General features: G+C 35.6%; 3 protein-coding genes across 3 annotated transcripts; 1 reads left to right on the top strand and 2 right to left on the bottom strand.

The window, feature by feature from the left end:
- Positions 1-38,546: 38,546 nt before the first annotated feature.
- On the top strand, positions 38,547-42,547 carry LOC136200904 (adenylate kinase, chloroplastic). The gene is made up of 7 exons (XM_065991410.1): positions 38,547-38,888; positions 38,973-39,068; positions 40,114-40,242; positions 40,335-40,469; positions 40,686-40,832; positions 40,969-41,043; positions 42,152-42,547. The coding sequence occupies exons 1-7, from the start codon at positions 38,670-38,672 to the stop codon at positions 42,254-42,256; spliced, it is 906 nt and encodes a 301-aa protein (XP_065847482.1). The 5' UTR covers positions 38,547-38,669; the 3' UTR covers positions 42,257-42,547.
- A 7,469-nt stretch (positions 42,548-50,016) lies between these two features.
- On the bottom strand, positions 50,017-52,641 carry LOC136200903 (serine/threonine-protein kinase-like protein CCR4). The gene has a single exon (XM_065991409.1). The coding sequence runs from the start codon at positions 52,546-52,548 to the stop codon at positions 50,248-50,250; it is 2,301 nt and encodes a 766-aa protein (XP_065847481.1). The 5' UTR covers positions 52,549-52,641; the 3' UTR covers positions 50,017-50,247.
- A 10,446-nt stretch (positions 52,642-63,087) lies between these two features.
- Positions 63,088-67,033, bottom strand: LOC136235532 (receptor protein-tyrosine kinase CEPR2). The gene is made up of 3 exons (XM_066025247.1): positions 66,701-67,033; positions 63,659-66,260; positions 63,088-63,577 (listed from the first exon to the last, which is right to left on the bottom strand). Exons 2-3 carry the CDS (start codon positions 66,198-66,200, stop codon positions 63,225-63,227), a joined length of 2,895 nt encoding a protein of 964 aa, XP_065881319.1. The 5' UTR covers positions 66,201-66,260; positions 66,701-67,033; the 3' UTR covers positions 63,088-63,224.
- Positions 67,034-72,089: the final 5,056 nt, after the last annotated feature.

The following is a 72,089-nucleotide window of genomic DNA, read 5'->3' as shown; positions in this document are numbered from 1 at the left end:
GACTCTCCTTAGAATGCGGGGAGTGAAGGTGAGTAATCAAGAGGAAGACTTGGATAGGCACTGTTGGGCGCTGACTAACAATGGAGTTTATTCTTGCAAATCGGCCTTTGAAGCTTTCTCTCTCTTTAGATCTGATCCTCCCTCGGATGTGTGGAAGTCGATTTGGACCCTTAAAGTTCCTTTACGTATTAGGAGTTTCCTGTGGCTGGGCGTTAAGGACAGGCTTCTTACTAATTCGGATAGGCACAGAAGGCACTTGGCTGATTCTGGAGCTTGCAGTAGATGCAGAGGCCATGTTGAGACTTTGTGCCATGCTCTTAGAGATTGCTCTAATAGTAAAGAGGTTTGGAGGAAAATTCTCCCACACCATATTTTCTCTTCCTTCATGGCACATTCTGAGGTCGACTGGTTCTCTGATGGTGTTAGAGGAAAGTTGCTTCCATACATGGAGCATGGTGACATTTTCTTTGCTATTATCTGTCACCAAGTTTGGAAATGGAGAAACGAGGAGATTTTTGGAGATAAAACTGTTTTTATGACAAACTTAGCTGATTTCTTCTCGAAAAAACTTTTCTCTATTATCGATAGTTTCAAAGGAGAGTCCCTTGCCAGAGCCTCTCAGTGTTGTGATGTCCATCTCGTGGGATGGAGCAGGCCAAGAGAGGGGGTTGTGAAGCTGAATACTGATGGTTCCTGCCTCAGTAACGGTAAGATTGCGGCTGGAGGTGTGCTTAGAGATGTAGGGGGCGTCTGGCTTTCTGGGTTCTCCCAGAATTTAGGGTTGGGTTCTTCCTTTTCTGCGGAGCTCTGGGCTATTCTTACTGGAATCAATCTTGCTAAAAGGCTGGGTGTTAAGAGGCTCTCTGTGGAGTCTGATAATTTGGAAGCAATCAAAATGATTTCTGAGAATCATTCTATGGGTCTTAACAGTCGTAACCTCATCAAAGCTATTATAAGGCTTTGCTCCTCCTTTGAGTTCGTAGAGTTCAGACACATTTTTAGAGAGCAGAATCGTGTTGCTGATCGCTTGGCGGCGGCGGGCCATGAAGGGACGTTAGGCGTTACTACCCTTCCTGTTTCCCCTAGTTTCATCTCTCATCTTCTCTTAGAAGATAGGATTGGGGTTAGCTTCCCTAGGCTAATTCCTGGGTAGTTTGTTGTTTTTCGTTTTTCTTTTCCTTTTCTACCAAAAAAAAAAAAGAGAATTAGAGAGATTTTAGGGATTAATTTAAATTCTGTAGAACTCTTAGATATAATATGGATAAAATAATATTTTTTTATAGATAAGTACAATAATATAATTAAAATTAATATATTATATATTATATTATATTTTTTATCAATAAAAAAGGAGGAAGTGACACCCCAGCTCTATCGTTACTGTTTTATATTATATAATATATAGATATGCAAAGAATTAGAGAGATTTTAGGGATTAATTTAAATTTTGTAGAACTCTTAGATATAGTACGGATAAAATAATCTTTTTATAGATAAATACAATAATATAATTAAAATTAATATATTATATATTATTTTATATTTTTTATCAGTAAAAAAATGAGGAAGTGACACCTCAGCTCCATAGTTACTGTTTTAGATTATATATAGATATGCATAGAATTAGAGAGATTTTAGAGATTAATTTAAATTCTGGAGAACTCTTAGATATAGTATGGATAAAATAATATTTTTATAGATAAATATAATAATATAATTAAAATTAATATATTATATATTATTTTATATTTTTATCAGTAAAAAAGGAGGAAGTGACACCTCAACTCCATCGTTACTGTTTTATATTATATATAGATATGCAGAGAATTAGAGAGATTTTAGAGATTAATTTAAATTCTTTAGAACTCTTAGATATAATATGGATAAAATAATATTTTTATAGATAAATACAATAATATAATTAAAATTAATATATTATATATTATTATATTTTGTATTAGTAAAAAAGAAGGAAGTGACACCCCAGCTCTATCGTTACTGTTTTATATTATATATAGGTATCCAGAGAATTAGAGAGATTTTAGGGATTAATTTAAATTTTGTAGAACTCTTAGATATAGTACGGATAAAATAATCTTTTTATAGATAAATACAATAATATAATTAAAATTAATATATTATATATTATTTTATATTTTTTATCAGTAAAAAATGAGGAAGTGACACCTCAGCTCCATCGTTACTGTTTTAGATTATATAATATAGATATGCAGAGAATTAGAGAGATTTTAGAGATTAATTTAAATTCTGTAGAAGTCTTAGATATAGTATGGATAAAATAATATTTTTATAGATAAATACAATGATATAATTAAAATTAATATATTATATATTATTTTATATTTTTATCAGTAAAAAAGGAGGAAGTGATACCTCAACTCCATCGTTACTGTTTTATATTATATATAGATATGCAGAGAATTAGAGAGATTTTAGGGATTAATTTAAATTCTTTAGAACTCTTAGATATATTATGGATAAAATAATATTTTTATAGATAAATACAATAATATAATTAAAATTAATATATTATATTATATTTTTTATCAATAAAAAATGAGGAAGTGACACCTCAGCTCCATCGCTACTGTTTTATATTATATATAGATAACAAAGACAACTTACCGCAACTGAAGAAAAATTGAAAGAAGAAGAAACTATAAACCCAATCGCGAACTCAGCCGCTAAAACCTAAACCTAGTCGTCTTCAATAGTTCCAAATTTTGGAGAAACAAATTTCAAATACCTCTAGTTATTGTAAGGAGAGACTTTGTGTGTGTTCGATTGAGTGGTTTAGGGTTTGCAAAAGAAGAGAAAACGGTGAGGAGGCAAAATCACCAATGAAAGGAGAGGAAGAAGACTCATCGTGCGCACTAGTATGAGTGAGGGAGAGCTGAAAAAATTATAACATCTCTATTTATATTTTTCATTATTTAATATTAATATAAATAATTCATTTTATTTAATTTTTCTAAAACAATATTTCCAACGAAAACTAATAAGAAATGTCAAAGAAAATGTCAATACTCTTTGATGGAACCAATTCTGTTAACTAAGACATCAAGGACGACGACATGAAATCTCCTACCAAACATTTTGACAGATAAGTACGTTCTACGAACCAGCTTCGTTAGCCATTTTGACGGTTACGACATTGACGAAAATTTTATCAAACGCGTCTAACGAAAATGATGCCGTCAATAAATGAGTATTTTCTAGTGGTGCTTAATTTATTTTCTCCATTAGCCAGTCCAGACATCTTAAGATTTTAAAGAAACGAATTATTATTAAAAGATACAATTGTTGAATTTTTTTTCATCTCTCACTATTATCTTAAATTATTAATAAGTACTTTCAAGTAATTTAAAGGGCAACTAATCAGCACATAAAAAAACACAACAAACTACCTAAATCAAAGAGAAAAAAGACTTATATTAATGTCTTTATAAGTACGAGTTTGTGATCAAAGTAATGCAAGCAGTTTTACTCGGCAAAGGTCACATTAATGTGATGCGGAATATCTCTTAATAATGAGCTTTGATGGGCTAAAAGTGCTTGGTCTCTGTGAGGCAAGTGTATTTTCTTTCGAAAAAATTCTTTTTTTCATTTAATTTTTTAATTTAATATTTATAAGTGGTAGAAATGACATGGGATCGGGGCGCGATACCTCCCCCTAGAGGAAAATGATCTATTAGGGAATAACTCAGATAATGGCTCAAATCAAGTTGTGGTAGCAAAGAAGTTATTAAATGATCTCCTTTGGGAGGAAAATGACTACATGAAGCAATGAGCTAAATAATGTGGTGCTCAGATGGTTATAAGAACAACAAACTTTTCCATTGAATGGTGTCAGCAAGGAGGAGGGTGAATCAGATTTCGAAGTTTGATAAATAGGATGACATTTGGGATGAGTCCCCAGATGATATTCAATAGGTTGCGTTCTCATATTTCTCTACTTTGTTTGATGATCCGATAATACAGTAAACTTTGAGTTGGAGTTTCTTCGACCCTATTTCGTGATTGATATGAACGATCTTCTGTTAGCTCCATTTAATGATAATGAGTTTCATGAAGCTGTTTTTTCAATGCACCCTGATAAAGCTCGCAGTCCAGATGGGCTCAATCCAGACTTCTATAAGAATTTCTGGCCCACGATTGGACCTAATGTTGTTCAGAGTTGCTGTCAGTGGCTTGAGACTGGTGAGTTTTCCCCTCATCTATTTAATACAAATGTGGTTCTTGTTTTGAAGTTTAGTACACCGATTATGATAAAGGATCTTCGATCTATCTCTCTTTACAAGATCTTAACTAAGGTCTTGGCTAACAAACTAAAATTGATCCTTTGTGATATTATTTCCGATGAGCTATTTGCTTTTGTGCCTGGGCATTCTATTACGGATAAAATCGTTGTAGCATTCGAGCTGTTGCACACTATGCAGCGTCTGGTTAAGGGCAAGCTGGGGGGGATATTGCCTTTAAAATCGACATTAGCAAACTTTATAACTGTATTAAGTGGTCTTATCTCAGTTATGATTCGACTCAGTTTTCACTCTAAATTTGTGCATTGGATTATGCTATGTGTCACCTCCGTTAACTACCATATTCAGTTGAATAGAGGTGTTGTTGGGCCAGTTATTACTAAGAAGGGTCTTTGTCAAGGGGATCCTTGTTTATCATGTGTGCAAAAGGCCTGTCAGCTATTATAAAGGTGGAAGAGGGCCAATGGTTGCTTCATGGATGTAAAGCTAGTGAATATGCTCGTCGAGTGTCACATCTTCTATTTAATGATGGCATTTTTCTATTTTACAAGGCCACGAGGGTGGAGTGCCTTGCTCTAAAAGGTATATTGAATCATTATGAATCTTTCTCTGGGAAATCTATCAACCTCCAGAAGGCTGGTATTATGTTCAGCTAGAACATTCCAAGCTTGACCCAGGATTGCATTAAAGATCTGTTAGATGTAAGAAATCTGATCATTACATGTCGTTATCTACACATTCCATCTCTGATTGGTCGTAGGAAGAGGTAAGTGTTTATCTATCTTCTTGACAAGTTGAGGCAAATATTGTTTAATTAGGATGGTAAGAGGCTCTCATAGGCTGGTTGGGAGGTGTTTTTAATAAAGTCGATTTCCAATCTATTCCTTCTTAATGTATGAGCATTTTTTTCCCTTCAATGCTTTGTGTTGAGTTAAAGCGGATGATGAATTCCGTTTGGTGGAATTCGAAAGGTGATAAGCATCGTATTCATTTGGCGTCTTGTGATAGATTATGCTTACTAAAGGAGTATGGAGAATAATGTTTTTTTCACCTTAAGTCCCTTAACCTTGCATTGATCGGTAAACAAGCTTATAATCTAGCTTCCAACCATAATGCTATTGCTTGTAAGATCCTCAAAGCTAAATATTTCCATGGAAGGACTTTCTGGACGGCTCATGTTGTCCTCAAATGTGAACACTAGCAAGTTCACTAGGTACAGTTAATATAATGATGAGTAAGTTATCATATCCACATGGATTGAATAGTTCAATATAATTACTAAGAGATGAAGAACAATCAGATTTCCTTGTAAGTATCCTTAGTGTGTTGGTTTGAAGAGTGGATGATTAATAGTGACTGAAAATTGTAAATTGAAATAATGGTGCGAGTAAAGAGCAATAGTTATGAATTTCTTACTTTCAGTTGATAGAGAACATGCAGGTAACACTTCTAGGAATGATGGTGAACATACGCTTCTCTCATTTTCATAGATTTTAAGATTATAGGTCTAAAGCATCTCTTACAAAAATAAGTTGAGTAAGGTGTCCCTTGTTCCCAACCTTCTTTAGAAACAACTAAACTAAGTCTCCTTATATTTAGTTTATTTTCAAGCTTTAACGACAAAAGAACATGTTAACATTTGTATCAAGTTAAAACTTAGCATACAATTATCCATGTCTCTATTTCTAATTGTATGTACTTAATGGGGGTTCTATTTTCCAAATCAGAGTCTCCTCTAACTGTTCAACTAAGATATAGGTTAGCTCAGCCTATTAAAGTTAATAAAACATTAAGTAACCAAAAAAAATATGCGCATAATTGAAAAGGAGAAAAGTCAACCCATTTACCACTTGTTCTAGACCAGCTCCCACCTATTAGTGATTTTACTCACTCGTAATTGAATAAGCATAAACAAAAGAATAGGAATAAATTATTGCTATTCGAAAATAGTGCTTCAAACAAAATTATAAACTTGTTCTCAGATCTGAAATCGGATGCCCAAGATCTTTTACAAAGGCCTTTAAATAATGCCTTAGGGAAAACAAAATAATTGTTCTTGATAAGGAAGGAATGGGTTTGGCAGACTATTCTGACATAGCAGAAACATTCTGTGGAACAAACAGATACTGCCCATACCATATCATTATTAAAAAAAAGACATGGTTCATAAAAAATAATCTTCAAGAAAGGTCTTGTATGGGTGATGGCTAATTACAGAATTTTGGGCCTATATTTTACCTAACTAGTGGTCCTTAGCCTTCACCCTTTTAATTCTTCTTCTTCGCTCTCCTTTCCACCCAATGAACAGTGTGGACACCTTTAGTGAGTAGGCAGACGCTTTCCAAGAACAATATGCACAATAAGAATGTTTTATTAGAATTTAAGTCTACTAAATAACCAATTTGAGCTACAAACGTCTATAAAAGTTGTCACTTATTATATACTATTTTCACCTATCGGCTAAATTGAGTAATAACCCTATCATAGTTTGGAGGAGATTTTTTTGAATCTAAGGACATTCTTACTGAAGGTAGTCTATACGTTTGTGGACAGAAGGGATACCACTAATGTTTGGCAATTAAATTCCTAAATCTTTTGGCTTTCGTCCAAGCTTTCATGTTAAGGAAGTATATAGGAATTTTCTTATGGAGAAATTAAGACTGGATGCTACCGTTCATGGAATGTTCCTCTCCTGGAACAAATCCTTGACCATGTTGATGCGAATGATAATCTTTAACCGTGTCGATGCGAATGATATTATGCCACTTCCAATAGGTAATATGGATATGAAGGATAGACTAAGGTGGCTTTTCGACAAGAGGGGGAACTATTCTGTCCACTCGTTATAAGGTTGCTTTTAAACAGTTCTTTGGGTCGAGGATGAAGACTCTAATGGGTGGCTGGACTAAGATTTGGAGAATGCACATTCCTCCTAAGATTTGATGCTTTATGTGGCGAGCATGTAATGATATTAATGACTTGTGGAGAATTTTCGATTAGCTTCCGTCCTTGTGGGGGGCGTCGTTGGGTTCGACGGGGGGAAGCTCCGATGCCAAAGTCAGTATAGGGTATGAAAGAGTAAACTGAATTGACAAAGTAGGGTTTCTAGGATTGTATGAATGTGTACTTTGATAGCTTTGAGATGCAAGCTATATATAGTCGTGAAGTTGTAACCTTTAGTAACTAGATAGTCTCCATTAATTCTTCATTAATGGCGGTTACTGGTTTCCTTTAAGTATGCATGTTAGCTTATTAATAGCTCATTAATGGTCTTTATTACGGGATCGGCTCAGCTGTTCCGCTGGCGGATTGGGAGGTTATGGCGGATCGCCACATATGTTTGATTGCGGATCTTTTGTGGCGAAGTCTTGGTGATCCGCCTGTCGGATCTCCTTTGCTTGATGCGCCACAACATTCCGGTATCAGGTGATCAATACGTTGCCGTTACAGGCGAATATCTCCTTTGATCCTTTGGATAATATCCCAATGTTATCAGATATTATTTTTAACTGGGAGAAACTATTCTTGAAGGGTATTAATATAATCAATGAGTGTGTTGTCTGTAACATGATTGGGGACACAATTTTCATAGATTTGTTGAATTCCCTTACACTTTTGATTGCTAGCTAGCTTCTGGTTTTACTCCTCGATTGGGTACTGCTTCGAACATTAGTGAATTGGTGTCTGATTTGTTGATTAATTCTTATTCAACAGAAGAAAAAGATAAGATTTGTATGGTAATATGGAGCATTTGGGTTCAACACAAAAATCTGCTTTGGAATGGCCAAATTATCCCAGCGTCGCTCTTGGTTGATCATAATATGGTGGTACTGTATGATTTCCAACAGTGTTGGGGTTCTGATGTTTTCATTCACAGTGCACTACAGGTGCATCATGGAGACAGGTGGTCGTTCTCGGAGGTTGGTTGGATCAAAGCTAACGTTGGTGCTGCCCTTTATATCATCCAAAAGCGAGTAAGGATAGGGATGGTTGATGCGCCTCGAGCTTTCGCTCAAAGGCTCACTAAGGGATAAGTGTACCCCCGTCGTTATCAAGTAATAAATCTGGACAAGTCCAGGTATCGAATCCACATGATTTATATCGCGCGTACCGAACTACTAGGTTTCTAATGTTATCTAGGCGATATGGGGGTTTAGATTGAGTTTTTATCTAAGTTAATCTTACTCCTAAGTGATCTTAAGCAAGAAAATTAAACCTGGAAGTGAATGGACTGATATGATAACATTATTTTCAACCTAATAATTTAACAATTAATTGATAATCTAATCTGAGTTGCTTAGGCCTAAGGCGATTAAACCTACTTATCCTTCTAGGGTTCCTAGCCCGCTATTCCTTTGTTACAGGCCAAGCTAGCTCCAAGGTTCGAGAATTTGGGTCTTACCAGCTATGAGGTTGTCAATTTCATAGGTTCTTCAATCAGGGATAATCAAATTCGACTCGCAAAATGAACCTAGACGATATTTGGATTATTGAATGATTTAAACCAATTAGGTAAAACATAAACATATGAACTAACAATCAATTAGAAATTAATACTGAAAATTACATTAAAGATGAAGAATCATTGTCACAAGTTACAATCAACCTATGATACATAGGAAAGATTTAAAATAGACACGAAATAAAAGAGAGTAGAAATCCCTTTTAGGGAACCTATCGACCAAGCAGTCATCTTTCTAGGACTGAAAGAAGGAAATCTTATGAATCATTTGGAGCTCGGAGGAGTTCTTCAATGGTAGACAAAGGAAGGATAGGATTCTCAAGGTAGGGGATAGGTTAATTTACACAAGCGAAATATCAATTTACATAAGCGAAAGAGGTCTTATTTATAGATACAAACTGACCCAAAACCTAATTCAAACTGTCTTCAAACGCGAATAGGAAGTCCGGGTATAAAATTGGGCTTTATAGGGCCGAAATCGACTTTTTGGCATGATGGCCAGCTCACCGAGCTGGCCTCTGTAGGCCAACTCGGCGGACTGGTGTTGCCTAGCTCGCTGAAACTGCTCCTGGGGGTCCCCGAATTACGACTTTCCACCGTTTTTTCCCATGTCTGACCTACACACAACCATTAAACTCGAAAAATCGTTAGTCCAAGGGCCAAATTGATCCACCAATCTTTGGATTTGAGTAAAAACTCCTTTTGGTATGACTTGTGGTGGATCAATTAGCCAAAATAAATAAGGTGAAGTCAAGTGTGTGATATTTTAACGCTATTCTGTCCAAAAACACTTAGAAAAGCCTAAAAACTATAAAAACACGCTAAAGCAAGTGCGAAAACTAAATAACTGATACAAATGAATAAAAGTGCAAGAAATGCTTGCTTATTTACTGAAATTAAAGTAAAATTTCCCTAAAAATCATACCTAAAGATAGGTTTTTTTTATCCCTATCAATGGTTTGCTCAGATTCTTTAGGTCATGTTACTAAGTGCTGGACACAAGTTTTTCTAGAAATTAGACTCCATTGGGGCGGAAGCCATTGGCTTAAAAGAGGTGCTAAGTTGGATCCTTGAGAATTATATATCCAATGTCTTGGTCGAATTAGATACGAAAGGTATAGTGGACAAGTTTCGATCGAAAGTGGTTGATCTTTCGGAAGTGGGTGTTATCCTGGCCCCGCATCGTTGCTTGGCTACTCAGTATGTAGGCTTTCATATTACGCATTTTAATCATTCCGTTAATAGAGTCGTTGATGCCTTAGATAAGAAGTCTCTGTTGTTACCTAGACCCCCAGTCTGGGACTCGGTTCTTTCTTTTGCTTTGTCTCTGACTCTAAATGATGTAACTCTTTCTCATTAATCTATTGAAGTTTTCTGTTTAAAAAAAATAAAGATAAATAAGAAAATATTGCAAGGGAATATATATATATATATATATATATATATATATATATAATTTAATCAGTGCAAGAGGTTTGATTTTAATTTCACGGTACGAACTCTGTCGTCTTAATTTCAAAGTCATAACCATCTTTTTGTGAGCTGTATCTTCACGACCCAGATCTGGAATGCTATTTTTTCTTTGTTTGGTCTGCGACTTGGAGTTTTGACAGTCTCAACGTTCTTTTGGCGTGTTTTCAATCACAAAAATTCAGTCCTCAACTCTTAGACATCTGGGCGTCTGCATTTGTAAACATAATTTGGTTCATCTGGAAGGCCAGAAATCGGGCCATCTTTGATTCCATTGAACCAAATATAGCTGTCATTTTGCGGGACCTTTGGAGTGCTCTTCGTGAGGTGCAATTTGGAAGTAAGGGAGTTATGTTTCTTTCAGCTAAGGATCACCATGTTTTGTCGCAACTCTCTTTACTTGGTCACCCTCCTCCCGCACCCTCCTGTGTGGAAGTTATTTGGCGTCCTCCACTGCCAGGTTGGATCAAAGTAAATTCAGATGGATCTGTGGCTGATAATTTAGCAGGGGCAGGTGGAATTTTTAAAACCTGCAGAGGCTTTCCGTATGGTGCTTTTGCGATGCAGTTTAGCATTTGTCTCCCTTTTGAGGCAGAATTACAGGGTGTTATGCAGTGCATTCGTATGGCTTGGGATAAAGGCTGGAAGAAGCTTTGGGTTGAATCAGATTCAAGCTATGTTGTTAATTTGTTAAAATCAAAATCCAAGACTGCTGATGGGCCGCCGAGTAGAGCTCTAAATACATATATATTATGATAAGGACATTACGACTATGGATGTGATCTTCTTAAATGCTCTATCTCTACTAGACGCTACTACTTACGGGCAAGTGTACCCCGTCGTATCAAGTAATAATCCGGTTAAGACCGGGTATCGAATCCACGTGATTTATAACCACAAGTATTAAACGACTCGATTTTATATGTTATCTAAGCGGTGAATACTTTAGGTTGATTTGGGAAACAACTACAAACTACTCCTAACTACGGGTGAGACAGATTTATATAACGAAAACTTTATGAAGTGATATGGATGGTGATAAGTTATAAGTGTGATAAACAATGACTCCCAATATATACGGCTAATGATTTACTCTTGCAATGACGACTACATGTAGCGTGACCAACCCGTGAAGTACTTAGACTACGTGGTTCCTAGTCAAGGCGTGTCTAATGCTTGGGATTAGAAATTAGGGCCCGTAAGTTCCGTGGCTTGTCAATTCTTACGGTTTCCGGTGCGTCACTTCCGGTAAGGTAACACCTATATGAATCCCTAAAGATAGCCCGAATGGCGTCGGAAATCGCGTTCCCCTACACAATAATCAATTACGAATATCAAAACAAGTAGTAAACATTAACACGTATAGAGAAACAGAAATAGTAAATCATATGTTATAAATATGGAAATTGTAAATATGGAATACAACCAAGCCTAGTACATAGGAAGAGTACAAGATAATTAGCAAGTGAAAAGGGAAGAATCTGCCCTCGGAACTAGCTAACCGGACTCAAGGCCGTCTCTTAGGACTTGGAGGTGGAACTCTCGAGCTTAGTGAACGAAGATGGAACGGAACTTTGACGGAATGCCGGGATAAACGAACAAGCTCTCAAGGTGATAGAGTTTTTCTATGTAAAATCTGAATATCTAAATGAGTGCTAATCACCCTTATTTATACACATCAAGCTAGGGGTAAAATTGTAAATTCACAAGATACAAGCATGGAGATACATTATTTCTGCAGAATTCCCATGACACGCCACGCGTAAGGTTGAGGACGCCCCGCGTATTGACCCATTTCGTCAATAATCTCCTGCATGTGGGCCAAATTCAGATTTTATTGTCTCAACCACGCCGCGCGTAGATTGGGGTATGCCCCGCGTGGTTGAGCTCCAGAGATTTAATAGCTTGAATTATGCCTTGTACGCCACGCGTAGCCTGGAGCACGCCCTGCGTATGTGAGTCCCTAGATCTTTTGATTGAAGAATTTCCCAATACGCTCATCGTATAAGGTGGGACGCCCCGCGTAAAACCTGTTGACTTGGGAGACCATGCAGTCTGACCTTCATGATTGAGTGTATTATTGCATATACGCGCCGCGTGGTGGTTCATACGCCTCGCATATCAGTGGGTAAGTCCCACGTGGTGCCTGTGGATTGCTCAATCAGTTCTAACTAGATAACACGCCCCGCGTGGAGGTTGATACGCCCCGCGTATGTCGGTGGGATTTTTCTCCTTACTCGTACCTGAAATACAATTCTCGAAAGCCGAGTTAGCTTGACGTTTTATTTTCTAAATTTAATAAAAAATAAAGACAATTAACCGAAAGTACGGATTTTATTTTTATTTTGTTATTTTATTAAAAACTCCTTATTTTTGTAATTAAACTTATTTATTTGGTTCTAAATTAAGCCGTAAACCACGCTAAAAGATAGGGGCGAAACGTCCCTATCAACTGCTCTTTAGCGTTTCCGACAACGTGGATGCTTTACCTTTCCCTTGTGTCCCAAATGACAATTTTTATTTCACATATTTTTAGAGAAGGAAATAGGGTGGCAACAATCTAATTTTAATGATGCACTTATTATACTCATCAATTTAATAAATAGAAGTAAACAAAAATTAAGAATATGTGGTTTTAAAAAAGAGACATGATCAATCAAGCGATGAAAAAGTAAATGAGTTAGAAAGTATCAACTCAAGTGGAAAAGAATCATGACATCATCAAATTGCAAGAAGGAATAAATAATAAATGACGCATGAATAACATATATGGGCTAGTTGAAGCAAAATTATGACATTTACACCTTCGCCAAGTGGAAAAAAAGCTACAATGCTTTGTTTTCTATCATTAAGAAAATTACCCATTGAATATATATTTTGGACGAATTTGAACATATTTTATTTTGACCTTTTTTACTATTTTTTTTACAGTAGAAAAGAACTTCTTAAATAGAATCAGAGGTTAAAGCATTACATGCAAACGGGGGAGGCGTGGACCACCAAACCCCTCTATCAGACTTAGAACGCACTGCCCTTACAAACACATGGGTCGTGTGGTTCGCTGAACGACGAATAAAACTAAAATTACAATCTCTTATATCCTTGATCAAGGATTTGCAGTCCTCTATCACTAGGTCAGCAGCAGAACAAGTCTCCTTATTGTTCTGGAATGCGCAAACCAGAAGTTGAGAGTCGAGTTCGAGGTGAACGTTGTCCCAACCTTGCGCTTTTACCCAGCTCAAGGCTTCACGACACGAGAGGGATTCGACCAAAAACGGGTCCAGCTGACACCGTAGAATGCCATTTGCTCCCGCCATAAAGGAAGTGTCTGAAGTTCTGATCATAAAGCCGAAGCCTGCGAATCCCAACTGTGGGAATAGGGCACCATCGACGTTAAGTTTGAGTGTCCCAATCGGGGGAGCAGACCAGGTTGCATTAGCATGTGCAGGCTGTCCGGGGCCTCGAGGAACTGGCCTTGCCGCCTTCCAGCTCTCAAGGAAGACACTCGCTTGTGCAAATTGACTAGCCGGCGATGGCTCCTTGTGGTTCCACACTCGTTCATTACGTCCCTGCCATATTGCCCAGCACACTACCGCTGCCTGTTCAAGAACACTCGGTGCCAGCTTGCTGATACGGTTCCAAAAACCAGTAAAGTCCGCTTGCAATGCACTGATATCCCCTACCCGAGAGAAGTTCCAGACCTGCCTCGCAAAAGGGCAACCAACAATCGCATGATACACATCCTCCAAATCCACAGCACATCGAGGGCATATCACTGAAACATTAACAAAACGATTCGCCAGGGCCTGTACCGTGGGTAAGCAGCCGGTCAGTGATCTCCATAGAAGATTCCGCACTTTAGGAGGGACCTTCAGCCGCCACATCTGTAACCAATTAATAATATTGGCTCCATGTTGGGTGGGTGGTGCCGTTAGTGACTGTAATTGTCGACTGCTGCTCTTCACGCTAAATCTGCCCCTCATATCCCATTGCCAGCACCATGCATCGCTAGTTTGATGGAGGCTTAGCGGTATCGACAGGATAAGTTGAGCATCCCGTTCATTGAAAATCCCGCCAATCATGTTCTCGTCCCACCTTCTGTCATCTTCCACTCGTAAATTATCAACTGAAGTAAGCTCAAAGTCTGGGAGCTGCACACTAGAAACATACGGGTTAATTGGATCAGGCAGCCACGGGTCAACCCAGATGTGTATATCAGTACCCGACCTTTTTTACTATTAATATACGGGAAACCTTCTAACAAACGATATTGGAACCACGAAGTGCCATATAAATAGGAAAAACATATATTATCAATATGTAAAATGTGTATGAAGATTATATAATCTTGAAATAAAGCACTGAACTTGTAATTTAAGAGAAGAAGAATCAAATTACATTACCTCAACGTTACATTTTGGTTCATATTTATATACATCTAATTACACACACCAATACTAATGATAAGGAGAGAGGGTAGGGGAACCCATGCTCTTTATGGAAGCCCATGATGGGAACTCAATAATAGAACAAACTGTTGAAATACAGTCTATTCTGTAACAGTAGTCTACATCAGTCTATCATGTAACACTCTCTCTCAAGTTGAAGCATATATATTGATCATGCTTAACTTGGTACAAATGTAGTTGATCCGAGTTCCTGGTAAATCTTTAGTGAATACATTTGCTAGTTGACTTCCTGTTCTGATATGTGGAGTTGTGATTGTACCGTCTTATAACTTTTCCTGCATAAAATGATAATCAACTTCTATATGCTTGGTTTTCTCATTAAACACATAATTTTTTGCAATATAGATTGTTGCTTTATTAGAGGGCGAGCCTTGGCGCAACGGTAAAACGTTGTTGTCGTGTGACCAGAGGTCACGGGTTCGAGTCTTAGGAGCGGCCTCTTGCCAATTAAATTGGCAAGGGAAGGCTTGCCCCCAATACACCCTTGTGGTGGGACCCCTCCCCGGACCCTCGCTCAGCGGGGACGCGTAATGCGACCGGGCCGCCCTTTTTTTTATAGATTGTTGCTTTATTATCACACCGTAACATAATTGATTTTTTTTTAATAAAGCCAAGTTCATCAAGTAGATGTCGTGACAGCACAAGCTCACAAGTAGTTTGAGCCATAGCTCGGTATTCAGATTCGGCACTAGATCGAGACACTACACTCTATTTTTTGCTTTTGCAAGCAACACAATTTCCTCCAACAAAGACATAATAGCGAATAGTAGAATGTCTATCTGTAAGGTCCCCAACATAGTCTGCATCTGTGAAACCTTCTGCAATATGGTGGCCATGGTTTCGATACAACAAGCCTTGTCTATGAGTTCTCTTTAGATATCTCAGGATATGAACAACAATGTCCCAATATGATGTCCTGGGTGACGACATGAACTAACTTACAACACTCACTAGAAAAGAAATATCAGGATGAGTGATTGTTAGATAATTCAACTTCCCAACAACTCTTCTGTATGTCTCAGGTTTCTCAAGAAAATTACCATCATCAACTTTTAACTTAACATTCGCTATCATAGGAGCATCACAAGTCTTTGTTTCAATTGGTCCTACATCTTTTAACACATCTAAACAATACTTTCTCTAACTTGGACACATTCCTTTGCTACTGTGGGAAACTTCTATTCCCAAGAAGTACTTCAATTGTCATAGGTCCTTTGTTTGAAAACAAGTACCAAGAAAAGCTTTCAAATTTATGACGCATATTGTATCATTACCATTGATCACTGTGTCATCAACATACACCACTAAAAGAACACATCTAGAACCTGATGATGCAAAGAAGATAGAAGGATCATATGCACTTCTGCAAAGACCAAATTCAATTATTGCAGTATTGAATCTTCCATACCAAACACGATGGGATTGTTTCAAGCCATACAATGACTTTTTCAATTTGCATACCTTCCCAAACTCCCCCTGAGCAACAAACCCAGGTGGTTGCTCTATATAAACCTCTTCAAGTAAATCCCCATTCAAAAAGGCATTTTGAACATCAAGTTGATGAAGCAGTTAACTGTAACTGGCAGCCAATGAAATGGACAACTAGACAGAAGTAAGTTTGGAAATAGGAGAAAAGGTGTCGAAATAATCAATGCCAAATGTCTGAGCATATCCTTTGGCAACCAACCGAGCTTTGAGCCGAGCAACTATGCCATCATGATGTATTTTAATAGTGAACACCCATTTGTAACCAATAGCTTTCTTCTGCCCCGGAAGAGAAACTAGATCCCAGGTATGGTTTTATTCTAGAGCCTTGATAGAGTTCAAAAAACCCTATCTTCAGGTACGGTTTTAGGACGGTTTTAGTTTACTTTTTTCATCAATAAGCGACCAATTCTCGCATTTATATGCATGTGTGTGTGTGTTAAATAGATTTTATATATGTTTTATTTACTTTTGTGGTTTAAGTTCATTTTCTAATCGTTTTTGGGCAAATATCGCCAAATTAGCACGTATGTTAACTTTCAATTATCTATTATGGCTAAATGATCCACCAAAAGTCGCACCAAATGGAGTGTTCACTCAAAACAAGCGATTGGCGGGTCAATTTAGCCTCAGAACTAATGTCGTTTGGAGTTTATGTGCGTGTGCAGGTCAAAATAGGAACAAGTTCGGGAGAAAATCGCATCTCGGAGACACCCGGCAGTCACGCGGGGCATTTAGGCATCACCGCTCGCCAAAATTGGCCTTTTTAGGCGAACTCGGTGAGCTGGCACTGCCAGTGCGACGAGATGGCCCTCAGGGGCCAGCTCGATGAGCTGGCCTACGGGAATCAGTCTTTTGACTGATTTCTGACCCCACGACTCCATGATATGTCCCCACTCTTCCCACTTGCAATAGGAAACGAATTCGGTCAGATTTGGGACTCAAACTGCAACTATAAATAGGACTTTTATTATGTAAATTAGATATATTTATCTTTTGTAAAAACCTTAGCTTCCCCCTTGAAGAATCCTCTCCATCCTCCATTGAAGAACATTCGAAGCTCCGCTCACCGAGGATTGTTCAAGGTTCCTCCTTAAGTACTAGGAAGACGCCTGCAGCGGTAGACATGTTCCTTGAAAGGGATTTTCTTACTCTTTTACAACTTGTTTGTCTCTTGATCCAGTCTATGAATCCTATGCTCATTGTATCTCCGTGACAATTTTCTTCATCTTTAATGATAATTTAGTTCTTGTTTTGTTCAATTGATTTATCTATTTAATCTTTGTCTTACGCTTTGTTTGATTGGCTTAACTCGTTCATAAATCCAAATATTAAGTTGGCAGATATGCGAGCTGAATCTGACCTAGTTAGAGCCTATAAGATTGACGACCTTATAGATGATTAAGCCCAAATTGATGAGCCTTAGAGCTAGTTTCGGCCTTACAAGGGAATCACGAACTAGGAACAACAGAAGGATAAGCAGGGTTAATCGCCTCGAACACAAGTTACTTAGATTAGGTTTTTAATCAGTTGTCTAAACAACCTATATTCATCATTATCATACCATTCCATATCCCTTCGGGTAATTATTACATTATTGAAAGATCACCTAGGAGTAGAGTAACTTAATTAGGAGTAGCTTAATTTAATCAAACTCAATCTCAAACCCCCCAAAGCCTAGATAACACTAGAAACCGAGTAGCTTGATACTTGGAGGAGTAAATCCTGTGGATTCGATATCTGGACTTGTCCAGATTTTATTACTTGATAATGACGGGGTACACATATCCCTTAGTGAGCCTCCACGAGGCGCATCAAGTTTTTGGCGCCGTTGCCGGGGATTTATTTCTCTGCAATATCGAACCAAATGTCGAATTTGTTACTTTAGGCATTGTATTTGTGTATAATTATTTATACCTTTCTTCTTGTATTTGTTCATACTGTTCAATTTGCCTTTTTGTTTGTATAAACATAAAACTCTTATTAACTCTATAGCTGTAATTTCTTTTAATTTGTTTTGCTTTACATATTCATAGGCATAGACTGTTCGTGTTAAATCTTATAGTTGTAAACCTTGTTTATACTTGTTAAAATTCCATAGCTGTAATTTTTAGACTTATACTTGTTAACGTTTATGTTCATAGCTGTAAAATTTAGCTTATAAACTTTTGTGCTATAAAACTTTACTTCTTCTCACCATTCTCTGATCAATGAATTGGCAAGAAAGAGTCGAGTGGAAAGCTCAAACGTTTACTATCCCATCAAGACAATACATTCATGCCCTGGAGAATGAGGCTCCCAATCCCTCCATGGTCGAGTTAAATAAGAAAATGGATATTTTGATGGTGAAACTAATCCTCAACACCAATGAAAGTGTAAGTTTTGTGGGTAATCACCAGAGGTACAATTCTAACCCCAATTCTTATAGCTTTTATGATAATGATTGGAGGAGACCTCAACACTCAAATTTGTCCTACGGGAACCCTAACATATTAAGGCCTCCAAATAGGTTTGTTAATGAGCACAGGGAAAACGAATTGGGATTGTTCCTTTACCAACAAGCAAGCTAAGTTCCTCTACAACCATCTAGCTCACAAGATGAGGTGTTGTCCCTTTTGAAAGAAATGTCAGCCCGACTTACAATCAATGAGGAGTTTTGCAAGGACTTGAGCAACCAATTGGCTCAAATAAACCATGAAAGGCAAGAGCAATCCCAATGTACTTTTCCAAGAAAAAAATATAGAAATCCCACAAATGGGATCAGCTCAATCCATCTCCTTGAGGAACGGCAAAAAGGTAGAACCAAGTCCACTGTCGCATGTATCACTCAAGGTAAGTGAGGAATCGGAAGTGGTAAGCAACCCCAGTTCAAAATCTAAAATCTTAAAACATATGATAGAGATGAATGATCAGATCAAAACTTGTGTATATCAACTACCTTTTCCTCAAAAATTAGAAAAGTTTGGGTGTACTTCATGTTCAGAAGTTTTCATTCTCTTCGACCTACCAAGAGAATCAAAAAGGGAGCAAACCAAACGTTTTCATAATCTGTTTAAATTTGGCCTCTTATTATCATTAAACTTATTCGAGGCTCCTAATCCGTTTTGTAGGTAGGGATTATTTGTTAAGGAATTTGAGTTTCTAACGCGAATAGAAGCTTACACCTAGGAAGGAACTCTACGTCGAGCTAACTGATTATAAAGAAGCGCTTCTTGGGAGGCAACCCAAGTTTTGATTAAACTTTTCAGGTTTGTTTTTCTACAATTATAGATTTCTGTTTATAAAAAAAATGGCAGCGCCAATCATCAAGTTTTTGGCAACTGCAAGGTAATCAGTAAGTTGTTTTCTCCACCCTAACTCATTTCACATGTGTTTTATTGTTTTTATATGCAATGTTGGAACTTATTGCATGATTCAAGTGTGAGGAGGAGGGGTAGACAAACTTACAAAAATTGTACAAATTTTAAATTTTTGTTGCGTCGTGTCTAGTTTAGTTTTAACGTTTTTTGGGTTTTATTTCTGTTTTTGCATGTTTTAGGGCCAAAAAACCGAAACTTCCTTCGAAGCTAAACTTCGTTATTTGTTTCTGGGGGCTGAGAACCGAATCTTAAATTGCATGACAACTAGTTTAGGTGTGGGACATAACCCTTATATCTGTAAACGCATGAGCTAAAGATTGCTTTTAGACCCTACTTTTGAAGAAATGCTAAAATTAGTACTTAGGTAGATAACTTAAGGATTGAAGTCATGTGATATTGAATTTGAGCTTGGGGAGAACTAATAAGCACAAAATTGAAACCCAAAGAATTGTGAGTTGAATTTGAGCCTAAGAGCGAACATCAAAAAGCTCTTTTTCTTGACATTTTTGTGTGAATGCTTTAACTTGTGGAAGTTTACAGATTTTGCACCTAATACTGAGTTGAACCTACATGCACTGATTTGAGATGATAAACGATAAATCAACCTCATTAGAACTAACCTTTTCTTTACCTTATTTTTATCTTTTTCATCCACTCTAGGAAGCCCCTTTGAGCCTTAATTTTGTAGTTTGTAGTTTTTCTTTCTTTCTAACCCTTATGTTTGCAAACTATCACTTAGTTTGTTACCTAATCCAAGTTTTTTCAAAGTCACCTTGAGTCTTTGTTTCATTCTAGCGCTTTTTCTTTGTTTATGGCACTATAAGAGCAAGCCAAAAGGCTAAGAAGTGAACGAGCATTACTAGAAAAAGAAAAAAAATAAGAAAAAAAAATAAGAGGCGAACAAAAAGGGGAGAACTTCATTCCCGAGTTCTTAAAATCAAGACGTCTCAGAAAAAAGTAATGAATAAAAAGCTCAATCACTTCATATTTACTAAAGCCATTTTAACTTTGTTTTTCTAGCGCTAGAACTCCTAACATTTGTTGTACCTATAACCCTCTCTAACCACATTACAACCCCATATGGCATAGTAGAGGAACTCAGATGAACATGCAAAGTCAACGTAATCCTAAGCAAGAACATAAGCCGAGAGTAAACATTTTAGCCACTAAAAATTGTGTGAATTGGGTGAACTACCCATAGTGAGGTGTTTTACTTAGCTACCCCCTTAAGCTCGTTTAATTGAATATGTATCCTTTTCTTAAGAATACGACCTGTGATAATTCAAATGCGGCTTTTGGATATCATGTCTCTACTTTGTACTTCTGAATACATGTAATTACAGATGCTTAAAATTGTGTCAGACACCTAGTAAAACCAGGAGGTTTTTCTAGCTTGGCTAGTGATTGCAGGTTTAGTTTTTAGTTTACTTGGGGACAAGTAAAGTTTTAAGTGTGAGGAGGTTTGATAAGGGTAAAAAACCCTTATCTTCAGGTACGGTTTTAGGACGGTTTTAGTTTACTTTTTCATCAATAAGAGAGCAATTATCGCATTTATATGCATATGTGTGTGTTAAATAGATTTTGTATATGTTTTATTTACTTTTGTGGTTTAATTTTGTTTTCTGATCGTTTTTGGGCAAATATCGCCAAATTAGCACATATGTTAACTTTCAATTATCTATTATGGAAAAATGATCCACCAAAAGTCGCACCAAACGGAGTGTTCACTCAAAACAAGCGATTGGTGGGTCAATTTAGCCTCGAAACTAATGTCGTTTGGAGTTTACGTACGCGTGCATGTCAAAACAGGAACAAGTTCGGGCGAAAATCATGTCTCAGGGACACTCGGCAGTCATGCGGGGCATTTGGGCATCATCGCTCGCCAAAACTGGCCTTTTTAGTCCAACTCGGCGAGCTGGCACTACTAGTGCAACGAGCTAGCAGTTGCCAGCTCACGGCGAGCTGGCCCTCAGAGGCCAACTCGGTGAGCTAGCCTGCAAACTTATTCCCGGCCCCACGACTCCATGATTTGTCCCCACTCTTCCCACCTACAATAGGAAACAAATTCTGTCAGATTTGGGACTCAAACCTCAACTATAAATAGGACTTTTATTATGTAAATTAGATATCTTTCTCTTTTGTAAAAACCCTAGCTTCCCCCCTTGAAGAATCCTCTCCATCTCCTCCATCCTCCATTGAAGAACATTCGAAGCTCCGTTCACCGAGGATTGTTCAAGATTCCTCCTTAAGTCCTAGGAAGACGCCTGCAGCGGTAGGCATGTTCCCTGAAAGGGATTTTCTTACTCTTTTACAACTTGTTTGTTTCTTGATCCAGTCTATGAATCCTAGGCTCATTGTATCTCCGTGACAATTTTCTTCATCTTTAATGATAATTTAGTTCTTGTTTTGTTCAATTGATTTATCTATTTAATCTTTGTTTTTACGCTTTGTTTGATTGGTTTAACGCATTCATAAATCCAAATATTAAGTTGACACATATTGCGAGCTGAATCTGACCTAATCAGAGCCTATAAGATTGACGACCTTATAGATGATTAAGCCCAAATTGCTGAGCCTTAGAGCTAGTTTTGGCCTTACAAGGGAATCACGAACTAGGAACCACAGAAGGATAAGCAGGGTTAATCGCCTCGAACACAAGTGACTTAGATTAGGTTTTTAATCAGTTGTCTAAACAACCTATATTCATCATTATCGTACCATTCCATATCCCTTCGGGTAATTACATTATTGAAAGATCACCTAGGAGTAGAGTAACTTAATTAGGAGTAGCTTAATTTAATCAAACTCAATCTCAAACCCCCCAAAGCCTAAATAACACTAGAAACCGAGTAGTTTGATACTTGCAGGAGTAAATCCTATGGATTCGATACCTGGACTTGTCCAGATTTTATTACTTGATAACAACAGGGTACACTTATCCCTTAGTGAGCCTCCACGAGGTGCATCAAGCCTCCATTTCTTCTTGCATTGCTTCTAACCAACCAGGGTGGGCAATGGCTTCTCAAACGGATGAGGGAACAACAAGAGAATCTAAAGAGGATACAAAGCATTTGGATAAGTGCAAGTACATGTACCATTCCGAAGACACACTTAACAGATTTGGGATCAAGTTTTGATATTTGAGGACACATATCCTGAACGAAGCAAATACACCCAAAGATTCAAGGTGCAGGAGAAAACAGAGTCTGAGAAGGAAGTAGAACAGAGTATGTGATCTTACCCTTAAGGACAGCGGAAGGCATACGGTTGATGAGATAATAAGCAGTGGAAACTGCATCTGCCTAAAAGACTTTAAGACCTTGCATTTGAAACATTATAGGTCGGGTGACTTCTAACAAATATGATTCTTACGTTCAACCACACCATTTTGTTGAGGGGTGACAACGCACGATGTTTGATGAATAATACCATGATGTGAGAGGTAAGACTGAAAAGTGCCAGATATATATTCTTTGGCATTGTCACTTTGCAAAATGCAAATATTCTTATTAAATTGGTTTTTAATTTCAGCATGAAAGTAACAAAAAACAGTGAATAAATCCGAACAGTTTTTAAAGGATAAAGACATGTTACTCTTGAAAAATCATCCACAAAGGTCACAAAATACCGATAACCAAGTTTAGCCACAACATGACAAGGACCCCACACATCGATGGGAACTAAATTCAAAACAGACTCAACACGATTATTTATTCTAGGGGAATACGACACTCTATGATGTTTAGCAAACTGACATGCTTCACATTTGAAAGTAGATTCCCATTGAAAACTTGGACACATTTTCTGTAATGCAGGAAGAGACAGATGACCAAATTGATAATTGATAGGTCCATATTTATACATATTTTTATATCTTAATTCATTAGGGTTTAGTTTTAGTCTTGTTGTTTAGGTGCAAGTTTACCTTGTTTTCTGTTTTGTAAGTGTTTTTGAGACTCAATTTCGAATTGATGGTTAAAATGGTGATTCTATGGAGTTTAAAGAGAATTTGAAGAAATTTGTCAAGTCATGGGCTGAAAAGGAGTTTCAAATGATGATATGTCCTAACCTATGCATGTGGATCAATAAGCATTAAATGGAGAATTGATGACTTATGTTATGAGATTCTTAACATATATAATATTTATGAGATTTTAACTCTATTAGTATTTTCTTAAATAGTCCTAATTAGAGTTTAATCCTAAAGATGAGTTTCTTTTATAGTTTAATTCTAAAAGAGAGTTTCTTTTGGAGTGTAATTCTAAAGGGGAGTTTCTCTTAGTATTTTTATGAGGAATTAATAAAAGTCAGTTTTTCTCTCTCCTGAAAGCCAAGAGGCACAATTGTGAAAGCTATAAGAAGAGACACTATCAGAACCACATTTGGTTGGGGGGGGGGGGGGGGGAGACACACAGAGAGAACAATAACAAATAAAAAAAGGCTCTTCATGCATCATCATTTTTCCATGACTTCTTCTTCCTCCAATATGAACTGATTTCCAATTTCTAGCTAGAGGTTATTAGGTCTTGAACAATCAATTGGAAGATCATTCTGTACTTAATCTTTTTCATTTATTTCTAGTAATCAATTTCTATTCTGTTCTTGTTCATATTGCATGATTTAATTGAATCCTTGATTTGATTATTTACTTGTAATCGTTTCGCTAATTAGATGCTTAAATACGTAATCGTTTAATTCATCTAATGCAAGTAGCAAATAACATAGTTAATTGTGGACAAGCTTTTAACCTATGCTGTGAATGTAATTGATATGCTTTAAATAATCCTGCTTTAGTGATTATTGAGTAGAATTGGTATCTCTTTCATACTTTAATGTTTTCAATCAAATTAAATTCTGAAACTTGTTTGGAATTGTTTAATTGATTAGGGAAAATTAATGAACTTTTCTTAATTGTCCAATCGGTAAGAAAATATAGGTTGTTAAAGTTGGGGTTTAGTGTCCTATAGCCAATTGTTCTAGGATACAAACTTAATGTAAATGAATTGTTCTTTATATCATTTGTTTTAATGAGATATATGTTTTATAACTATATAAAGGCAATCCCTTTTAAGCACTAAATAAAGTCTAATAAAAGGAAATCCGTAAGTTTATTTAAAGTGATTATAAAGTGTTCATACAAGCATGAAGTGAGACAAAACTTTATAATAAACTAATAAACTTAAAACCACCCCAAGTCAAGTGATATGTTTGGGATTGATATATCACTGTTGAGACTTGTATGTAACAATGTCTTCTGTCCGATAGAAAGCTGATCTCACAAGCTTCATATATACAGATATCTGGACAGTTACATAGATCCGATGAAAAGTTGTTCATTAGGATTAGGGATCCGATTTGAGATAATAGGATGGGTAGATTCATCCTTGTCACCTATTCATCTCATTGGTATTAATAGGTATAACTAATCCTCAGACTCAAAGGAATATTAATTGGTATTCTGGATTACGGAATGTGACGCTTTGACTCTGGTGTAACACGATCCTTAACAAAGATGACTCTGGGGTGTGAACAGTAGACGTTGGGTATCACAGGAAGTGATGGCGGGATCGTTATATATTGGATTGAGCATTTATCACTCCCGATAAATGGGAGATACATCCATGGATCGCTTGTGGAAGACTCGACTCTAAATCCTTGCAAGGTGATAGCTTAAGACTTGAAATACAGATTTCACTTAACCTATCTATTTGAGTTGACTCGGCCTGTACAAGTAAAACGAACGTCTCTATATGTGACTTGACATCACCCATAGTCATAAGATTAAGTTCGAGGATGTAGTTGATAAAGGATCGAATTATACTGTAACTAATACGGAAAGGTTAACGACAGAATCAACCTGTCTTCTTATAGCTCTGGGGGAATGATTACGGACTTGCTAATCACATACTCTGTACATCATTCCGTTATGCAAAGATTAAATATAATTCTTTGAAAATTAATTTAATAACGTTGCATACGGCTAGAAGCAATAAAAACCTAATGGGTCACACATAAGACTTGGAACCTAAAAGAGAGATAGATGTTAATTAATTGATGGAAGCCCAATTGAGCCCAATAAGGCCCATGGACCAAGGAGGGTCGAAATTCATGTGATTAAATACATGAATGATTAATTTGATTTTGTTATTCCTAATTAGATTAGGATTATGAATTAAATTAATTAAGAGATAAATAAGTTAGGAGTTTTAATTAGATTATAATACTCCTATTATTATCCAATAAGGTTATTATTATTATCCTTAATATATTAGATATATAGTGAGATAATAATTAGGAATTCTATTCCGAATTGAATTCCTATTCAGTAACCTAATTCTATCTAACTAGGGATTAGATACAAGAGATTATAAATACACCTCCCACTTGAGATTTTCGAAATCTACTAAGCTAATCCCCTAATTGAGATTTTCGAAATCTACCTAGTGCAAGAGAGAGAGAAAATTCGACACCCCTAGTTCGAGGACGAGATTTCTCTACGGCTTCCTTTGATCAATTGATTTCATCTATTTCTTTTATCCTTGATCTTGTGTTGATTAGTTAGAGGCAATCTACTTTGGTTGCTATTCAACGGTTGATTCTAAATTAATCTTCCCGTGTTTGATTCCGTGTTTGGGAACTCGGAGAAGAGTTGTGGGCACTTCATTAACAACGGTAGATTGATCATCAAAAGGTAATTCTTCTTATCCCTCTTTATATGAAATAACGGTTAACGGATCTTGTGGTTAAATGGAAATAGGTTAAAAATTTTATATTTCCGCTGCTATACCTTAGCCTAATTTCCAACAGTTGTATCAGAACCATCGTTAAATCCGTTATTTCATATATGAAAATTTAGAAGTTTTTCAATAGGATTGAATAAATATTTATAGTTAGGATTAATTAACAAATTGTTTTGATTAATTAATTCTAAGGATAAATAAGTTTTAATTAATTGTTAATTAAAACAGATTATGCGTATGTTCCTAATTATTTTGGTTGATAATCATTATAACGAAATCTATTAGTTTTATAGTTAGATTGATAAAATCAGTTTTATTAATTCTAAAGATAAAACGGAAATCTATAGTAGTTTTTTCTATTTTCTGAAAATCGTTTTAAAACCGTTTTAGAACTGATATATATATATATATTTAAAATTGTTTTATATATAAAAAATAAATAAATAAATAAATACGACAGCAGCCCGAGTCGCGCCTCGCGGCGCGACTGGCCGCTGCCGCAAGGCAGCGGTGTCCTAAGCGCCCCAAGGCTGCTGCCAATCGGCAGCAGCCCACTCTCGGGCCCGGCCCGAGATCCACTTGATTTTAAATTGTTTAAAATCGTTTTGTTATATTTAAATATATATGTTTCAGAAATTGATAGTTTTCTGTTTTGATTATCGAATGAAAATTTGTTTAAAAGTTTGTTTTACCAATTTGTAAATCAAAATGTTAAATGAATTAAAATCAAAATAATTGGAACATGCATAATTAAAGTATTGTATAGTTATATTAATCTAAAGATTAATATAAAAGATACGAAAACTATTAGATGTAAAATTGGATGAAAGTTAATTGATAAGTTAATGTGATTAACATAAATATTACATAAGATAGTTATGTAATCAACCAATTAAATTTATTTAATTGAGTCTATGCATGTTTGGAGTTATGGACATATTTGAACCCTCTTTTAGTCTTTTGGTATTTTTGAAATAGGGCCTGCGAGTCCTGCCTTTCTACTATCTATTGTAATTTCTCCTCTCATCTAATTCCCTTCAATCCAATTGAAGTTTTCTTTAGTAGTATAGAAATTAATATGTAATTTCAAGGCGCCATGGAGAAGACGGAGGACCTAAAGAGAAATATGTAATAGTTAGTATTTCCTTAGGTTTTGCCCTTTTATTCCGTCTCTGGCTCGACGGAATAATTTAGATGATATGTCCATAACGCCAATGTATGTGAATGTATGTGTCTGATGTATGCTAAAGCAAATCAAGACTAAGTTAGATTATGAGACCTAAAATAAAATCCCTCATTAAAAAGTTAAGTAAATAAACAAGTTATTAAAATCGGTTGCTCCTCCCTAATATTATAATTCAGCCGGCAGTGCTGAGGGCCTTTGGGTTATTGAGCAAACTCAAGCTCGGGGTCCTTTCGGTAACACCTGAATTATCGAAAATTACTTTTCATGAATATGGGGTAATACTGAAATTAGATTATGATAATTGGATGAGCAAACTCATGTTGTCATAAACTAATGGGCAAGATGGTTGGGATTAATGTGAATAGCATATTAGTTACTAATGTGATTAGTAACCCAATAACCTAGGAATCATATTAAAGATGTGATTGATTACATGAATCTACCTAACGAATGAGACTAGCTTGTTGAGCAAACTCAAGGCGAAATCTCAGGAGTTAGGATCCTAGCTCACTAAAGGATTTGTGAAATTCTTCGAATTAATACGGAGGGTTATTAATTTGGCAAAATAGTGGGAGCAATCTAAAATAAACTAAAAGGCCTATAATTTTAGATTGATATACTTTAAGCAAATGAATGACATACGTTTACTCTTTTTCACTCTCAGGTTTAATTAAACGCACTCTTAAAATCATGACTAACACCAATCTACAATACATTCTTACCGATAACAAATTGAATGGTTCAAACTTCACCGACTGGTATCGCAACCTTAAAATTGTTTTGAAGTTCGAGAGGAAAGGGTATGTACTTGATACACCGATACCCCCTTACCCAACGGATGATGCTCCCTACCAAGAAATTTATGCTTACTTGAAGCATACATCTGATGATGATCAAACGGAAGATATCATACTTGCATCCCTGACACCGGAAGTAAAAAGGCAACTACATTCAGATATGGATGCCTATTCCATGGTCAAGCACCTAAAAGAGTTATTTGTGAATGAAACTCGGTGCGAGCGCTTCGAAATAACCAAGGAGTTATATAAAAGCAAGATGCAGGTGGGCACATCTGTAATGGCACACTGTGCCAAGATGATCAGCCTTATCACCAAGTTTTATAGTATTGGAGATGCGATGGATAATGAACTAAAGTGAAAACTTACTTCTTCAGTCCCTCCCCGAGAGTTACTCATAGTTCATCATGAACTACCAAATGAGTGGCTTGCAAACCTCTCTTGTAGAGCTTGCACATATGCTCGAGTCAGTCGAGCCCATTATAAAAGAAAACGAGGAGATACTAGCCCTTGCTATTGAAGGATCAAGGAAAAGGAAAGGGGTCTCTCCCAATCCAAACCATCCTGATAAAGGCAAGGAGGCTGTGCTCACCAAAACGAAGGGAAAGGAATTAAAGAAGCCCAAAGGAAAGTGCTACTATTGTGGTGACTTGGGGCATTGGAAGAGGAACTGCATGGAGTACCTGGCCTTCCACAAGAAGGAAAATGACGGTGCTTCAGCATCTGGTATGTTTTATATTGAAATAAATACAGTTTCACAGTCTGAATCTTGGGTACTTGATACCGGATGTGGATCTCATATTTGTACAAATATGCAGAAGCTAAAACAGACTAAGGAACTAAAGAAAGAAAGCATAAACTTGCGAGTAGGAAATGAAGCAAGAGTTGTCGCCCTCGCAATTGGGGATTATGTTTTAAATTTTCCCTCTAGGCTTGTAATAGAATTAAGGAACTGTTTGTACATTCCACAAATGTCTCATAACATTATTTCTATTAGCCGTCTTGTTGACGACGGTTTTCATATTTCAATAAAAGACAAGAGTTGCAATTTTTATAAAGATTCGATCTTTTATTTTTCAGGAATATCACAAAATGGGATTTATGTGTTATATGTCAAAATTCCTGTTTTTGCAATTGATACCAAAAGACATAAGCTAGATAATTCAACTTACTTGTGGCATTGTCGTTTAGGCCATATAAACAAGAGACGCATGCTAAAGCTACATTCAGATGGGCTTATAAATCCAATCGATCCCGAATCATTGGAAACATGCGAATCATGTTTAAAAGGTAAAATGACAAAGACACCCTTTAGCAATAAAGGTGAGCGTGTATCAGACACTCTAGGACTCATTCATCAGATGTATGCGGTCCTATGTCAGTCCAAGCAAGAGGAGGATTCAGATTCTTCATAAGCTTCATAGATGACCATACCCGATATGGTTACATCTACTTGATGAAGCACAAATCAGAAGCTTTTGAGAAATTCAAATGCTTCAAGAATGAAGTAGAAAATCAACTAGGAAAGAAAATAAAGACGCTTCGATCTGATCGAGGTGGCGAATATCTTTCAGATGATTTTCTGAATTATCTAACTGAATGTGGGATATGCTCACAATGGACACCGCCCTATACACCACAACACAATGGTGTATCCGAGAGGAGAAACCGTACCCTACTAGATATGGTACGATCCATGATGAGCATGAACTTACTTCCAAAGACGTTCTAGGGCTATGCCTTAGAAACTGTCCTCTTCACCCTAAATCGAGTACCAACTAAATCCGCTAGTTCCACACCATATGAATTGTTCGTTGGTAGGAAACCCGTGTTCTCATTCATGAGAGTATGGGGTTGTTCAGCATTTGTCAAGCGCATTGCGTCCGACAAACTAGATTCGAAATCTGATAAATGTTTCTTCATTGGATACCCTAAGGAAACTGTGGGATATTACTTCTATCATCCAGATGATCAGAAAGTGATAGTATCCAAACATGCAACCTTCTTAGAGAAAGTGTTTCTCGAAGAAACACAAAAGGGAAGCATGATTGAACTTGACGAAGTTCAAGAAGAAGAAACACCGACTGAAACAACAGAGGCGGTTGAGGTACCCGAAAGAGTCCCATTAGATGAGACTCCAGTGCCACCTATTCGTAGATCACAAAGAGTTCGTGAACTCCCAGTTAGATATGGGTTTCTAGTGGGAGATGATAATGAGGTTCCCGTGTTAGACGACGAACCCGAAAACTATGAAGAGGCTCTTACTAGTCCAGATTCTAAAGCATGGCTTGAGGCCATGGATTCTGAAATGGATTCCATGTATACTAACCAAGTGTGGACTTTGGTTGATCCACCCGAAGGGATAATACCCATTGGGTGCAGGTGGATCTTCAAAAAGAAGACAGACATGGATGGAAAGGTTAGCACCTACAAAGCTAGGTTAGTAGCGAAAGAATATCGTCAGAAGAAAGGAATTGATTATGACGAAACTTTCTCTCCTGTGGCTATGTCCAAATCAATCATAATCATGCTTGCAATTGCCGCTCATTTCGATTATGAGATTTGGCAAATGGATGTGAAAACAGCTTTCCTAAACGGAAACCTGCTTGAGGATGTATATATGATGCAGCCTGAAGGTTTCATATCGAAGGATGCAAATAAAGTTTGCAAACTTCAGAGATCCATTTATGGACTCAAGCAAGCATCAAGAAGCTAGAATAAGCATTTTGACAAAACCATAAAACAATTTGGTTTCGAACAAAAGTGCGAAGAAGCTTGCATTTACAAGAAAGCAAGTGGGAGCTCTATAGCATTTCTCATACTATATGTGGACGATATATTATTAATGGGAAATGAAATTGCTCTACTACAGTCGGTAAAAGTATGGTTATCTGGTAACATCTCAATGAAAGACCTTGGTGAAGCAGCTTATATACTTGGTATAAAGATCTACAGAGATAGATCGAGAAGACTGCTTGGTCTTTCACAGGCTACATACATTGAAAAGGTGCTAAATCGGTTTAGCATGCTTGAATCGAAACGAGGTAACTTACCCATGCTACATGGAGTAAAGTTAAACAATCATCAATGTCCTAAAACCGATGATGACAAAAGACGCATGGCTGTAGTCCCGTACACCAGCGCAATCGGTTCGATTATGTATGCTATGCTATTCTATGCACTAGACCTGACGTAGCGTTCGCGTTATCTGTAACGAGTCGTTACCAAGGAAATCCGGGAGTCGAGCATTGGATTGCCGTCAAGAACATTTTTAAGTACTTGAGAAGAACTAAAGATATGTTCCTAGTGTACGGAGAAGGTGATCTGAAAATAGAAGGATTTTCAGACGTAAGTCATCTCACAGATGAGAATAATTTTAAATCCCAATCAGGATACCTGTTTATCTTGAATGGGGGCGTGGTCAGTTGGAAGAGTTCCAAGCAGGGAAGCGTAGCTTTCTCTACGACCGAGTCAGAGTATATCGCAGCTGTGGAAGCAGCAAAGGAAGCGGTTTGGATAAGAAAGTTCATTACAGAACTTGGTGTGGTGCCTGACATTGTAAATCCCATTACACTATATTGTGATAACAATGGAGCCATTGCGCAAGCAAAGGAACCACGGTCTCATAATGCATCCAAGCATTACCTTAAGCGATACCACATCATTAGAGAGATTGTGGCTAGAGGAAATGTGAGAATAGAAAGAGTACCTACAGAGGACAACGTTGCAGATCCGTTGACAAAGCCTTTAACCCAGAGAGTACATGATCGTCATTTAACTTCTACTGGGATAAGTTTTAGAAACAATTGGCTTTAGTCCAAGTGGGAGTATGTTGGGGTTTAGTGTCCTATAGACAATTGTTCTAGGATACAAACTTAATGTAAATGAATTGTTCTTTATATCATTTGTTTTAATGAGATATATGTTTTATAACTATATAAAGGCAATCCCTTTTAAGCACTAAATAAAGTCTAATAAAAGGAAATCCGTAAGTTTATTTAAAGTGATTATAAAGTGTTCATATAAGCATGAAGTGAGACAAAACTTTATAATAAGCTAATAAACTTAAAACCACCCCAAGTCAAGTGATATATTTGGGATTGATATATCACTGTTGAGACTTGTATGTAACAATGTCTTCTGTCCGACAGAAAGCTGATCTCACAAGCTTCATATATACAGATATCTCGACAGTTACATAGATCCGATGAAAAGTTGTTCATTAGGATTGGGGATCCGATTTGAGATAACAGGATGGGTAGATTCATCCTTGTCACATGTTCATCTCATTGGTATTAATAGGTATAACTAATCCTCAGACTCAAAGAAATATTAATTGGTATTCTGGATTACGGAATGTGACGCTTTGACTCTGGTGTAACACGATCCTTAACAGAGATGACTCTGGGGTGTGAACAGTAGATGTTGGGTATCACAGGAAGTGATTGCGGGATCGTTATATATTGGATTGATCATTTATCACTCCCGATAAATGGGAGATACATCCATGGATCGCTTGTGGAAGACTCGACTCTAAATCCTTGCAAGGTGATAACTTAAGACTTGAAATACAGATTTCACTTAACCTATCTATTTGAGTTGACTCGGCCTGTACAAGTAAAACGAACGTCTCTATATGTGACTTGACATCACCCATAGTCATAAGATTAAGTTCAAGGATGTAGTTGATAAAAGGATCGACTTATACTGTAACTAATACGGAAAGGTTAACGACAGAATCAACCTGTCTTCTTATAGCTCTGGGGGAATGATTACGGACTTGCTAATCATATACTCTGTACATTATTCCGTTATGCAAAGATTAAATATAATTCTTTGAAAATTAATTTAATAACGTTGCATACGGCTAGAAGCAATAAGAACCTAATGGGTCACACATAAGACTTGGAACCTAAAAGAGAGATAGATGTTAATTAATTGATAGAAGCGCAATTAAGCCCAATAAGGCCCATGGACCAAGAGGGGTCGAAATTCATGTGATTAAATACATGAATGATTAATTTGATTTTGTTATTCCTAATTAGATTAGGATTATGAATTAAATTAATTAAGAGATAAATAAGTTAGGAGTTTTAATTAGATTATAATACTCCTATTATTATCCAATAAGGTTATTATTATTATCCTTAATATATTAGATATATAGTGAGATAATAATTAGGAATTCTATTCCGAATTGAATTCCTATTCAGTAACCTAATTCTATCTAACTAGGGATTAGATACAAGAGATTATAAATACACCTCCCCCTTGAGATTTTTGAAATCTACTAAGCCAATTCCCTAATTGAGATTTTCGAAATCTACTTAGTGCAAGAGAGAGAGAGAAAATTCGACACCCCTAGTTCGAGGACGAGATTTCTCTAAGGCTTCCTTTGATCAATTGATTTCATCTATTTCTTTTATCCTTGATCTTGTGTTGATTAGTTAGAGGCAATCTACTTTGGTTGCTATTCAACGGTTGATTCTAAATTAATCTTCCCGTGTTTGATTCCGTGTTTGGGAACTCGGAGAAGAGTTGTGGGCACTTCATTAACAACGGTAGATTGATCATCAAAAGGTAATTCTTCTTATCCCTCTTTATATGAAATAACGGTTAACGGATCTTGTGGTTAAATGGAAATAGGTTAAAAAATTTATATTTCCGCTGCTATACCTTAGCCTAATTTCCAACAGTTAATGCTTTTTAATAACCATAGCTAATTTATTTGAAGGGTTGAAATTTATATTTTCTATGATCAATGATCAATTGTTCAATTCAAGACTCAAACCTAACCTCTAGCGGGAATCTTTCTCATACATATTTCTCAACTATTTAATTTTTCTCCTATTTTATTATTATTCATTATTTTCTATTTATTTCATTCTACAAACAAAAACCTCCCTTTTACTTTTAATAGTTAATTTTGAAAAATTATAATTCTACCAGTGTTTGTGGATTCGACCCTACTCCATATTTATTACAGTTTTTGGATTCCAAGAGTAGGTATTTTATTTTTGATGAATTCGACACTCATCAATAATAAAGTTGTACCATGGAAGAGCTTGTGCATGCAATCGGTATTGGCACTGATATAGAGGAGTCAAGAACACACAAGCCATTCACCAGATTCCTGCTACCAATAGTCTGTTTCGTCCCAAGATCCTGAAAGAGGCAATAAATGGGAAAAACAATACAATAATTAAGAGCTTTGGCGAGTTGACTAACAGATAATAAATTAAACGGACATTAAGACAAACACAAAACAGATGATAAGGAAATTGTGGAGGTTGGATGAGCTGTTCCATGTCTATTTACATGAGTCGTAGCCTCATTCGCTAAAGTAACAGATGGGAGATTGGCAGAAGCATTAAAAGAAGAAAGAATACTTCTATTGCCAGTCAAATGATTTGTAGCACCAGAATCAATAACCCAACTACAAGACGAGGTGGAGAGACAAGCAATATGATTACTTGTGTCAGCCAAAGCAATGGTGGAAGACCTGGGAACACTATGATACTGCCGAAGGTGAGCATATTCATCAACTGAAATTGTGTCGATGGGAGCAGAAGATTGGGGGGATGGTAGGATACCATCATGAGTAGTCATATTTGCAAATTTCTTCGAACTATTCTACCTAGAGCGATCATACAACAATACGTCTTGATATGTCCCTCACCTCCACACTGATGGCATATTCTAGGCTTCTAAGATGTACGATTACTAGTGGAATTCTGAGATCCTCGCTTAACCCCTTGATTCATATTGCTCACAAGAGCCATTGTCTCTTGAGAGACCAAACTGGAGTCTCTTCACCATCCTTACAATTAGGAAGAAGTCGACTATAAAGAGCAGAGAAAGAGGGAAGTGGCCCACTAATCAATATTTGGTTACGTGCTATCTCATACTCAGGACCAAGGCCTTCCAGAGAGCCAAGAACAAATATACGATCATCATCATCTTGCATGCATTTAACATCAGATGTAATGGGAAATCGATTTCGCTTCTCCTCACAAATTTGTTTACAATCATTGTAATATTGAAAGAATATGCGGTCTGTTGCTCCCGTGTAACATGACAATATTAGTTCCAAAGGGGGGTTAGGAACTATTTAAAAAATTTATCCGTTAAGGCTGACTTATTTTCTTACAGGACTTTAACTTAGTCTTTTAGCACAACAGTATTGAGTAGTTTTAGACACAAGCTTAGTCAACTAGTGACTAAGGCTGCTTCTATTCTTGAGTTAGGAGATAACATTTAAGTCTATTCCTGAACTCATCTTCTCAGTTCACTCAACTCAGCGTCTGTTCATTTTAGTCTTTTACTAGGCAGTGTTTAAGCAAGCAAAATATAAAGGAGTTAAGGGTTAGAAAGATATTACTCAGCAGACGTATCCTGGTTCGGCCTCTCCGCCTACGTCTAGTCCCCGGAATTCCTTCCGAGCTTTTCAGAATCCTCTACTTAGCTCTTTAAAGGTAGAGCACAAACCTTTTACAATAGAAACTGAGTATACAAGAGTACATTTCTCTATTCCTCTACTCAATCCTATTTTCTACCGCTGAGTACTATGACCGAGTACTCAGCTTCTCCTTTCTATACTTCTAGAAATGATAAGCGTTTCTGTTCTAAACAACAATTGCTAAGAACACTTTAGATGAACTAAGATCACTCTAGACTTTTACACAAAGATTGGAATTGGTGTAAGATTTGCTTTGCTTTTCTAATATAGAACTTCGAATATCAATTTGGTCAGCGTTTCGACTTGATGAAGATCTGCATCGAATGAAGCATTTGAAAGGCCTATTTATAGTGACACTTGAGGCACTGATCATTTCGAATTTTGAAATAACCGTTGAAGGGAAATGGCTTCCTGTCGCTTTCACTCAGTCAGTGCTCAGGGTCCTCGGCCAATCAAATTCTTATAACTTCTGTCTTCGGCAGTGCTCAGCTGCTTTTCGTCAGGCTGGTCAGAGTGTCTCTACATTTTTGGCAAAGTCTTCCAGACAGCTTCTTGTGTCTTCTGAACTTTACCCAAAGTAGAAATACTTTGTCTCCAAGTTTGTTCAGGTCAGTCGCTGACCTGACTTCCTTGTCGCACAACTCAGCAGCCTCGTCTTGAAGATTTTGGTCGAAGGCTTCTCGATCCTTCTCCTTGCTGGGCTTGCGTTTTATTCAGCTTGAGATGCGTTTTGATCTGCTTGGGCCGTGTGGCTTTCATCCGTTGACTTGGGCTTGACTTTCTCTTGTGGGCTTTCAGGCCTTACACTTTTAATGTCTTTAATTTTATAATTCAATTTTACTCAACATTGAACAAACACATTAGTACAAATAAATCAAAGTATTTAAATTTAATGTGTTAGAATATTTTTATCATGGAGATTTAATTCTACTTAAATAATTTTATCAAATCAAAATCATGTGGAAAGGTGTTTCAACACGGTCCTTTTCTCAGGACGATAGTATGATGATAAGAAATTCTGAACATGAGTCAAGTCTTTTTTACTAGCATACATAGACTCCAGATAATCCCATATTTCTTTGACTGTAGCATAGTGAGTCACAATATCATCAATGGTGGAATTTAACGTATTCTGAATCATACTAAACAGTTTATAATCTGTCATCATCCACTTCTTTCTATTTCCCTCCTCATATCTAGGTGGAGGATTACTAATCAAATGATCTTCCAAATCAACACTATTGACATACCTAGTAAGAGTACGTTTCCACTGAGTATAATCTTTAACACTAGTTAACTTGGGCGAAACCACCTTTTACACATCCTTTTTAGGGATGAGTACTAATGGTAAAGGATGTGTCGATACTCATGTGTCCCTCGATTATAGGCCCAAATAAGAGTTTTGTTTTATGATTCTATTACATTGATAAAAATTGTTCAATGTGTCGTTTTCTGAATCTAAAATTGCTCAAAATAAAAAATGTTAAAAGAATTTTTTTTTTACCATTTATCACATTAGAATTATATCTTAACTCTTAAAAAAATGTTAGGTACACCTTTTGGACCTTATCCTTTTAGTATTTTTAGTAAATTAAGGGTCAAAATAGTCACCAAAATCGACATAAGTGATCAGTTTAGTTAAAGCCGAAGTTTAGGTATAAACTCAACCTTAATAATAATAATATTTTAGAAATTAGTCTATACTATTAAAAAAAAGATCGCGAGGACCGATTAGGCGTTTGAAATTGAGATTCCGCCCCGATTAGTCCATTTAAGTGTTTTTTGGTCCCTAGAGAATTTTTAGCTGTCTGGGCTCCGACAAGGCACTGCCTAATGTACAATGAACAAAAATATTTTTTATTATTAACTTTTTTTTTCTTTATTATAATTAACTTTTGGATATTATCGCATTGTTATTCATAAATTGTGTTTATTATTTTCAGATATTTTGCTCTAATTGCGTTCTATACTTGTTTTTATGATATTATTTAAGATTTTAAGAACATTGCATTTTAGATTTTAGTGAATTATATTACTTGTGAACATTATATTTTATTTATTTGAGTTGTTTCAATGATATTTTTTTGAAATATTGATGTTTCTACATTTTTAAAGATATATTACAAATATACGTGTTTTCTAGATTTTTATATTATTATTTTTAATTTGTATAATACGTTTGATTGAATTTATATAACAATTTATTAGTTAACAAATAAAAAATAAAAAATACTCTCCCGACTAATCACCTATTAATCTTTGAGGTGAACACCTAACGTCTTTTACAATATTAACCTATGTATATTTTGTAACGATCCGATCGGTGGCGCCGGAGTAGAAGGCCTGAACAAGAAGCAGTCCTGAAGGATGACGATAAACTAAGAATGAACTCTGATATCGAAAATGTAGAGAAAATGACGGGAACTTATTATTAAGATGGATATTCAATATATATAAATATTTTTTAAAACCATAAGGTCCAAAATATTGAATTTGGGACAAAGAGGATGATATCGTTCTTCAGGAATATTCACCTATACCTTAATGACGAAGTGAATTTGATCATTCATCGTTAGATCTAGGGTTATTAAATTTAAGCCACATGATGTTTCAGATCTCCACTTTAGGATTCTTATAAGTCTAGATCTTATAATGAAAATATTACATGGTCATTAAGGTCCATGCCATCAAAACCGTTTTATAGGTGTTGCCTTTCAATACTTAAATTTGTTTTCTAATTTGGTCTAATTTAGTCTATATTTAGCGCACAAGCATCAAAACGACAAAGCAGCCAGAACAGTATTTTGTAGTTTTACTAACCCCGCCAGCCCGCCAGAATATGCCAACCGAACTACTTATAGTCGAAATGTGACGCCTTTACATCTGCATCTTCACCACTTGCGCACACCCAGAGAGATAGAGATCGAGATTGACTTAGCGAGTGAGGGAGGAAGATAAAACTATGGCTGCTTATACCTCCTGCGGTGTTAATCTGAGAGTAGGAGGAAATCTGCAACCGCAATCTCCGCCGTCTTCATCTTCATCTTCCTCTTCCAAGTCCTCTAAGATATACTTCTCCTACTCTCAATTGTCATTTTCTTCTAATGCTTCTTCTCTTTCTTTCCGGTCCCATGAAACCCTACACGTCCCTCGTCTCGTCAAAACCCCCAATCCTGCTTTGGTAAGCCTTGAAAATGAAATTAAGGTTTCGTGGATTTTTGATTCTTCAAGTGGTTATTGATCCTGTGTATTCGGTTATTTGCAGGTTGTAGCTTCAGCTAAGCCGGAACCTTTGAAAATAATGATATCTGGAGCTCCTGCTAGTGGTAAAGGTACCCAATGTGAGCTCATCACCAAGAAAGTAAGCCTAATTCCTTTTATTTCTCGTTCTTGGTTTGCTCTCCTTTTCAGAAAGTTTGATTTTCTTGTCCATCTGTCAATTTTCATTATTTTATTATACAGATGAATGATGTATTCAGTAATTCTTTTCTTCAATACTTGGAATTGTAAATGGCAGCTGCAAGGTTTCTGTTCTTTTCAAAAAATTTGTGTCATGGGAATGTTGATTCAAGATTCAGATTTTTAATTGAGATTTTTTTTTTTCAATTAATTAGCATTCTGGAGAAATAGTTCATACACGGGAAGACAACATGAAAATCCACTCAAACATATAAAGGTTTGTAAATTGACCAAGCTGATTGGACCAATTTGGCTTTGTATGAGACAAGACAAGCCAACCCTCCTTAGGAGTTTAGTCGTGTGTTCCACCGAGTCTTTTAAAATTGTATCAGCTCACATTTTATATTCTTATTTCATGCAATCTCAAACTCAACATTTTTTTTGCCCCATCTTCATATTTGAAGTCTTAACATCATCTGCTAGCCATTGACTCTTCTGATAGTTTATCAGGGATATCAAAATGTTTGACCCGTTTTACCTCTTGCAAATAAAAGATGTTATCTGTTATGCACTTGCTAATAGTAGTGCATGAGATATTGATTGCCATTATCGAGTTGAAAAGGATAAAGAGCCCAGAATTTTGCCTGTTCTTGGCTTTTCTATAGTCGGCTTGATCAAGTCTCAAGAGGCCCACATCACAATAACTGAGATAAAGTAATTGGCATTTGGTTTATAAAACCTATGAATAGTTGTTATATCATAAGCACTAAACTCAACATAGTGATCAGGCCTTGAAAGGGCCACATCACAAGCTGTGCTCATGGAATTGGCATTAGTTATGTAAGAATAGCATTTCCATATGAACTACTCATTTTAGGTTATATGTCTATTTTCCTTCCCAGTGGTCTTGTATGATCGTTTCATTTACAGCATTTCTATGTGGTCTCTCATTTTGTAATTGCCAATGAAGAAAAGCAGATTGAATCAAGTGATCCTGATGAATGCAGTATGGCTTGGTGCACATTGCTGCTGGAGATCTGTTGCGAGCAGAAATTGCTTCAGGGAGTGAAAACGGGAAGCGAGCTAAGGAATACATGGAGAAAGGACAGCTAGTGCCAAATGAAATTGTAGTCATGGTAGGTTGTGGCTTTTTTCTTTCTTGTTTTTGAATGAAAATATATCCTTTGGTTTTTCTCAAATCATTAATTCTTTGGCATCATTGGTGAAGATGGTGAAGGATCGTCTGTTGCAGCCCGATGCTCAAGAAAATGGCTGGCTTTTAGATGGATACCCAAGGAGCTTGTCACAAGCAACAGCTCTCATGGGATTTGACTGCAGACCTGATCTTTTTATTCTCTTAGACGTAAGCCTTTTCTGTGAGATAAGCTCTATCTTCTTCTAAGAGAGCAAAATGTTAATTAAATATTGACATCCAACTCTGTCCAATTTGTTGCATTTGCCACATGTTTACACTTTACAGTATAATAGGAATCTTTACTTTTCTGGCATATTCTTTATGTTCATTGGATTCATAGATTGTCAACATGGAATTTGACCTTTCTTCTGCGCATTTTTGCAGGTACCTGAAGATATTCTGGTTGAGAGAGTGGTTGGACGCAGGTTAGATCCTGTCACTGGGAAAATATACCACTTGAAGTACTCTCCTCCTGAGAATGAAGAAATTGCTGCTAGACTTACCCAGCGTTTTGATGATACAGAAGAGAAGGTATGTTTTAAAGCAACCTGTACAGTTAAAAAATTTTGACTTAAGAAAGACTTTTTGTTTAGCTCTATTCTTCATGGAAGTTAATACTATTTGGATATAATATTTTCTCGTCGCAACGTCTATTGCCTATATTTAGGTTAAGTTGCGGTTGCAGACTCATAATCAAAACGTGGAGGATGTGCTTTCAATATACAAAGATGTCACACTAAAGGTACGTAATCTCTCTCTGGCTGTCTTTTAACTAACTAAACCAATTAATGAGCTATAATAACCGCCATGACAAATAGCAAACGTTTTTCTAGCTTTGATAGCTTTTTGACTCTACTCTACTGAAAACTAAATGATCACAAGCTTGTAAGTTTGATGGATTAACTTTTTGAAGTATTGAGTTACTAGAGACGACCTCTTCATTAGTTTTCTCTGTAAAGTTATGATACCTTGATGTTATTGGAACTTTCTTCAAAGAGTTAAAGACCAGGATATTTATTACTCTTGAGAGAAAGAGATGAGGGAAAATTTATCCATGTCCTTGTTGACTCTACTCTGCAGTGAACTAAATGATCACCTTCATGTGATTTTGATTCATTAACTTTTTGAAATATTGAGTTACTAGAGATGACCTCATCATTAGTTTGGTTCTGTAAATTTAAGATACCGTGAATCAATAAAATGTAAATGATGTTATTGGCACCTTCTTTAAGGAGTTAAAACCAGATATAATTAGTCTTGAGAGAGAAAAGAGAGAAGAGAGACAATTGAGATCTTGACTTTGTTCAATATGTGTTTTACATGTGACTTGGGTAAAAGAAATATGCTAATTTATGTACCATTTTAGTCATGCTAACTGCTAGCACACTATGGAGCTGGCATTACTAAATTTATGAACAAACTGAGTAATTAGGAATGATAATAACTTCTCCATTGAGTTTATTGTAAAAGTTAGATAATAATGTTCTAGTTTTGGTCCTTTTGGATGCTATCAGAATAGCTATTAAAGGTGAACCTCAAGTTCAAAGCTCATGAAGTTCTTTTTATATGTATTTTATTACATTCAAGCAACATCTTCTGCGCCTAAAAGTTTGTAGAGTTAGGGATTCTTCATTTTCTTATGCATCTGAACATAAAAAGCTCCTTTTCTTTTCTTTCTCGTGTTTTAGTCTTCTCATGTTTCTTAGATGTTCAACATCCCTTTTCCAAAGCATTCGAGCATTGACACATCGATATAACTTATCATATAGGTCGAGAATCTTGTTTTTAGATATCGTATGAAATTTAGCAATGCGGTTTTGATATGAAACTAAGTGTATTGTTGATTTCAGGTGAAAGGGGACGTGACAAAGGAGGAAGTGTTTGCGCAAATCGACAGTGCATTGACTAAATTAGTGGAGGATAGGAAGGCAACTTCAGGATCTGTAGCTGCCTAATTCGGGATTGATGATAGATGAAGAAATAAAAGATTTCATACAGATATAAGAAAAGTAACATGGTTGTGAATTCTCTATATGGAGGTGTGTTCCTTTACTTTGTGCAAATCTTTCAATGTTAAATGCCCTCATTTTTTATTATATACTTTTCCTGGAAATTAGCAGTGATAACTGTTGCTTTTTTAATGTTATTATTCTTTAAAGAGCAATTTGTAGGCACTTGAATTTCATTTGAAACAACTCAAGTACAAAGTAAGCATAATTATGAGACTTAGTATACTCTTGTGCATTGATGTCACTGAGTTCAGTCAATTATTGCCTTTTTTCTATTTAGAAATTTATCACTGCATCTATAATTAATGTTTGAACTTTCAAAATAAAATAAAAATTAAAAATTCTAGAAAGTGTTACTATATTTTTGGGATATGGTGAAAATTTCTATGTTATCATACAAAATAGTCTAATTTTGTTCCATGGTAGAACTTTTAATTTTAGGGAAAATTACAAATAAAACTGTGTTTAATCTATACGCAAATCTGCAAACAGAGTAATGTGCTTTTTTTTTTTTTTTTTTTTTTTTGCAAAAGAGGACGTGACACATTGATTTGTGGCATAATAAAATGTTGACTTTTGTTGATTCGATGACGTGGCATATTGACTAGATGACAACTTGTCAAACAGTATTAATTAAATTTTTTATTTTGCAAACTTTGTGAAGCACATACCATCTTTTATATAAAAAAAAAAACACATTCATCTGTTTACAAATTATTTTATTTTTATTTATATTTTCCCCTTAATTTTACTCATTCTAAGTGAACACTTTCAAAATTTCGTGGAAAAAGGTAGAATTACAAAATTGAGTCGTACAAAGATAAAACCAAACTAACCCGACAAAATTAACTCATTTCCTATACACTTCATTTTGTGAATATGTACGTGGGATGAGTTTTCCGAGCATCATCAATTGTTGGTTTCTATTTCTTTTTTATGGGGTTTTATCCTTTCTATTGTTAAAAAAAAAGTCTACTTTGTCATTTCTCCTGTGCTAATACAAACCAAACAATGATACAACAAATATTGTCTAAATTTTACCCTATCGGTTTTTTAGAAAATATAGATTTACTCTTAGCGTATAAAATTTAAAATAATAGATTTAAAGTTTCAAAGTAAGATCAAATTTACTTCTAATTGATAGAAAATTTGGATATAATGATTTGATCTTTATTTAATTGCTACATCAGACATTGAAGTATGAAATGGTAAAATTTAATACTTAAGGTTTCCAAATAAGATAAATTTTACTCTTACCTAAAAAAAAATTAAACAAACTTTAAATTTTTATTTGACAGCTATATTGAACCTTGCAAACAAGTTTGTGGATAAATTGAAGCAATTTCGTGCATTTTGATAGATTATTTATAACTGTGTTAATAACACGTGAACATTTTAAACAATTTTGTGTGATTAACTTATATGTGGAAGATTTAATTATTGAGATTTTAGAAGGTTATTTGTAACTGTGTGATGTGGTTGAATCCCAAGAGTCGACGTGTCAACTTGCAATTGCACAAAAGCAAGGTCAAAGGGTTGTCGTTGTTCGATGAACCCGCTCCAATGCCTAAATCAATTTATGAAAGGACTAGGGGAAGATCACATTCAGTAAAAAAAAAATTGTGATGTAAGCATAATAAAATGAATGAACTTGTGTACTTTGAGCTGAGCTTAGATGTTGAGCTATAGAAAACAGTTATGGATTGAGGGGCAGGGTAGACCACGTGTCTCCTATTGATCGAAGGAAGTGTGCCTAGATATCGGTGTCCCTCAAGCCTACTAGACTTGTGATTCTTCAGATCACGAATGGATCCTTAACTAGGTGTTTTGAGACTTCCAAGCTTCCTAATACATAGTTGTGATGCTTTATTTTGTTGAGGAGATGTTATATACTCTCTATCTCTGAGAGTTGGTTTGGGTTTCTGCGACGCCACGTGGAAAAGTTATATTTGCCTGATATAAGATGTCCCCCCTCCCACAAGTTCTTTAGGATGAGAAAGCATTAGCTTCGAGAAGCGTTGTACTTGTAGTTTCATGATAAGTTGAAGGATGGAGATTTGATATTGATGTCTTTTTGGATTTTTTTTGGAAAATGAGAGACTGATAAGGAGGTTATGTAGGCTCCTGACGGTTGATTTACCTTTCGTCCAACACTGATAAATGCAATTGTCAGTGTATGTTTTCTTGTGCTTTTGGGCCTTTCGAGTTGAAGACGATTTCTCCTTATGTGCCACGCGGCATGGTATCACAATATTTGAGGGTACGTGAAGGGCATTTAATGCTTCTTTAATCATTTCTAATATAATGATAACACTTGTCATTTCGGTTGCCTTTCCAACAGTATAAAAAAGGAGATTTTCATTGTGGGTTTCTTTTTACCTCTTGCTTTGTTTCTTGCATCGCCTTCTTGTTGGAATTCTTCCTAATGATTCACACTTTTAAGTATAAGCGTTTCTTCTGAATTTTTCCTATTTTGCATGCTTTCCTTTTTACTCGTTATGGTTCTTAAAAGACAAAACACTAAGAAAACCTCTGCAACCGATAAGTTTGTGGGAAGAAAACAACGGAGAAGTTTTATCTGTACGCTGAAAAGCATCCTTCTACGATGACTACGATGAAGATTAAGTCGTTTTTGGAAGGTTATCCTGATCTGTGAAGGATGGATGTTCGTGCCCATCCCAACTTGTCGGGTAGGCACCGATCGTCGAGCTTACTTTGGTATTTATATCCAACATGTTGAGATGGGGCTATGCTTTCCTCTTATGAGTAGTGTGAAGGATATTTTGGTGGAATTCGCGCTTTGTCCTTCCTAGATTTCCCCTAACTCTTAGGTGAAGCTGATTACTTTCGCCAAAGTTGCTCATGACCTCGGTATTGAGCTGAACGATGCCATATTTCGTCGCCTGGAGAGGCAAAAATTGAGGGCCGTGGATAACCTCATTATTTGGGATATGGATAAGAAACAGACCATCTTCCTAACCAAGAATAGAAATAGTTTTAAGAGGTTCAAGATGAAGTAGTTCTTAGTTGGTCCCAAAAAAGATGATCCGGATTGCCCTTATTCTGGTGGATTTCCTTTCCGCTTGGATTGGAATCTCGTTCCTGGAGAACGCATCGGGTGGAGAGAGAAGAGAGCGCTGACTGAGGCTGAGAATAAGGTCATGGATCAATTTATAGAGTTTGATTTGGCTTGGGATTATACGAATATGATCCAAATAATGGGAACTAAAATTTTGTGCAGTATGAGGGGCCTAAATGGGGTGTTTTATGCCATTGGCATGACTGAGTATGCTGAGCTTCTTTGAGGTGAATTTTTGTGAATTTTATTTATTTTTCTGTTTTGCGTTGCATGTGTTTATCATGTCTAACCCGAATATTTGTTCTTGCAAGTTAGCAAGGAGGGATAGAGAGGTTATTGCTATATCTAGGGGTATGCTTGCTCCGAGGGGAAGTGCTGAATCGAGAGATAGGTCAACGTTGACCCTTATCATGGAGCTACCGAGGAATTAGTCTCCTCATCGTGATGCTGCTCAAACTCAGCCTATTGGCGTGCATAGGGGTGCCAAGGCAAGGTTCAGACTTGACGTGCTTTCGTCTAGTCGGGAAACGACTTCTCTAGTTATTGAGCCCTTTGCCCCAAAACCTTCCTCCCCGAGCCGAAGGGGGCTCCTGTTGTGCCTGCGATTGTAGGTTATGGACTTGAGGAAGAGGTGAAAATTTATGTGTCCAAAGCGGATGCTATTGCTAGACAACCAGGTGTGGAGCAGAGTATGGAGGCTCTGGTTGAAGATGGTGGGGCAGCCGCCAATAAAGTTTCTAAAGTTATGTTGTGTGATTCGAACGCGACTCTAGAGGATGTTGCCGAGGCATTTTTGTTGGAAACAGGGTCTAATCTCCGAGCTTTTTTTAGGGAAGATGAGCTACCCCTAAAGAGGCATGTACGGAGAGGGGCTCCTGAAACTTGGGTTTCTCTAGACAGGAGGAGAGAGAGATTTTTTAGGGGCCTACTCTTGAGGAGTTTGAGGCTCATGTTCAGGTTTGAGCTTTTGAGCTTAAGGTTCGTATGTGCGAGAAGAAGTTTTCTGCGCTTGATGATGTTTCCTCCGGCCCCCTTGTGGATGAAGCTCAATCAGGGAAGGCGCCCTTGGAAGATGAAGTGGGGTGAATCAGAATTATGTACCTCTAACAGTTGAGGAGGACGCTCAGTTTGCATAACTGGATATTGTCTGAGTGAGCTATTTTGTATTTGCTTTCTTTTTACGTACTTTTGGTGTTTCTTTCAGGTTTCTAACCCTTTTTTGTTTAGCTTTGGGCCCGACGTCATAGTGGGGGATCATGTTTCGCTGAATGATCTCAAAGTCTCATGCGATCGTGGTCATCTTGCCCTCATTCCCGTTGAGCGCAATGTGTTCCACAAGATGGCATTGCGGCCGTTGTCTAATGCACATTCCACCCGAATGGCCCATGTGAGCTTTTAACCTATATATCCTCGTTGTTATGTGATCGTATGTAACTGATGCTCGTGTTGGCTTTGGCTTTAGTAGAGGAGGTTAACCAGCAATACAACTTCCTAGATGAGGAGTATACACGACTTGAGGTACAGCGAGACAATGTGCATCATGACCAATGAGCTACTGTTCTTTGAGTTGTGTAGTTGGAGGAGGTGTTTGGTCAATCTCGGGTAGGTATTAACCTTGTCGGAGAGCTACAGAGGGCTCACGCTTGTGTAGTTGAGGCCAAGGTTAGGGCACCGAGTTTGAGGCCCGGGCAAGGGAGGCATCCGCATTAGCAGCTCGGGTCTAGAGAGCTTAGGAGGAAGCTCGAAAATGGGAGAAAGAGGCTTTAACCTATGTTGGCCGAGTTGTAGAGCTGGAGGAAAAGCTGCGATGAGCAAAGAAATCTGTGGCCTCGTTGTCCATTACTTTGAGGCAAAATGATACCGATATTAGGTGAATGAGGGAGAAGGCCATCGATGGTTGTGTTGAGATTAAACGGCTCAGGGAGGAGGGAATCGATAGTCGTGCTGAAATTGATCGTTTGATGGGAGGAGTGGAGGAAGAGCGCAATAATTGCATGTGGTGGAAGGCTGCTGATTCTTCGATAGAGGAGAAAGTCCAGATGAGGGAGGAAGATTTGCACTAGGAAAACAACTCATATGTGTCTACGCAATGGCCTTTGGATCAAGAATTTTTTAATTCTCAGTCTCTTCAACGTTTTGTGTCCAACCTTGAACAGAGGGTGCTCAATGTTAAGGAGTCTAAACGGGAGCTGGTGGAGGATCCAACCCTTCTGACTGCTACTGCAGTGTAGGTTGCTTAAGAAGAGGGCTATCATTGCTTAAACTGTTTTCAGACTCTTTTCCCGTGGGCTCTTCGCCAGAGATACCCTGATTCAGACTTCAAGTTCTGGGTGAACATTTACCTTCCTCTCAATGACGAGCTTAGTGATGAATTCCCTAATCCAGACGAATTCCCTTCTATGGATCGTGAGCCTTTGCACGATGATGAGCCAGATGATGATGATCCTCCCACAGAGTAGCTTTCTTTTTGTCATCTTTCTTTTTCTAAAGAAATATTATGTTTTTAATAGAAGTAATTTTGGTTCAGCTATTTCTCTTATCAATTTTTGATTGAATCATTTCCAAGTTTTTTTCTGCTTCGATCTTTGTGCTATGATTTTTTTTAATCGAATAGACGTAGATGCGGGCGTCGGAGAGTTCGAAGTTGTTTATGTGATCAAAAGAGTTTTGTAAAAAAAATGACTAAAGGTTGTGATCAAAATCCTTGATGCATAAGATTGGCTTTTAATATAATCTAAGGGAACTTTAACAAACACACTAAATTCGTAGTGAAGATAAAGAAATGATGTAACTTTAACAAACACACTACTCTCTCTTGGCTGGCCGATGGGGATTCAGTCGATCGACAACAGATCCTTCGATGATTGGAGTTTGGTGTCCTCATGTTCGAGGAGGGTCATCTTCCTTCTCTCACCTGGATCGATCTTACGGGGGATTGATCAACATCCTTTATGTTGCGCAGAGCGGGAGTCGGGACCGGTGGCATCGAATTGACAGTCATCGTTGTATTAGTCCACACTTCCTGCACCAATTTGATGTGGTTGAATCTTTAGATTCCACGTGTCAACCTGGAATTACACAGAAGCAAAGTCAAATGAGTGTCGTTGTATGCCTAAGTCAGTTTATAAAAGGACTGAAGTATGATAACAATTAGTAAACAAAAGTTGTAATGTAAGCTTAATAGAATGAATGAACTTATGTACTTTGAGTTGAGCTTACTTTATTTATACCGATGTTGAGCTATGGAAGACAATTATGGATTGCGGAGCAGGTGGACCACGTGTCGCCCGTTGATAGAAGGAAGTGTGTCCAGATATCGGTGTTTGATATCCCTCAAGCATGTTAGGCCCGTGATTCTCGTGATCGGACGTGATTATGGAAATGACTGGATTCTTGACTGATTGTAGTGACACTTCCCGAATCAAGTTTCCTGATACGCAGTCGTATTGGTTTATTTTGCTGAGGTGAAGTCACATAATCTCTATCTTTGAGAGTTGGTTCGGGCTTCTACAACGCCACGTGGCAAAGTTATATTTATCTAATATCACTATATATACATTTTAGACATAATTAATATTTGAAAAGTCCGATATAACACTTAAATAACGATCAAATAACAGTAAATCAGTTTGTTCAAATCATTGCTAAATATAGTTTAATTTGATCTTGGTTGGAAATAAATATTTCATACATAATTTTCTTGTTCCCCTCTTTTGGTTCAAGAGAATTCAATTCATCCCCCTTTTATTCTCCAAATTCCAAATCAAATGGAACCTTCATATTTCATTTTCAACATATATACATACAAAATTAGTAACGAAATAAAAAAAATAATTCAAGTATGATTTGCCAAGAAAGTCACGGTGGTTCACGGAAGGTTGACTTTTCCATTTACTATCCCCCCCTTAATTTATTGTTTAAATTCAAAAATTTCCTCCCCTTTGACCTCCTTATGCAACAACTGAATTCAAAACCTTCTTTTATTTTATAGAATCCTAACCAAAAGAAAAAGTACAAATTTGTGTGCTGTATGAATCAGAATCAACTTGTTTTTCTTTGTTAGGTAATTATTCATTAACAAATTCCAACCCCAATAAATAAATACAGTAAAACCTCTATATAGGAATACTCTATATAGGAATAATCTCTATTTTGTTATAAAAAAAACTCGGTCCCAACTTGGGCCAGTTATAAATAGGAATAACCTCTCAAACGTTATTTGTTATACATTTTTCAAGTCCCACCTTTAGAAACTATGCCTCTATATAGTAATAATTATATATTTATATATATATATATATAGAATTCAATTTAAATTATACAATATTAAAAAAAAACTATTGAAATTATCTATGAGTTGGAAACACAAACTACAACTTGAAATTATAAATATTTAGTATTCTTATTGTGTTTACATTTTTCCCATAAAACTCTTCCAATTATTTATATATTGAAAACCTAAACTCTAAATATTTAATTTGTTTCGTTAATGTCTATTGTTATACATTATATATAAACCGTGCATTCCTATGATACAAATTTAAAATTTTATGTGTAGAAAAATTTTATTATGTCAAACTCTATTTAGTAATAACCTCTCAATTATTATACAAATAGTCCGGTCCCAAGTGTATTCCTATATAAAGGTTTTACTGTATTTGAAAAACAATAGGGAAGAAAAAAAAATTTGTACAAAAGAATATACATATATTTGGTGACAAAAAATAACTCTACAAAAGTAATAACTTAATCAAAGGACCAATTTTTCCGTTGCGATAGCGCGGTCTCTACTTGATTAAGAGACCCGTCTCTAATAGTGTACACTTTAAACCTTAAAGAGTATTTGATGAATCTTGAACTAAGCAGAAGATCCAGTTGTGGAAGGAGAGAGTGAAGTTGGATCAACCAAACAAGCACTCAATGCTCTTTCTAAACTATTTACAACTTCCAGCATGGATGGTCTGTTTCGGCCTTCAAGGGATACACAGTCTGTTGCCAAGTACCCGACATACACCACGGCCTCTATCTCGAACGGGGTTGGAGGCGACACTCTTGAGTCTAGTACTCTATGTATTTCATCTTGAATTATGTACGGCACCACAAAATCCACCACATTTCTCGGCACCCCATTTTCATTCGTGTGTATGGCTTTGCATCCTGATAGCATTTCCAACAATACAACTCCGAAACTATACACATCGCTCTTGGTTGTAAGCTGTTGAAGCCTGTAGTACTCCGGATCCATGTATCCAACGGTCCCAGCCGCAAAAAGTGACAAATGTGATTCCTCGTCTTCAGGACCCATTTGGGATAGCCCGAAATCCGACACCTTGGCTGTCCATGACTCGTCCAGGAGTATGTTTGAAGACTTTATGTCTCGATGAATAATAGGTGGCACTGCATACTCGTGAAGGTACGCTATTCCTCTTGCAGCATCTAATGCTACTTTGATTCGTGCTGCCCATGACATTAGCGGCGAGTTTTGGAGCTTGTGGAGATGATCGTGAAGCGTGCGGTTGCTCAGATACTCGTATACTAGAACTAGTTCATTGCATTCTTCGCAGAAGCCTAGTAATCGGACGAGATTCTTGTGATTGAGACGGGATAATGACTCGAGTTCGTTGATGAAAGCATTGTCCTTGTCTTCTTGGCGCCGGGTTATGACAGCATAGGAGGATGTGCTTGATGTTTCGGCACGCTTGATGGCTACTTCTCGGCCGTCTTCTAATATGCCTAGATAGACCGAACCGAAGCTGCCTTTTCCGAGTTTGTTATCATCAGAGAAGTTATTGGTGGCTTGAATCAGGACTTGCAAAGAGAATTCCTCCAAATGTCCAGCATTTCCCATGCTGGCTAATTGGCTCAGGCGTTTCTCTAGAACAGGTGCTGCTAATTCTTCCGTTCGCTCTGGCTGCGGCTCGTCTCTTATTCCCTCTTCAGGAGGGGCTCCTGTCTCGTCTAAACGGCCCGAATCATGGACTCTACATCCTCTAAATTTGCAGAATTTGAAGAGGAAAAAACCAATGGCTGCCAAAAACCAAGATGAGCCCACACATCCTACTACAACCAAAGCTATCATCTTGTCACTCCATTTCCCACTGCCTGAAGACGGCGAAGAATGCGATGACGGCGGGGGCGGTCCCGATGGAGTACAGTCCGAGCAAACATTTCCTTGGGAGCAAAATCCGCCAGATCCTGGAAGTATACCGCAGGGACAAGCATTTTGACATGGTCCAGGCATTACTTTTTGAAACATAGGATTCAAGTTATTATTACCCCAACAAATCAAAGAAAAATTAAGTATATCAACACCACAAAAGACATTCCTTTTAGCTTCAATGCTAAGAAAAAACGTATCTTTCAGATTTTCTGGCAATCTGAAACTGTTTTCCCCCCAACACACTATTGTTTCATTATTCAAAAGCAAACCGCAGCTACGATTCTCCCCTAATGCTATTGATTTGAATTTACCCTCTGGTTTTACTCCAACCATATCTCCCCAACAATTTAAATCAAATTCATCAGTTAAAGCACAGACATGGCGAAATCCAGCTGCAATCTTTCTGAATTTCCCAGTTGGGATGTTGTCAATGATGCTGGAAATGTTATTTCCATAGCAAGAAATTTCCCCAGATTCTGATAACCCGCAAACAAATCCTTCCCCCACTGCAATACTTGAAAAGTTCAGATTTTGAGTCAATGGACTGATGGTGGAGTTGAAATCCCGCCATTGCCAGCACTGGAGGCGATTTCTGATACCCAAACCACAAATTTGGGAATTACTGGAAATCAGTTGTGTGAGAATTGGGCCTCGGTAAATTCTCTTGTAATTCATGTTAGTACCATTTTGAGAGAATCTCCAGCAGAACAAAGATGAAGTGGAAGAAGAAGAAGAAGAGGAAGTCGTTAAAGCGCAAAGAAAACCGTTCCCGGCAGCTAATCCGGAGTAGGAAACGGTGGAATTGACGCCGGGAATTTGAAATCCAGGAGGAGAAGTGGAGCAGTTGAGGAAAGGTAAGCGATTTTGAACAGAATTTAAAGCACAGATTAGTGTTTGATTGGAAGTTTGAGATACTGCAAAAGTGGAAAGAGAAAGAGCAGGAGAAAGAGAGGAAGAGAGGAAGATAAGAAAGAGGAAATTAAAAAGGGGGGAAGCCATAGAAGGAAGAATGAAAAGAGGGATTTGATAATCTCATGATGGTAAAATGAGGAGTGTTGAAGCTGGACGAGGAAGGATTTGTAAGGGAAGAGAGAAACGCGGTTTAATTGGAGGACCAAAGACTGGGTCTAGAGTTTTAAAAAACATAAGAGAGAGCGTGTGGTCTAGGAATGGAGATTTTGGAAATATATGAAAAACGACTGAGTTTTGTTTTACTTTTCAGAGTGACACTGTTTTCTTTTTGGTCCCAAAGGCAGACTTTATCTTTTCCTTACAGTAAATCATACTCCTCGTTCTGGACACAAGTTTTTCTTCAATCATTTGAATGTCTCAACCTTTGTTTGTTGCTTTAATGTTTGTTTCTTTCTTGCCCAATTGTCTGCTCTGCTACTTTTTAAGTTGTAGGCAGGGATGTAAAATGATTAAATTTGAGAAATTACCATATAATGACCACAGATGGACAATTCTCGATGAATTTTGATACTATACTAACTAATCGATTCATCTGAGGTACCGGGGTCAAGTCTAACAGTTTCGGATGCTTATATTTTGAATTTTTTTATTCGAACGGAGAATCATGTTTTTTTTTTACAATTAAGGTTTTTCGTTTTGCTAAAAACAATGATCCCAAAATTAAAATGACTGTTAACGATTTTAAAATTGAAAAATTTAAAAACTTGATTATATTCTAAATAACTTTAATTCTATAACTTTAAAGTATTTAGCTGTTGTTTGGTGAGAAGAAAAAAAATTCCAAAAATGATGGTTTTAGAAAATAATAAATTTGGTTTTGATAAAATGTAACCAATTTTTTTAATTCTTATAATTTTTCCTTAAATGAAAATTAACTTGCTTGTGAAATTTGGATGTAATTTCTTTTGTGTGACCGTTTCTGTTTCCAAGCCTCAAGTTCATCTTCTTTATCCTTTCTAGAAGTTGTTCTTTTGATGTGCTTTGTTTTTTTTATGCAAGTGTTGGTTGAATTTTTTTAGATAGAAATAAAATAAAATAGTGGAAATAATAAATGAAAGGATATTTAAATGTTTTTATTTTTTTATTGATTTAAACCATAAACAATAAATTTATATATATATCAATGAATAAACAGAAAATTAAAATACTTAATAGTCACTAACTTATTTATTAACTACTTTAATAATTCTATTAATTAAAATATATTAAATATTTTTTTAGAAACCGCTAAATCAAATTAACTAATTATTAAAATTTAAATCAAACCTAATAATTGTATATTTTTGTTCTCTTTGGCTCTTTTAACTCGATTTCCACTTTCAGTCACTTTCACACATTTTTACATGATATATATTTATATCTTTGTTGGCTTTAATTAGTTTTCACCAAATTTCAATCACTTAAAAGGTTGGTTAACAATGTCGTAAGCATTTTCCTCTAATCTAAACTAGGTTGACACCAGAAGAAAAGCACAATAAAAGACCTATTTATTAAAAGCAAAACAAAGTCCAAATCGAAGTCAAAAGATCAAGCCACAAAACCTAATTGAACAAACCTAAAGTACTTTGCTCTACCGAAATCTTGAAATATAAAAGGAAGAACAGAAGCCAATAAATAAATTCCACCAATGTGGCTTATTATAGAATCATTGACAATCCCTTCTAAAGCTATCTCCAAAGGCTCTTTAAAAATAAAGAGCCTTTAAAAAATCCAACTCCAACAGAGCTGGATAAGCTTGCGGCAAAGATGTCGCAAGCTTGGTGGTACTGCATATATACAGTACTGCTTTACCGCAAGGCAAACTATTATATTTTATTATTTTTTTAAATCTGATTTAACTTTAGCTTTTATTTGTTAATTTATTTTATGTTTGGTTTTATAGATTATTTGTTTTTTTTAAATATTTGTGTTCTAAATATTAATTTCATGTATATTTATTTTTCGTACATGTATATTTTTTATTTATGTATTATTTTTTTTGAAGTATTCGTGTTATTTAATTTTTAATTATAGTGTTATTTGATTTTTTTTATTGTGTTGTACATTTGATTAATAATATAAAGAGTATAAATGTTATGTAAAAAATTAATATAATAATAATAATAATAAAATATTTAAAGAGTAGGTAAAATAGAGTAGATGGTTGGAGAAGTAGTAACTCTATATTTAAAAATATAGTAGAGAAAAATGAAGATAGGGTAGGTAAAATAGAAAGCATGGTTGGAGATGGTCTAATAAATGTAATTTGAACCATTATTGACTATCCAAAATCCAAAAGACGATCCAACTAGTCACTTCAAAGCTCCCAATGAATTGTCTTAGAATGACTCCATAATAGGTAAATCACATAAACTATATCACTTTCTAACCAAAGAGGGAACCAGTTAAACTCAAGCTCGTTGGGTAGTATAGATTGTGATTCTTAATTCAATAAAGAAAGAATCCCTACGAACCAATGGAATAATGAAGCAAGCAATATGAAAATTCTTTAAAATTCCTCTTGCACGAGCGACGATCAAAGATCCAACTGCCGCTCCATCGGTGTTTACTATGTACCAAGACCTTGGTGGGGATTGCTAAAAAAATAGAAATAGCTTGCTGATGCATTATTTTTAGCACAAGGTAGTTATAGAACTATCACACGTTATCATCAATTACAGTATGAAATAGGCTAAATACAATACAACAGTAAAAACAGTACAAGATAAAAACGGGTTACTAATTTGGTAAAACAAACGGGATAGACTTGCACAACCAGGACATAGATCTAACAATACATTTTAGAGGGGTATTACTTAAGCAAAAAAGCAAGATGTTCAAAGAACATTGGACCGGAATCGAATTCCCGAATCTCTGAATTTGATCGGATCAAAATTTTCAATCCAATACTGGAGATTCATTTTTAGGAATCGTTCAATCTAATCCCAGAGATTCTTGAATCCTCAAACTGGACCGAACTGTGCGTAGCCCGCGATATATAATAGTATTTTATATTCTTTAATTTTATTTAATTAACTTTTTATATTAATAAAGTTATTGATTAAATAAAAATTATTAAGTAATGTTTATTGTTAATTGAAAATTTATTTTTTTAAAATTTATTATTTAATATACATGAATTCTTAGATCATTAAGAATTTGAAAAAAAGTTGTTTAACTGTTATTTAATTATCACATTGTACTTTCTAAATAAGTTTATCGATAAACTGAATCAGTATGCATCTTTGGTACGTTATGTATAACTATATTAGTAATACAATAAAATAAACAATTTAGGCACATTGATAAAAAAAAATTGTCATTAACGTGACAGATTTAATTGTTAGCATTTTAATAAGTTTCTTTTTTGTAATTGTATTAGTGAGACATTAAATATTTTAGATATAATTGATGTTTGAAAAGTCCGATGTAACTTTTAAATAACATACAAATCGAAACTTTTAAATTTTCAAAAATATATAGTTAAAATTAATCTTGTTTGAAAATGTTAGAATTAAATTTGGATCATTTATTTCACCTAAAATATTGAATTGGTTTTTTTTTTTCTAATGAGCCCAAGAAAGGGAGCGCTTTTTTCGTGAAAAAAAAAGAAGAAAGGGAGCGCTTTTTTCGTGAAAAAAAAAAAAAGAAAGGGAGCGCTTTTTAATTGCTTTTCTTTTATTCCATCGACGTCTAAAGCTTTTCAAATCCTCCATTAAAAAAAAATATATAGTTTTCACATTTCCAATATTTCTTGTGGGAACAGAGAGAAAAGAAAATTTATTGTATTTATTTTCCAGTATTGCATTTCCAAAACATGCCACTGCAGACGGTAAAAATTCTACAGAAAGTTCTAGTATTATATATATAAATGGTAAATTACACTTATGGCCCACTGAACTTTACCCATTTAATATTATAGTCATTGAACTTCAATTCTTAACAATATAACCATTGAACATTATATTTCTTAACACCGGTGGCCACTCAACATCTCAAAATGACCGTTGACGTTCTCAAAATAAAAAATTCGAAAAGTTAATTATATTCTAAGGAACTTTAATTTTTAACAAATTTCATTTTGAGATCATTTAGATGTTTTTTTGGTTAGAGAAAATGGTGAATTTGTAGGGAGAGAAAGCTCCAAAAAAAGGTTATTTTATAAAATAAAAAATATGGTTTCATGATCTGAACAACTTTAATTCTTGAATACCTATATAAAAATAACATGTGGCAGTATAATTAGAATTTTATACATTATTAAGCAGAAAGTGATATGCAATTTACACGTCCCATAATTCAGTTAAGCTAAACATTGGCATTCATGGTACTCCATGGATCATATCATATCATATCTTCTAACCCATTAAACAAGGGGCAGTCAACTCTGCCCAAGTCCACTCTTAATTTTGACTTTATATATCATTAAATCTTCTTTTCATTTCAATTAATTATCACATTTATACATTTTGCATTTATAATATTTTATATAGATTTTCAGCTTTATTATTATTATTATTATTATTTTTTGATAAAAATGCCATATCTCATTTCATTGATATAAAATGTACAACATACAGCACGAAAATAAACTCATACAGGCTATAGCCAGTATAAGCTCCACAAAGGGAAGAGAAATGACTACAAAGAGCAATAATAACCATAAAATGTAAAAATACAACAAACATAGAAATCATATTCTTCTCGTAAGTCATGTCCCGTTGAAAAACCTCTGTAATCCATGCTTCATCATTTAGGTTCCTCCGGATGTTCGGATCAGATTTTCAGCTTTATTAACCTTCAATTATTCAAATCATTTTTTTTAGAAGATTAGACTACATAATGTAAAGTACCATTGGTACCACAATAAATATAATTCTTTTCTTAATATAAATTTTAATTGTGTGCATAGGTTAATCCATGTCAACCAAGTCTTTTTAATAATTGATAATTGATAAGGTACACTAATTAATTTCGAATATATGGGTCTCAAGTTGTTTAAATTGGAGATCTCGATTGACTTCGAATCCTAAGATATGAAAAAAAATTAATTGAAAAATAACCTATCTAAAAGAATATATGACGGATCTCGAATCAAACAATCACATACATTATCAAAATAATAAATAATTGAATAAGATATATAAATCTATGACCTTAAGTTATAGTGTTATAACAACATAGCCATTGAACTTCATTTCATTAAATATAATTTTTGGAACTTTGTATTATTGGAATTTTAAGGCCGGATACGGTAAAAATTTAAAAGAATGCTGACTTAAACTCCTTTAACCTCATAATTGATTATTTATTTAGTTACTTATAGGTTTAATATATCACTTGCTCACGGAATTTATTCAAAAAATTTGATTGATCCTCTAAACTTTTAAAGTGTCTCGATAGCTTTCTAAATTTGTATAAAATGTTCAGTTAGCCTCCTAAACTTGCGTAAAATGTAATTAATTAATCACACGGTTATAAAAAAGTAAGTATACGGAAGATGTGTTGCACGCATCTTAAAAAAAAGTAAAACGACCAAAGTTAGGGTATGTGATTTTAATATTAGGGAAGAAAAAGTTTATAGTTGAACAAGTAAAAACTTCATTAGTTTCAAAAAAAAAAAAAGTAAAAACTTCATTTTTAATATGTTTTAATCTATTTTGTGAATTATGTAATAACATTCTAAGGCACGTGCAACGCACCTTCCGCATTTAACTTACTTTTTTTTAGAACCGATTGATTAATCAAATTGAACATTTTATCCAAGTTCAGGGAACTACCGGGACAATTTCAGAGACAAATGATGTATTAAGACTTACTTATATCACACTATTACAGATGGAAACATGGAAGCTGCTTTTCAAGTCTGTGTATATTTTACTTTAATACAAAAGTTTATTTTATATAAAAAAATAGTACAAACTTTTCAAAAACACTCAAATCATTTTTCTTAATTAAATGTATATTTTTCTTAGTATAAACTGATGTCAATTATCATAATTTGATTTTGAGAATTTTCACTTTAATATAGTATATAACTGAAAAATAATCTAATAAAATAAACAGTTTGATATTAACAAATATGATGCCTACAGGAGGTCAGCGCCACGGTAGAGAGAAGTGGATATTGATGCGGTAAAACGTGGAGATGTCGGAGGTGGTAATCACTGTTATGTCAGTAAGTCAATCCGTTTATAGCCGAACTTATAAACGGATAAACTCTAACCTACTTAACGATGAGTTAAGCAGATTGTTGAATGGATTATGACCCGTTTTGAAACCTCTATTGTCAGTGTTGAACCCAGTAATAAACGGATGTCTCAAAAGCGAAACAGCAGTCGATCTCCTCCGATGATCTCTCTCAAAACAAAGGATAAGAAAATCCTTAACAACCCAAGACAAATGAGAAGGAATAACAGGACACCTTTTCTCCACAACCAAATACCTTTCCATATCATCATACTCAACACATTCGCCCCCACGCCATTCCTCTCGTTAGCATCTCAATAACTACACATCCTAAAGACCATATATCCAAAGCTGTTCCGATTACCCCTTTCTTAATCTCACCATCTCTGTTATACGACACCGATTCCGGCGACATATAATCATATGTCCCTCTGAATCTCACCGCCTCTCCACCACTTTTCTCCTCTAAATCCATAGATAGCCCAAAATCAGCTAATTTCAATTTCCTTCCATTTATCGATGGGAAAACTAGAATGTTTTCCGGGCTTAAGATCACAATGGACAACTATTTTCTTGTGCATAAAAGATAGTCCCTCCAGTATCATCCGAGTATAAACCCTAACATCCGATTCGGGTATGCCGTATTCGTAGTTTTGGGTTATGAGGTCGAAAAGAGAGCCTTCTGATGCATATTCAAGCACCATATGAGTATGATCCGTAGTGATTTCGGTGTAGAGTTTGGTGATGTGATTACATCCCTGTAATTTTCGCATTATCTTAATCTCTTTGGCTAAGGATGAACCTGGTTTTGCAGACTTGATGGCTACTAATAAGCTTGGATTTGCAGAATGATGGGCTTTGTATACAGTGCCGAAACTGCCATTCCCAATTTCTTTTGTTTTCACCCAGGAAGACATTGTTGTATTGTAGGTATAAATCGAGAGAGATCAGTATATATACTAGAAGATTTAAATCCGATTTCTTTGTTGAAAATCTAATCCTAGAAGAATTTGGATTCCCTTTATCGTTAAATATGAAACTATTTTATTTATATGTGAGAAAAATACAATTTAAGTCCATAATTTATTTAGTTTTTATTGATCAACTCCTTTACATTTTAAAAGAATATATTAAGCCTTTAATCAATTATTTTTTAATGCATTAAGCCTCTAATCAGTTATTTTTTAATACCACATATTATCGATATTATTTGATTGTGTAGGAGAATATGTAAGTGATTTCTGATAAAAAAACTCTACTGGTTAGGTTATTTTCTAATACCACATATCACCGATACAACTACGAATTAGACTATGTTACAATTCTCCTCATTGGAAACTCTACTGCTTTTTTCGTCAAGTGTGTTTGATATTAAGTCAACATACAGAAAAATAGTTCAGAAATTTGATCAAACTATAAAAACCAACTATAAATAAATAATATATATCATGCGAAAATGTATGAAAGTGAATAAAAGGTATGAAAATGGATGAAATTGTATGAAAGTGGGTGAGAGCCTATAAAAGTAACTAAAAGTGGCCAAAACAAAAAAAAAACAGCTAATATAGGAGCCATTTTGAAATAATTAAATGAAGAAAAACATAAAAAAAATTGGGATGTGAAAGATATAGGATAATTCTTTCCACAATCTCTAGATTCTCTCTTACTTTCCATATCTATTGGGTACATATGATATTATAAGTGACTGAAATTCGATGAAACCCAACAAAAACAAAGAAAAAATTGACAACGATGAAAAAAAATGAATGTGATTCAAATTATTATGAAATGTTAACTCTAGTGTAACATAAAATTACATTTAAATATGTCCAATTCTCCTCTACTCGAAGACGAAGCAACTTCTAGGTCAGAGTGGGAGGCTCTTCCTCGGAGGCGTTAGTGGCAGAAGAAACTCGATAAGAAAAAGGATTCATCCTAGCCATTTCTAAAAGGAAAAGAGGAAGAGATGAAGGTGGAAGAGCACTTACTATTTTCTAGAGCTTGAAAATGGTAGGTGGTATATATATTTTATATAGGGATTTTGTAAGTAATTTTAGATTTTTTTTCAAGTCATTTTTAATTACTTTTTATTCTTCTACGTTACATTTTATTTACATTTGATAATTTTCGTGATTACAAGTGTTTTAGGTGTTTTTATGGTGATTTGGTTCAAAATATTGAAGTCTTAGTCTACTGGTCAAGCAAAATGACTGCTTATCGAGCTTATAAGTCTCATCAATAATCCTCTATTTTCTAGATTTAACAACCTTTATTATTTTAGACATGACTTCTTCAAATGAGTCTAGATTTGGATGATTGACATTGCTCTGGAAAGCTAAAACACATGGTTTCAGTTTTTTTTTTTTAGCAATAGTCAAGATTCAAACTCTAACAAGATCGAAGGGTCGGAAGTTGATACATATCTGTTGAAATTCGGAAATTCAGTATATAATTTCTATTTTAAGTCCTTATTTCGCTTCCTAAACAACGAAGATTTGACCCTAATCATCACCGGATCTTATTCAAATATTTTTAAAGACTTATTGTGTTTCTTTATTCAATTATAAATATGAGTCTCGTAAACTCCTATAAATAAGTATTTAATTTACGATTTCAAGAATAAGTTTTGTTAGAGTTATTCCATTATACTTAATAGTTTATGATAAGGGATATGGGTGGAAACAAGCCTATTTCAACTCCATATGGACTCTGAAGCCTACTAAGGCACTTACTCCATCTATAAAAGAGACATTCAACCACCAATAAGAGGTCTAATCTCTCTCTTTCTCTCATAGTTTACTCTTTCTCTCTAACTTCTCTCTACTCAAACTAATTTGGGCGTCAGAGTGTTCCTAGGGACCGCTCCTCGTACAGAGAAGGCATCCGACACTAAAGGTCCACAGTTGGCCCTATTTCTTATAAGAGAGGGAGTTGGTCGTAGCTAGTTTCAGCTCCAAGTATAGACAATGTTACGAGGATGCTTCGATAATGAGTGGTGAATACAACATATCAATTATCTTTGCGAGTGGGCATCAAGTTGGTATAAGAAACAATATGGAGACATGAACTCTTTTGATATTGGAGCTCTCTCACCCCATTGAGTCAGTGATCTACAATGGTTTAAACTGTCCACCATAGTTCATTAGACTAAGAGTGTCGAGCATTTAAGCTTAGTTATCAACAAGAACTCTGACCTTGTAACTGGGAGAGAGCGTAAAGGGAGGAGTCGTCCTGTAGGCAGACTTAACTCTAAGCATAGATAATGCTACGATGAGGCTTCGACAATGAATGATGAATGACACATATCAACTATCGTTGCGACGGACACATAGTTGATATAAGGATCACTATAATATAAGGGAGAGTGACTACCTTGGAATTGGATCTCCGCCACTGCTGGGATCATTGCCCAACATTGGCTTAAATGATCCTACCTTACTCCATAGGAGACTAGAAGAGTTTAGCATTCGAGCTTAGTGAACAGAGGTGAATGTCTCAATAGAGATGAAATCCGATGAACACTTTTAAAGCGAGATTTTATATACACCATACAAACATTTTTAGAGTGAGGTTTTATATTCAGATGAGTCTTCTGAGTTGGAATATTGACATATTCGTCGGGATACGTATAGGGAATAAAACCGCTCGATATCCGTTTGGCTGGCTAAAAGCTTAGAGAAATACTTTCTTTATTCCTCAATAAATGTCTCTTAAAATCAAGTCACGTAAATTTAAAAAATACAATTAGTTTTAATTAAAAAATTTAGTTAACTTTATATTAATTGTATCATTAATTAATTTTTATTTATGTAAAAAAATCGGGATATATTTAGTAAAAAAACCATTAAACAGAATGGATCGAATCAAAACCTTATTGATTACACAAAAAAAAAAAAAAAAAAAAATCTCATTCTTCTACGTCCAAACCTCATCATCAAACTAATAACCTCGGTTTTTGTCTTATTGCTCTTAAAGCCAAGCGCAATTTCCGTTTTGTGCTATAAGACATTACTTCACCAGAAATTGATTTTCCTGACTATCAAATCCGGTAGAAAGATAACAACATGGTGATTTCTAGTGCTAAAGATACAGTTTTCAAGGAGTTTTCTTTCTGATGCATTTTTTCATTCTTCATCTGCTCGAGCTTTGTGGCTTTATTTAGAAGAACGCTTCACTCTCTCTCTCTATCCGTCTCTCAAAGAAATAGGTCAGTTACTGTTTTTTTAGACCCAAAATTGGAAAATCTGTGGAATGATTTGGATTTTTTTTGTTTCCTACTCCTGTTTGTGAATGTAGAGCTGCTACTCTATGATCTTGTAAATTTTGAAGTCAATGTTGAATTGGGAAAATTTTGAAATCCAGTTTGGCAAAACACTATTTGATCATGAACAGTAAAGAGAATTGAATATTTAGAGCAAATGATATTTCCAAAAACAGAAATTATATGACCTGCAGCACCAATTAATGTTCAATTTGCAAAGCAGCTTAAGCTTGCAACCAAAATGAGTCTTGATATTGAACCTGTTTTACAGATACTAACAAATTAAAGGCTTATTTGGAGACCTGAAAATGGAAGTATCAGCATCAACTAGCATCTTCACAACTTCTCTCATATTAGGACGCAGATTAGGAAGCTTTGTTGTGCACAAAATACCAATCCTCAACACTTTTATCATTTCTTCTTCAACTGATTCTGATGCTACTTTTTCATCCAGCACTTTTACCACACTTTCCCTGTCTTTCAGATGTGTCCATACCCAATACACTATGTCTTTTCCTTCTCCATATGCCTCTTCAATGGGTTTCCTCCCACTCACTAGTTCTAGCAGCACCACACCATAGCTATACACATCACTCTTTTCTGTTACTTTCATGCTATATGCCATTTCTGCATACCAAAATTAAATTGTGTCATTCATGGAGTAGCTAAGAAAAAGAAATGAACATAAAATTGAGGAACTTAACTCACCAGGGGCAATGTATCCATGAGTTCCAGCAACAGAGGTACCTTCACATCCCTTACATGCTAATTCTACATGCTTTGCAACTCCGAAATCAGCAATTTTCGGGTCGTAATCTTCGTCAAGTAAGATATTGCTTGATTTTATGTCTCTGTGAATGATTGGGGGTGAGCAGTCATTGTGTAAATATGCAATTCCCTTTGCAGCTCCTAGAGCTATTTTATACCTCTGGCACCAGTCTAATTCAGGCTCCTCATTTTTGTCTTTCCTGTGAAGTGCTTCAAACAGATTGCCTTTTACCATGTACTCAAACACTAGAAAACTTGATCCTTCTTTTAGTAAACTTGCATATAGCTTCAGGATATTTTTGTGCCTGATTTTCCCCAGAGTTTCGATCTCCGCTTCGGATACCTTGAGATAATCACCTTTCCATAGTTGCTTCACAGCCACAGTGCAGCCGATTCTCTTCAATTCAAGTCTGTATACTTTTCCTGTACCACCACTTCCGATCAGATTATCGTCTTCCAGGTTACAGATTTCTTCTGCTTCAATATCCAGTTGATGGAATGATGCTACCTTCCATTTTCCATCCTTATTCTCTTCCAAATCATTTTTTCCTCTGTCAGCTTTTGCATTCCTGAAGTTCCTGTAACTAACAAGTAATAACCCTACTAAAACAATAACCAATGTGGATATGATGATAAAAAACATAACAAGCTTATCTCCGAATTTACGCTCCCGATTCTGCTTTTGGATGCAAACTTTCATACTAGAATTCAGGCTGTTTTTGGAATTTTCATCGACACATAGTTGTTCGTTCCGTTGAAATGCTACATCACCACCGATGCTCCAAAGAAAGGATGGAACTTTTCCTGATAATTCATTTCCAGATAAATCAATGGAACTTAGCTTCAGTCTCTCTAAGTCTTCTGGAATTGGTCCAGTGAGTTTGTTGTGTGAAATATTCAGAGAATTCAAAGTGTTCATCTCAGAAATAGCAGCAGGAATACTGCCACTTAGCGAATTCGAAGCAAGATTCAAATCGACAAGTCTATCACAATAACTCAATTCTGATGGTATGGATCCAGAAAATGAATTCATTTCCAAATGCAAAGTTGATAGCTGACTCAGATTACCAATTTCAGGAGGTACTATACCAGAGAAGTTGTTATCATTGAGGTTTAGCTTCTGCAGATTCATCAATTTGCCAAGTTCGGACGGAAGCTGCCCCGAAAACCTGTTGTTGTGCAACATCAACTGATTCAAGCTGGTAGAAACCCCAATTTGAGGAGATACATGCCCACTGAAATCATTATTGCTGAAATCGAGAACCTCAACCAATGGCAATGCCCAAACTCCATCTGAAATCTCTCCTGAGAACTGGTTGTTGCTGATCCTGAACCTTTGCAAAGATTTACACTCAGCATAAGAATCAGGAAAGCCCCCAGAAAACCTGTTTCCTAAAGCGAGCAAGAACTGTAACTTCCTACCTTCACACAGGTACTTAGGAAAACTACCAGAGAACTGATTCTCAGATATGTCAAAGCTGTTCAGGGGAGAGAATCGGCCGAAATTGGCAGGGAACTCCCCTGAGAAATTGTTCCCATAGATAGAAAAACCATCAAGATGACGCATATCCCCGAAACCTGCAGGAAGTTCTCCAGAGAAGTTGTTACCATATAGCTGAAACACAACCAAAGTCTTCATAGTGCCTACTGCTACAGGTATTTTTCCATACATCTGATTTGCAGATACATCAATCTCGCGTAAGAGAGTGAGGTTTGCAATCTCAGGTGGGATTTCGCCTGTCAAATTGTTGCGGTAGAGCTCAATCTTCCAAAGCTTTTGCAATTTGGATATTGATTTTGGAAATTCCCCTGTGATCTTGTTCCTGGAAAAATCCAGTGTCTCCAAATTTGGTAGCTCAAAAATGGATTCAGGTAACTCTCCCCTCAAATGGCTATTTGCTAGAAACAGCAGACTCAAGTTCTTCAAATTTCCAATGCTCTCAGGAATTTCACCTTCATCATACTTATTTACTCCAATAGAAAGCACAACCAGCTGAGTCAAATTACCCACCCATGTCGGAAACCCGCCGGAGAAAAAGTTTTCAGCCAAATCAAGAAACTCCAGCTTCTGCAAGGATGAAAGATCAGGTAAAACTCCAACCATTTTATTGTGAGTGACATTCAAAACTTTCAGTTGGCTGCAATTAATCAGCTCATGAGGAAGCTTTCCAGTAAGTGAATTACAAGGCAATGAAAGGTTAGTAAGACTCCGAAGGCCAGCAATAGCCGGAGAAATCTCACCAGAGAGAGACTGATTATCAAGTGAGATTCCAATCACTTCACCTGATGTCCAATCACAAGTAACCCCATAAAATTCGCAAGGAGACACCGATTCTTTCCATGAATCCAGAACATTCAGAGGATCCTGGAGCTTTCTTTTGATTTCAAGCAAAGCCTGGGTTTCGGCATTCAAACTAGAAGAAAGGTGGGAACTTGACAAGAAAATGAAGAACAGCAACGAAAGAACACAGGTTCTAGCCATTGGGGGAAGTGGAAAAATGCTAGAATAGTCCCTCAATTATTGACATAGCTCAAATGCATCCTGGAAAGATACAGAAATGAGTATAATTGAAGAACATGTATTGAATTATTAAAGCAGATTGGTGGATACATACATACATGTATTGATGAACAGAAGAAGAGACAAGAGAGAGAAAGCAAGGGACCAAGGTGATGTTAGAACGTCAATTTTTTGTCTTTGGCTGTGGATTTTGTTAATAGTATATTACTTACTATATTTTAAGAGAGATATAGTATAGTATACTTTGAAGTCACTCATTAGTAATGAAATCTAATTATTATCATGGAGTTAATTTGTATATGAAGTAAAGGAAACTAAGTTATTGATATCATATTATGTGAAAAATGAAAACATCAAGTGTGTAATGATGAATAATCCGTGGAGTAATCATAAGCAAATCTGAAATTACTGAGCAGAAAAGAAAGATGAAGAACAAGGAAGAAATAGAAAGATGGAATTACCAGAAACGAGAGACTCGTGATGAGTGGGAACAGGATATGTTTCTTTTTAGTGGTAAAGGACAAAGAGAAGTTCCTGAAGAAACGGAAGCGTTTTAACTCAAAAGTTGGTTGCTTTCTTCATCTTCATCTTCTGTTTCTGTCTGTTTGCCTAACAATATGAAGTACTGCTAACTTTATAATTATTATATGGGTGTTGAATGAGTTTTCCAAGAGGAAGTGCAGAAGTCGAGATGAATATTAAATGGAGTAAAAGCTAATTGGGTATTTCAAAGTTGGAATAAAATGAAACAAAAATAGAAGAAGAAGAAATGGGAAAAGGGATAGAAGAATGAAGTGGAAGTGCTAATAAAGAGACAAAAGAAGATGATATGATATGAGAGATATATGAATTGGCGTTTAGTCAACCATTTTTATTGTGGAGGGAAACAATTACATCACCATTCCCAATTCTTTTTCCTTTTACAAGATGACGCCAATAATTCCTTAATTGGAATTTGAAATAATTTTGAATCTAAAAAAAACGACACTAGAACCGGCTTGGTTTACATGTTGTTTGGTGTTACGTTTTATTATTTATTTTTGAAAAAGGATACGTAATCTGTTGTTGGAAAAAACGTTACTTTTCATGTATAGAAGTTAAAGTGTAGTCAAAGATAATTCTAATTTTTTATATGAAAATGAAAATATGAGTAGAAAAGGGAGTAATCAAACCCCTTCATCTCTTCACGTTTGGGAGGATCCCTGGCTCCCGGATGATTCAAACCCCTTCATCTCTTCACCAAAACCCGCAAACAGCCATATCGAGTGGGTTCTTAATCTGAAAAACCAAGATGGCAAGTGGGATGCGGATCGGGTCAGTTCATTACTCAATGAACGGGACAGGAAATTGGTGTTGTCAATCCCAGAACGTAACCATGGCCGTGTAGATGCGTGGTACTGGCATTTCACTTTGACGAAGTCGTATATGGTGAGGAGTGGATACTAGACAGCAGTGACAAAAGCCGCTGAAGCTTCTTCAAATCCGGCCAATATAGGTTGGAAGCTGATTTGGAAGTTACATGTGGCTCCGAAGGTCAAAAATTATTTATGGAGGCTGTTTGCGCGATGTCTTCCGACTATGTCTAGTTTAGAAAAGCGGCACAGATCTCTACCGAACTGATGTCCGGTTTGCAACTCGTCCGGGGGAGATGAAACACACATTTTTATCTCTTGTGTCTTTGCAAAACAGATTTGGGGATTGTTTTTCTCCGATAATCGAATGGAGCACATAGTTGATGTATTTAGTTGGTTCGACAACTTGCTTATTTCAACCATATCAGTTGCAGAATCTGTAGCGGTAGTTCTCTGGAATATCTGGAAGTATCGTAACCAAGTTGTATGGAATAAAAAATACAGCCTACCGGATTCGATTCTTTTGGTAGCAAGAACGGAAGAATCTGCTTGGAAAAATGCCCAGGTATGCGCACTGTGTATCAATTCTAGTCATTCAATTTCTTCAGCTTCATGGCAGACACCCCCCCTAGGGACTTTGATTTGTAATGTGTATGCGGGAATTGGGGCAGATTCGACTTTCTGCTCGGCGGGTATGTTAATACGAAATCACCTTGGCGAATGTCTTCACGCAAGGAAAGCATGCTTAGCAGAAATTATTGACCCAACTTTGGCAGAGGCAATGGCTGTTCGGGAGGCACTTAGCTAGCTCAAATATCTCAAATTGTCTCATGTTATGGTTCAATCCGATTGTCTCAATGTGGTAACAGCAATTCAACTCAAAACCTTCAATCTCTCCTATTTATCTAACGTCATTCAAGACTATTGTTCTATTCTTCAAGATCTGAACTCTGTTTCATCTCATTCATTAAGCGATCAGCGAATCTGGCAGATCATTCTTTAGCAAAAGCTGTTAGTTCTAAGTCTGATTAGGGTGAGTGGGCATATCCACCACCTTTTCTTATCGATGTTTTACATTCTGATTTAAGTAATACCATTCTTTATTTTTTTTTTTTAAAAACACTACCATATAATAATTTTAAATTTAAATAACATAATTCATAAAATAAAAATTATATATATATATATAAAAGTAATTTTAGAGTTTGGTCATGTTTGATATTTATAAAGTATGACCGAGTTTAACAGGACCTCTATGGAGGCCAATTTTCCGTTACTTTTGTTCAGATTTCTCATTTTTTGAATATATCCAGAAGTACAACGAGGTTGATCTGCTAAAATCCTAGAATTTAGAGGTAGATACATGTCATTCTATTTTATTTTATGTTGAAGTTCAAATATCTACATTGTTTCCTCCCAAAAATTTTGTTTCTAGCCTGATCAGCATGAAAGTGTTCGCATTCATACCTCGAGAAGAAATGATGATCTTTGGCCTTAACAAAAAACCCTGAAAAGGTCGGTCGGCCTTCACTTCCAAAAAAGGCCATTTTCAGCCATTTTCTGTTTATCAGGGTTTGATCAGCCTTAATCACATTCCAGCATTTATTCACGCTTTGTAACAATATATATATACATATATATATATATATATATATGGGAGGGATCAAGTGAGAACCTCTTCTTAGGTGAGGACACTTCCCTATGGTGAAAACACTCAAAACTACGTAGTTTTGAGTGTAGAAATCAATAAAAATCAATAAAAAACACTAAATGCTACAAGTGTGGGTCGAACCTAGGACCTTCCCATCTACCCTCTCCCTATTTACCACTATGACAATTGCTTCTCTTGTGAATTATATTACGCGCGCCGCTTAATATAGCATTGTGCTAGTAGCTTCTATTGTTTTTTTTACGCATGCACTTATTAATATCAATTAAATATGCATAATAATGAATTATTAATAGAAAAAAATAAATGTACATAATAATGAATTATTAATAGAAAAAAATCCAAGAACATGCTCCAATTTCTTATTTATGTAATTCCTTTATATTTTTGTAATTTATGTTATATAAGAAAATATATTTTTTAAACCATACGTTAGAACATATATATTAACTTTTAAAACACGAACTATGAAGTTTAGAACGTACGACATATTTTTTAGAACATACATTATGTTTTTTAGAACATGTGTTATGTTTTTTCGAACATGAGTTATAAATTATATTATAGAACAAATTAAAAAACGATCCAGATATCTACTGATTTTTTTAGAACATTATACTTATTTTTTGGAACACAAACTATATATTTTGTAAAACATACGTTACAACACATATTTTAAATTTTAAAACATGAACTATGAAGTTTAGAATGTACGATATATTTTTTTTTGGTTATTGTACGACATATTTTTTAGAACATACGTTATATTTTTTAGATATACGTTATATTTTATAGAACATGTTTATTTTTTTCGAACATGAGTTATAAATTATATTATAGAATAAATGAAAAAACGATCCAGATATCTACTGATTTGTTTAGAACATTATACTTAATTTTTGAAACACAAATTATAAACTTTAGAACATACGTTATGTTTTTTAGAACATATGTTATATTATTTAGAATATGAGTTTTTTTTAACCAAACAAAAAAAAAATGGTTCATATATATACTATTTTTTTAAAACATTATACTTAATTTTTAGAACACAAATTATAAAGTTTATAACATATGTAACAATATTTAGAACATCGTCCTTAACATTTTAAAACATAAATTACAAAAATATAGAGGAATTAAATAAATATGAAATTAGAGCATGTTCTTGGATTTTTTTCTATTAATAATTAATTATTATGCACATTTTTTTCTAATAATAATTTATTATTATGCGCATTTAATCGATATTAATAAGTGTATGCGTCAAATATTAAACAATAGAAACTACAAGAGCAGTGGTATATTAAGCAGCGCGTAATAAAATACATAAGAAAAGCAATTGGTTCAGTGGTAAGTAGTGTGGTGTGTTAATGAGGAGGCCAAGGTTTGACTCACCCTAACAGCAGCGTTTTTTCTTAATTTTCATACTCAAAACTACGTAGTTTTGAGTGATCTCACATAACAAAGTGTCATCACCTAAAAAAGGGTTCTCACAATTGTTGCTGTTTCCTGTTACGGTTTGCTGTTTGCTGTTTGAAAATGTTGTTTTTCCAAAAAAACATGGATTCTCTGCTTTAAAAAAATTACTTTTCAGCTACAAAAGGCAAACAAGAGATGTTTAAGTAAATACTTAAAACTCTATTTTTTAAAGTGAAAAAAAGCAAACAGGAGGTCAAAAAGCAGCAATCAAATCTTAAAAAAAAAGTAAGATTCTTTTTATAAAAATATCCAAAAAAAATGTTTTTCCAAAATAAAAGAAATCTATGAATTCAAATGAGTTAATAAATGACTTTTTTTATTGAAAGCTGATTAACGAGAAAGTGCAAAAAAAAAAAAACAGACATCTCAACTAAGTTGGCACCCCTAAAAATCACAAAGTTAATAAATGACTTAATAAAATGTATTGATTTATTTGTCTATTGACTTATTTATTATCCACTTTGATGTCTTTACCAAAATGAATAGAAGATAAAGATAATAAACAATTAAATTCGTCATTCTAATTATTATTTGTTAAATCGGGTTACTAATAAATCCATTATTAAAGTTAGGGGTCGACTTTTCATAATAAAATTTAATTGACTATTTTGAATATTTATGCTCAAAATGTGTTGATTGATATATATTATGACACTTGGAAAATATTTCTAATAATCGGTTAATCGTTGATTATTAATAATTAATTAATTGTTGAAATTAGGAATCGGCTTTCCATAATAAATATTAATTAGTTATAGTACGATTCGAAGTAAATCAAATATAAAAGTTTGAATTAATTTAACATTGGAGATGACTAAATAAATGTCCCGAACCTATCTCTGAAGGTGTAGCACTCGAGCGCTCTATCTGCTATACCAAATTTTTCGGTCTAGTAGATCGGGTGACGACTCTAGAGGATCAATGCAAGTGATTATAGCATTTGCGTCGCTAAAAGGAAGACGCAAAGGGCTGATGCAAATGTCTATATTCCCACCTAGTGTCGGTACAATTCAATTATAAGTTGTTTCATGTCGCGTTTTACCAAGCAACGTTAATTATGTGTGATACAATGCATTTTTTTTGGACGACTCAAGTGAGACTCCTTTCCAAAAGTATCGTGCACTCACAATAAGGTAGTAGAAACCACACGTTGACGTTCAATTCACTGTAGTTCTACTTCAACCTTAACAGGACCTTATACCTCAAAAAAGAACCTTCGATTTTTACAACCACTATGCTAGCACATTTCGAAGCTCTGAAGAACTTCGACCGATTAGAGAGCGGTGACATCTGATAACAGATAAATAAAGTAATGCCACTTGAACCAATAAACACGTCTCATATAAA

Source organism: Euphorbia lathyris, chromosome 7 (assembly GCF_963576675.1).
Source record: "Euphorbia lathyris chromosome 7, ddEupLath1.1, whole genome shotgun sequence".
Taxonomy (NCBI): domain Eukaryota; kingdom Viridiplantae; phylum Streptophyta; class Magnoliopsida; order Malpighiales; family Euphorbiaceae; genus Euphorbia; species Euphorbia lathyris.
The sequence above is the reverse complement of the archived record's forward strand: the minus strand, read 5'-3'. Positions and strand labels throughout refer to the sequence as shown.

What these genes read in the sequence shown, in the direction of transcription:
- LOC136200904 (XM_065991410.1), top strand. Translation starts at nt 38,670, where the DNA reads ATGGCTGCTTATACCTCCTGCGGTGTTAATCTGAGAGTAGGAGGAAAT. An exon ending in CAAATGAAATTGTAGTCATG is followed by an intron (nt 40,243 to 40,334) that starts GTAGGTTGTGGC and finishes TCATTGGTGAAG; the next exon opens with ATGGTGAAGGATCGTCTGTT. An exon ending in TTGATGATACAGAAGAGAAG is followed by an intron (nt 40,833 to 40,968) that starts GTATGTTTTAAA and finishes GCCTATATTTAG; the next exon opens with GTTAAGTTGCGGTTGCAGAC.
- LOC136200903 (XM_065991409.1), bottom strand. Translation starts at nt 52,548, where the DNA reads ATGGCTTCCCCCCTTTTTAATTTCCTCTTTCTTATCTTCCTCTCTTCC.
- LOC136235532 (XM_066025247.1), bottom strand. Translation starts at nt 66,200, where the DNA reads ATGGCTAGAACCTGTGTTCTTTCGTTGCTGTTCTTCATTTTCTTGTCA. An exon ending in TCATGGATACATTGCCCCTG is followed by an intron (nt 63,578 to 63,658) that starts GTGAGTTAAGTT and finishes TTTGGTATGCAG; the next exon opens with AAATGGCATATAGCATGAAA.